This window comes from Antechinus flavipes, chromosome 3, assembly GCF_016432865.1.
Source record: "Antechinus flavipes isolate AdamAnt ecotype Samford, QLD, Australia chromosome 3, AdamAnt_v2, whole genome shotgun sequence".
Classification (NCBI taxonomy): domain Eukaryota; kingdom Metazoa; phylum Chordata; class Mammalia; order Dasyuromorphia; family Dasyuridae; genus Antechinus; species Antechinus flavipes.
In genome coordinates, this window is record NC_067400.1 from 373552484 (window position 1) to 373624572 (window position 72089).

Genomic DNA, 72089 nt, shown 5'->3' on the forward strand with positions numbered 1-72089 from the left:
CACAATTGACAGCCCAGTGGGCTAAAATTTACCACTGAAGAATAGTTTCCCATTTTATTATTTTCTTGTTTGATTATACACATTAAGCTCAAGGCTGCATGTGAGACTGAGAAGCCACAGGTACATAATATAAAACTGCCCTGCACACATTGCAATTAAATAAATTCTGCTAATGCTTTTTTAAAGCTTTCTTTTATTAGACATGCTTAAAATAATTCATACCGGATGAACTGTAAGTGGTTCTTTAGTCATGTTTTATTAGTATTATAATTTTGAGTAATTATTCAGGTATGCTTGCTACCTTAGACCAAAGAGATGTTGACTCTAAAGTCTTCTGAGTTATTTCCAGGCTTAGATGATATTACCAAGGAGCTCCAAAGTCCCTCCCTTATTGCAGGGTATGAGCAGAACATTGAAAATGGGATTTAATGAAACATGAGCAAATATTGGTTGTTTCAATTCTAATAAAACATTTAAAGGAGCTAATAAATGTTACGTAATTGTTGAATACTAATCTAAAATTGCTACTACAGGCTTTATTTTATAGTGGGAACTCAGCAGGTGTTACAAGGGCATATATTTTTCACATCATTCATTAAATGTTGGTCTACCACTTTCACAAGGATAATGATTTCCTTTCACCCATACATGCTCATATGAGTTCTAATCACATGAATCCTAATAATGGCAGAAATATACAGTTAATTGTTTTTAATTTATTAAAACAAATAATTTAATTTATGAGATTGTGTGTCCCTATTTTGCCTAGTCTGGAAGGGCATTGACTATTCACTGGTCCAGTCTTACACTGATGTGCATAGTTATGAGCTCCCTTTTTCTGACCTGCCTAGTTTCCTTCTACTTTGACAGCTCAGAACTCCTGAGCTCAAGTAGTCCACCAACCTCAATATTATTAGCAACAACAGAAATGCATCTTCACAACTCACTCTTCTTAATAACTTAGAAGCAGAATGTCAATTATTTATTAGATCTGCATTTTGACAATAGTCTTCATTATTACTATGCAAAATGAAAGGTTTCCTATTAGGGAACAGAGGGGATACAGGATGACATTCTTGATAATGACAGAGGCTTTTCTTCTCATTGAATACCAGTACTGTTTTGGACTCTGGTATTTCAGAGCAGAGTCAGAGTTGGTGGGGCCCGGGAACACTGGGCAGAGACATTGCCAGCAGCATATGAAAGGGTGCAGGGTCAAAAGTCAGGAGTCTTGGGCTCTAATTCAAACTGGACCAGTAGCTCCTGTAACAACTGACAAACTGCTCATAGTCATAACTCTAGGACTGGCTGTGATCTTAGAGGTTATTTAGTCCAACCACCCGTTTTACAGTGGTCACCGAGGCATTAAGTGACAGAGGCAAGATTCTAACTCAAGTTGTATATTTCTAAGCTCAGCATCAGGCCTTTATAATAATTACTTCCTTTTACTACTCAGAACTTTACATACCTTATCTATCATCTGTGCCTAAAGACCTTCTTCTCCCATCTCACAAGGTCTTATGACAGTGTATCTGGCTGTGTGATACAAGGGATAAAGCACTATATAAATTAATAGTTTGGGGTACTATAGATGCAGATACATATACATATAGATGTGCCATATAGGCAGATAAGTGACCCAATGGATATGGGCCTACAGTCAAAAAGACCTGAGTTCAAACGTGGTCTCAGACACTTACAAATTACATAACCCTGTGAAAGTCATTTAACCACTGTTTGCCTCAGTATACTCAACTGTAAAAAATGGGGATAATTATAGAGATTCTCTTCCCTCTATTGTTGTGAAGGTCAAATGAGATTGTTGTAAAATGCTTAGTACAGTGCCTGGTACATAGCAAGTACTACATGTTCATCATCATCATCATTATTATTGATGTTAGTATTAATGTTACATTTATATATATATATATAAAACATGTGTAGATAGTTATAGAGATAGATGATAGAGAGACAGATAGATAATAGATGATATATAAACAGATGATAGATAATAGACACATGATAGACAGATAATAAATACATGGACAGATGATAGGTGATAGGCAAATAGGCAGATAGATAGATAGAAAGAGAGAGAGAATAAGAGAGAGAGAGAGAGAGAGAGAGAGAGAGAGAGAAAGAATTCAAGCTGTTTCCCTAAAATTTTCCATTCTAAGGGTGATTTCGTATATAGAATGACTCAGAATACAAATGTATAGATTTAGCTAAATCATTTTTGTTCTTGTTTCCTATTTATTGTTTGATATGTTTGATGTGGACTTATTGTCATTATATCTACATTTAGTGAGGCAAGTGAAGAAAGGTTATTTATAATTTGTCACCTATATGATTCAGTTCCCAAATGAATTTCATGGTTGTGTAACTAGGAAAGAATGTCCAAAATTTTGTCACTGGGGATTTTAAAATTTGTTTCTTTTACATTTCGATAGCACCATCATTCATTTTTATAGAATCTTGTTAATTAAAAACAACTGCTGAAAGTAGGAATTTATCATAAAGGAATTTCCTTTCCTTTCTCCTAATATTACATGCAAGGAAAGTCCTTTGGCCACTGACATTATATTGCTATAGAGGGTTCCTCCCCATAGTAACTATTTTCCTAGGATCTCTTCTATGTTCCCATACAAATGTTTTATGTGTATGGATGAGGGAGAGGGGTGGCCAAGTGAGAGTTATTACATTCAGTAGCCTTTTATTTCATTTGCCTATCCTTCCCCATGGTGGATTTGAGAACCATTTGCTTCAACATGATTGAACATTTCCTTTCCTATCGTTATCCTGTCTTTCATCCTGGGATCAGACAAAACTCTCCCAGAGAAGAAAGTTGAAAAAGGTGGTTGGTACAGGAAGGCAGAGAAAAAGATGGATTGTCCTCTCAAGCTTGCCACTGCCATGACCATAGCTAAAATTGATTATCTTTCCAGGAATAAATCTATGGTGCTCTCTCAACTTCTGAAGGAGAAAGCATAATGTAGATGGATTCTGGGAAGACACTCCTCCCCTTTCCTGTTTATATGAATAAATGCAGGTGCTGGAATGCTTAATAACACCTTTGCTTAATTTCAAAGTCAGAAGCTTGATGTTCTGAAGTTGGCCTTAGAGAAAGAAAGTAGGAAGGAAAAAAACACAAGGGTATACAAAGTTTCAGTTGCTCTCCAAAATGGTGGATCAGTTCACTACTCTACCAACAATGCATTAGTGTCCCAGTTTTCCTACATCCCCTTCAACATTTGTCATTATCTTTTCCTGTCATCTTGGGCAATTTGAAATATGTGAGGCCATCCCTCTGAATTGTTTTAATTTGCATTTCTCTAGTCGATAGTAATTCTAAGCATTTTTTTTCATATAACTATAGAGAGCTTTAAATTTGTCATCTGAAAATTGTCTGTTAATATCCTTTGACCAACTCTTAATTGGGAAATGACTTGTACCTTACAAATTGACTCAGTTCTTTATATATTTTAAAATTAAGTCTTTATCAGAAAAAATGGTTGTAAAAATTTTTCCCTAGCTTTGTCCTTCTCTTTTAATTTTGTGTTAGTTTTGTTTATACACAGGATGAGAATTAAATAGGCCAGTGTTAACTAACTTGGTCAATTTTTTTTTAATCTTAAAGATTATTAACAATTATTTTAAAAAACTACTAAAACACTGACACGGATAAATCTCTATGAGCAATGAAAGCTCTCAGATAGATATTTTGCAACTGCTAATGTTTGTCTGCTAGGACACACTGATTTCAAGATAATGGGTTATCTGGAGTTAGTTTATAGTTTAAACTTTTCTTCAGTATGTAGAACAGTGGGGTTAAGAAGGCTGTTGCCTCTTCATTTATTTTCCTGAAAAGCATTATTATAATGCATGCTTTAATTTCAAGTAAGCACTTTTTCCCTACTTTATAAATGTGCCACAGAAGAATTCTAGACCAATCAATTAATTCTACTTTATTTTTTGTGTAATTGTCTACACGAAATTAGAATATTTCATTTTTCCTGATAAAGAAATTTGTACAAAGTTGTAAATATTTTTCTTGTAAAAGTCCACAGTAGAAAGAATAATATATTGTGGATTAGATTAGTCATATTATTGTAATCTCTAGGAAAACCAGCCACCCTAGAATATTTTCATATACAAAAGTACAAGGTAATAACAAAGACAGCCCAGCTAATATCCATCCTAAATACTTATGTTTTAATCAATATTATTATTTAGTTGGAAAGAAAAGTGAAATCATTTGGGACTCATGGAATTAGAAGAAAAATTATGCTTTTATGCTTACTTTTATGCTTACTAAAAGCAAGAATTATTTTTCTACTATTCCTAAGAAGTAAATATCTAGTAAATATCCTAAGAAGTAAATATTTCAAATTATTGAAATACTTATAGTAAACTAATATTTTAAAAATTGTCTCTTCTCTTTTGGACCAGAAGAAATTGTTCAAAAGTTAATTATTATATTAAACTAAATCTGTCCCAGCTCTATATTCTATGTAAATTCCACTTTAGTTATAATTCTGTCCTCTAAATTTACTAAATTAAAAACATCAACAACACTATTAATTCTTTCACAGAATAATGTTCTGAATACAGAAGAATATAAGACACTGCAGTACATGTTTATTTCTAATGATTCACTAGAACCAAATGTAGCATGTAACATATCTCTATAAAAATTCACTAAAACAATGGAAAATCCATGATAGATATGATTACAGATAAAATTTTGACCAATAATCTGCTGAGTATTTAAATCAAGTCAGAGATATCTGGTGAAAATTTCTAGAGTCCCAGAAAAAGAAAGAATTTTCTTTAATCCTCCAAGTATTCCTGTTTACAGATGATGTCACATTAATTTTTTCCAGTTCTAGATGGCTGCAAAATCTTCTCAGTGAATTCCATTATGATATGAAAAAGTTCAATAAAGAAACTAGAAGATGGCATCCTATGGATTGGATTTCTCTTTGCAAATCTTATAGAAAGATGTGGGGGAAAATCATATAGTATAAAAAGTTGTAGAAGGATAGTAATCCCTACCATTGTAGAAAATTTCTAAAATAAAAATGACTTTTCATCAAAGTATTTAACTTGGTTAATATGTATCCCAAAGGTTGTTTAGCACCTGACTAAAAAGGTATAACTCCTTCAACTTCTCTCCAGATTCCATGATTTTCAATCTCCTTACTATTCTGATGATCATCTTCTTGAAGATGTTCCAGTTTTAATATTTTTCTTCTTAAAATAGAAGGCCCATCATTAAACAAACTATTTCAGGAATGATCAGGATAGTGTAGCATACAATGGCAGTCTTACTTCCCTTGTCTCAGACAATATAGTTTTATTAATGCAGCTTAAGTCTTTGTTAGCTTTTTTGACGATCATAATACACTGCAAATTTTTACCTCCCGTTGTTTTTAACACATCTGTTGTGAAACCAGATTTCTCCCTCTGTATTTGAATAATTACTCTTTGAACCCACTTTCAAGATTTGATATTGATTGTAATACAATGTTCATCATTGGGTCATGAAATATCTTTGAAGAGTCTAATTCTGTTATTTAACAAGTTAGTTACTCTGATCACAACTTTTTGCATCAATAAATGGGAACAGTGACTTTATTTTACTCATAGATGCTTATTTAATATTCAAAATTCTATGTTTTATAGATATATTGAACTCAAAAAAAATCTCTTTTTCGGCATTCTGAACACACTATTTCTATTGAGATAGTCACTATCTTTCAAGTCTGCTTGGTTTATCAGTTCTATGTTTTCCTTGACTCCTCAATCCTAGGCATCCCACATAATCAATTGCTAAAGCCAATGGCCTTTCCTTAGTTCTCATTCTCCTTGACATCTTTATTCCCAGTGACATTGTTGATCACCATAACCTCCCAGGGACTCGATTCTCTAGGTTATTGGGATAATGATCTCCTCTGATTTTCTTCCTACTCATTCGACCATTCTTTCTCTAACTACTTCACAGGATTCTTATCAAATCATATCTTCTAACTATGTGAGTCCCTCAAGGTTTTGTCCTGGACCCTCTTCTCTTCTCTTTCAACTCTACTTCACATTTCTTTATTATCTCCTCCATGCTGAATTTTCTCAACTCTATCTTGCCCCATCCCTTCTGCTGTCTCTTGACTGCTCAGACTATCTCCAGCTACCTCTCAGACATCTACAACTAGTTGTCCAGGTAGACTAAATTAAATATATCTAAAACTGAACTCATCATATTTTCCTCTAAACCCTCCCTATTGCCTATATTCTCTCTTGTTATAAAGGACAACATCTCTAGTTTGGTCTAAGAGCTTGGTGAAAAGTTATTTTTATTTTAGAAAGTTTTTTTTTTTTTCCAAAGGTAGGGATTGCTATCCTTTTACAACTTTTTATGCTATGTGACTTTTTTTCTATATCTTTCTGTAATGTTTGCATAAAAAAATATCTAATCCTTAGGGTAAATCTATGGGTCATTTTGGATTTCTCACCATCTTTCCCCCCATATTCACCTCTCTATTATATCTAATATGTTGAGAAGGCCTGCTGATTCTCACTTTTCAACAAATCTCTAATTTGCCCCTTTCTTATACAGCCACCACTCACGTGTAGGTCTTTATCACTTCCTCCCTGGATTATTGAAATGGCCTTATTACAATAGACTCTTGTAATAGCCAGTCTTTATGCTTGAAGTCTTTACTTATTCCAATCCATTGCCCTCTCAGTCATCAAAGTAGTTTTCCTAAAGTTCAGATCTAACCACATTACTCACCTACTCAATAAACTCCAGTGGCTTCCTATCATCTTCAAGAGCAAATGCAAAGTGCTACATTTGACATTTAGAGTCCTTCATAACCTAGCACTGTCCTCGCTTTTTTCTTGTCAATTCACTTAACCTCTCTGGATTTCAGTTTCCTCATCTGTAAAATGTCAGCACCTATTTTGCAGAACTATTGTGAGATCTGTAAAGTCCTTTGCAAACTTTAAACTGCTAATATTAGTTTTGTTCTTATCTTCATCAATATCCTCATTATTATTGTCAATATTAGTAGTAGTGGTGGTGGTGGTGGTGGTGATAGTATTATTATTAGTAGTAGTGGTGATAATAGTATTCTTAATCTTATTATTTATAGTAGTGGTGGTGGTGATGATAATAATATTAGTAGTATTAATAATAATAGTAGTAGTGGTGATATTAATCATATTAGTATTACTATTAGTAGTGGGGGTGACATAATAGTATTATTATTATTTATTGTAGTAATAGTGGTAACAGTAATAGTATTATTATTAGTAGTAGTATTTGTAGTAGTGATAATGGTAATGATTATATTATTATTAATATTAATACTGGCAATGGTGGCTGTTATCACTATCTACTCTTATTGTGACCTTGCTCTTCTCGGACTGAATCAGTGAACATACTCAAGTTCTTTGACTGGACATTTAGGCAAGGTCTATTGTGCTTGCTCAGTTGTGTCTGACTGTGACATCATTTGGTATTAATGTAGCAAAAAATCCTGGAGTTGTTTGCCACTTTCTTCTCCAGCTCATTTTCCAGATGAGGAAACTGAGGCACACAGGATTAAGTGAATTAAGTAATATAGAAGCTAATAAATGTTTGAGGCTGGATTCAAATTCAGGAAGACGAATCATCCCAATTCCCAAACCTATGCTTTATCCACTGTACCATCTAGCTGCTCCATTTACCTACACACCCATGTATCTAAGAATTTGTATGTGTTCATTTCTTCCAGCCCAGTATTCATCAAACTAATTTCTAGACTAGTATTTAAGTAGCCCAAATACATAGACTAGAAATAAAAGTGTACAATCCATTATTACTTAACTTCTATATTCTCATTGGCTAAATGGTAGGCTACCTTGTTGATTTCATAGATCTGTTGAATAAAAATTATGTCATAGATATGAATATATTTTGAAAGCACTTGAAAGTGGTAAGGTATTATTAATTCTTAAAAGTGAATATAAAAATTTTCAAACTGAATAGGTCTGTAAGAAGTAGGAAATGTGGCACAGTCTCTTATTTTATTCAATAAATATATACCTGTGTGATGAAAAGACTAAATATTTATGCCAAATCCTTTACTTTTAGTCCAAGAAAATGTACTCTAATATAAATGAATAGCTCTAAGTCCTAGATATTGAATAACTAAGAAAAATCTGGCACTAGTATTGATAATTGGAATGTTCCTACAATATCAGCTTTGGCAATTTCATTGAAAATGATTTTTAAAGACTTTCAGCACAAATCAGACCAAGAGCTTTCTTTGCATAAGGAAGAGGATGGAATAAATTAAATTATTGTTTAAAGATTACATTTTCCACCTTAATCTTTCACCAGGAAGAAATGGAGGCACAATCTTCAAGCACTGATGTGTTGATAAGAAAAGAAGGTGAAAACCATGACCTCCATCAGACAAGTAAAATAACTGAGGTCTCTAGGACCATGGTAGATGAGTTTTCTATAGGTTTAAACTCTGAAGCTTACACTATTAGACCTGTTATTTTTTTTAATGGACTTTTATGGTTACCTTTTGTTTTTATGTCACCTAGATTCCCACCCCTTGCCCCTACCCCAGATTCCCTACTTTGCACAGAATCCCTCTTTTGTAGCATATCATAATTATGAGAGCAGTATATATGGGGAATTCAGATTAGAAACAGGTGAATTTCTCAAAATTTCTCTGAGCAGATAAAGATATAATGTGATGGAGAAAAGTGTGCATTGTGGATCAGAGGGCTGCTTTTAGTTAGAGATTTGAATCTTTCCTGTTTCTTAAAATCCATAAGACCCGCTTTAATCATTACTCTCTGAGCTTCAATTTGTGATTTCACATTTTAACTAGCATGGATTTGATGGTTTACAGCATGGGCAAGACTGTCATCTAAATGTATGTATGATTATTAGATAAACTAGCATTGGTGATTTTTATCAATCATTTAAAAGCATTGAAATATGATTTTAAATATCAAAGAAAGGAAAACAGTGAAGTTGGAAAGATGCTTTACCTTTTGGAGACAGCCTGTCTCAATCACTCTAGAGTCATTAAATTTAGGTTCAGGGACCACTTAGACAAATCACTAAACTTGAATTATTTGGTGACTTTGGGGTTCCAGACAAGTTTTTGATTTGGCAAAGAGACTTTCTATATCAAGAGTTCTCCAAATGAATGTGTGAGAAATAATCATTTCCCCTTTTCTATTTCCTTATGCAGAAATCAATGGCTGTCGGAAATGTTAGGCAGAGATTTACACAGGCCAAGATCTAACCAGACAGTAAAAGAAATTCTTAGTTTGGGCTAGTAAGTATATGATAGTTCATTGTATTTGCTCAGACAAATTTGGGGAAATATAGATCCTTCCTTTTGTCATACAGGTGATGTGGAATTTGATAATGCTCTTTGAACAAGATTTGGATGATCCAAGTTACGTACCTCAAGACCTTCAATATAGACCAGCTTCTAATTGTAATACTCATTTCCTCCTTAATTGTTAAATAATCAGTTGTTTGTTCCCCTCAATAATACCTGCTCTTCCAAAAACATATAAACTCTAATCCCATCCTTTTGAGGGGTCCTTGGTCTAAGAGATGTTCAGAGTATCATTCTTTTTCATTAAAAAAACTTTTTTTATTAAAAATATTAAAAAAAATTTACTAAAATGCTGGCATTATTAATGAAATTATTAAATTACCCAGAAATTGTGTTTCTCAGAACTTTTCAAAAAACATTACAAATGAATGAAATCTCACAACTGCACCATCACACCAGCCTTCTCTGACCCACTGTATAAATTGCATCGATTACACTCTTAAGTTATTTATCAAGTGTGTGAAGAAATTTAGTGATTTTCATACAGGTTTGAAATTAGGGAAAATTGATTCTAAAATTAAACTTGTTTTCTTCCTGTCAAGGTATCATGGACCACAAGGTAGATTTTTTTCCAGTTTATATATAACAGAAAATTATATAGAAAGAATTCTTGCTTAGGAATATACTGGATGTTCATATAAAGTTAGGCTTAGGAATAATGTTATAAGAAGAACTCATCTGAGATTGTCTTTTAAGTTGATTTTTATACTAATTCCCTCTTGTATAGAATCCAAAATGAATGCTACTTAATACCAAATTCTGTTTTATGGTATGCACTAATATAAGCAAAATTCCTTTTTATGAGAAAAACAATTTCAAATCAACTAATATTTATTAGGTATTTTCATATAGAAAGCATTATGTTAGGTGCTGAAGATATAATGACAAAGTGGAAACATTTTTTAAAAATAGTTCTTTTCCTGAAGCAGCTTACTTTCTAAGAAAGCATTATAACTCAGTAGTTGAGAACAATCACTCAACCAGCAAGTATTTATAAAGAGCTTTCTATTTTGGGTAGCCCTGAGGATACAAATGTACATGCACAGAGCTGCCCAGTTTCCTTGAATAAAGCATCCTTTTCAACTTGAAGGATGCTGAAGATATTGCTTCCAGGAAAGTTGGAATGACATATTAGGTAAGTATCTTATGTATGGAGACTGTGGAGCATGCTTGGCCATTGTGGAATTAGTTCATCTCACCTAAACATTTGATTAGTTTGGCAACAATTAAAAAAAAAAAGCTTATAAACATCAACATTGCTGACAGATTACTTCAGTTACTCTTGGAGGCTTTCAGTGTCTTCTATGCTAATGAAATCCAGTAAGAAGCCATACTATAAAGGGAAAATACATGGGGTCCTTCTTCCCTCATAAGGCATATGGCACTTGAGAAATATACCTTGGTCTTTGGTCTCTGTATTTTTTTTCTTGTTCTAAGTGAAGGGAATAGAGCCCCACAATTCAGTGAGTTCAAAAGACTGCTCTTAGCATACTAAAGGCACTCTCAAAGGCATTTTAAAGTTTGAGTTGAGTCTTGCAGTCAGCTCAGCATTGATGCTCATAAGGAGCAATGAGAACCCTATCAGAGATAATTGAGATGTAGATTTATCCACTAGTTGTGTGCCACATCTGAGCACAAACTTGGTGGGACTAATGATATATAGGAAATGAGCTAAATTTTAAGCCACCTATTTCCAGACCGAATCATAATTAGATACATTAGGTATATGTCATCTCCCTTATTAAAATGTAAGTTCCTTGAAGACTTGGATTATATTGCATGACATTGATTAGCTTTTATAAAAAGATATTTGCCTACTACATAGGAAGAATCAATGCACAAGCTTCTTTATTAGTATCTGTAGAGCATGTTCTCACTTTAGTCTCAAGGAAATACATACTAGCTATGTGACCCTGGGTAAGTCACTTAACTTTTTCTCCTCAGTTTCCTCAACTATAAAATTAACTAGACAAAGAAATGACAAACCGTTAGAAGAAAAACACCACAACAAACTACTCCATTATCTTTGACAATGGAGTCATGGAGAGTCAGGCACGACTAAAAATAATTGTACAACAAAAACTTTACAAGGGATTATCATCTCATGATCTTTTATTGCCTGATTTCTTGAGGTCTTCCTTGTTTCTTGTCACCCAATCTAATTCCACTTTCCTCTTCCATAATGCTCTTTTTGCACCACATTTCTCTCACTACCTTCCCTGATCCCCCACATGGACAAGAGTTGTACTTTTTTTGTTGAGTGATAGCACCTGTAACTGTATAGCCAGGACTCAGCTGCATTCTCTGTATTTCAGTTCTCTCTTTCCAACCTCTAGGATGACCCTAGATTTACCCAAATGAAAAAATTCCTCATTCCAGATATTATCATAGTATTTTGATGGTATAATTATATAAAGGAAATAAAAAATGCTGAATGGAAACAGGGGAACGGGGGAACAAGACATGTCTTGTCTCTGACACATACTGGGTTGCCCTGGATAAGGTATTTCTTAGGCAGCAATAAGACTATAAGTTAAAGAAAAATTATGAATCTGTATTCATTAAAAGGAATGACTACCCTAGGTGAATTTACTATACCAATATTATGTGTGGCCCTAGAAAGGAAAGTGAAGTGTGAATGAGAACTCTTTAAGGAATAAAATGTGGATTTAGTATGGATGAAATAAAATTGTATTTGCATTTGATCCATTTGCATTAACACAGGGACTAGAATGAGACCAAAGCAAATGCAGATCAATACTTTGGTAATCAGAGCAAGAATCAAATAATGGTAAGAAATGGTGAAATTTTTAGCATGGAAAACAGCCAAATAAAATAAAAACACCTACACAGGGAGAGATTTGGGAATAATTGTCTCAGAGAAATAATGAAGATTAACCAACTGCTATACAACCATTTCTAAATAAAGCAAATCAGACTTTCAGAAATGGGCAATGATCATACATTATTTTTTTCTTCATTTATACCAGATTTCTTGGATGAAATTTCTTCTTAAGTTGAATTTGATAAAGATAAAATCCATAAAATGCATGCAGAATATATTCATAACAATATTGAACCTTGCGGAAAAAAGTAGATGAAGTAGATAATATGATATTTTTTTTATTGGACCAATAAATAAAAGGCAATTCTCAAGCCCCAAAGTCTCAAGTATATTTTCACTTTAAATGAACACATTCATGAAGCATTTTATAGCAACATTTTCACAGAGAGTATATTACTCTGTAAGAAAATATAGGTAAATTCAATAGTTTAGTTACATGAGACAGCAGAAACCTACCATGACAGTAGTGCCAGGGGGAAAAGGTAATATTATATTTATGGACTTGATAGGTTTTAGAAAGGGAAATATTCCCAAAACATTTAAGTTACTCTGGGTGTAACCTAAATAGTGAGTGAACAAAAATGTAAGCTACTTGTAAATGGTGACGACTACTATTTTTGTATGTGTAGCTCCAATATTTAGCGATAATGGACATATACTAGATACTTAACAAATATTATTGATGGATGTATTGACTTCAACTAGATTGTAAGTTCTATAACTGCAAGCACCATGTCTGCTTTATTTTCATATGACTAATATAGTCAAACATAACTAGTGCTCCATAAATATAGGATATTCTCAGAATTTTAGTGTGGATTTAAATTAATAGTAGTTTTAAAGCTTAAAAGCACAACACAACTTTTAGGGCTATATATGGCTGGTGAAATAAGGTACTTGATACTGAATTCTGGCGTAGTGGAACATAGTCTCATAGTACCTGAACTCTGCTATTTAGGAGCTGTATGACCTTGATTGTTGTACTCAACCACTGAATTTCAAGTTCTATAACTATAAAGGTCCCTTTCAGTTTTAAATTCACAGGTACTTTGATGCAATGGCATTGAATGGTTTGTGTACTTCAGTGCTGAAGGATGTGTGGGTGCTTTCAACACCAGGAAAGATCTCAATACCTTAGCAGGCAGATTTTATGAGGTGATTATTGTTGTTCTTCTTTTGTTTTCTGAAGAGGACCCGAGAGTCACAAGGGTGACTTATAATGAAGCTCATAACCAAGCTTCCATTGCTAATCTCCAAATGTAGCTAGATTGGATCTCAGCCTATAGTTATGTAATTCCATTTTGGAAACCATCCTTGATACTGTTTGGTAGAGCAGGAAATTGCATTTTCCTCGAGTTCAAATCCAACCTCAGACACTTACTTTTTGCCTCAGTTTTCTCATATGTAAAATGACCTGGAGAAGGAAATGGCAAACCACTCCAGTTCTTTTGCCAAGAAAATTCCAAATAGAGTCAAAAAGTGTCAGAAACAATTGGAGCAACAGAATAACAACAGAATCTGCCAGATCTTGTCTCACTGGTATAATCTTCAAGAAAACTGAGTCACAACCATACCAAGATGACATATCAGAATGACTTTCGCAGGACTTCTCTATGGTCTGTGGATCACATTTCAATATAGATAGTTATATTTTGTCTTCTTACACATTTCTCCCTTCTCTGCACTTTCTATCCCTAAAGCATTTTATTGAATTCCTGTTTTGACAGCGATGATAAATCTTTCTTCTGAGAATAAAACTGATATTTTACAGACAGGTAAGAAGGGAATGAATTGCTCCCTCTTGGAATTGGCTAAACTTTCCCAGAGCACAAGGATACATTTTATATATATGAACTTTGAGTGTACTTAATGGAACCTAAGTGACTTCAGAGAGTTCATACACTTTAAGAAAGAGAAGTATAGATGATGATTAATTCCTTTCCACTTGTGAGATTAGAACAAAGGGGAAACATTTAAATATGAAAAGTCAACAGATATACTGTGAGCTGAGGACTCTAGGAAGCAGTGACAAAGGAGAATTGTCATTTGTTTTGTTTTGTTTTCTTCTTCTTTTTTTTTTTTTGCTGAGGCAATTGGAGTTAAGTGACTTGCCCAGGGGTCATACAGCTAGGAAGTGTTAAGTGTCTGAAGCCAGATTTGAACTCAGTTCCTCCTGACTTCAGGGCTGGTGCTCTATCCACTGCACCATCTAGTTGTCCCCTGTCATCCCTTCTTGAAGAGGACCATGATATCACGAAAGTAATGGCATAACTTTCAAAGGAATTGGATTTTAGGGAGAGAGGGCCATGAAAAATCAGCAGTCTCACTTTCTCCTCCAGAGTATTTGGGTTCAATGGCAAGATACAGATCAGGATGGTTGGATGCAATTGGGAAACTTTGGTCTTTTTAAACTAAGAGCTGTAACAGGTTTCAGTTTAATGAGGAAATGCCCAATCACTGATTAAGGCAATGACCTCTTTTAATTAGTCAAAAAAAAAAAAAAATCAGTCTGGGAGGGGAAGACCTTTGGAATTTCTGGCCAAAACAGAAACAATTGCTATTTACATTCACTCTGAGCCAATCAAGTACCAAAAATGACCAAGTGGGACTTGGTTAATCAAAGAGAGCCAGAGTGATTTGGTTTTAAGATGTGGTCCTTGCCCATAAAATTCAAAATGTCTTCTGAAGTTTCAGCAATCAAAATTTACATTCTTTTGAGCAAGGTATCTACAAGTAAGCACATAATAGCTTATGTGGAAAGAAGGAAGGGAAAGAAAAAAGAGGGAGAGAAAAGGAAAGAAAAAAGAGAAAAAAAAGGAAAGAAAAAGAAAAAGAGCTGTCACCCAATTGACCTATTCCAGTTGGGTTCCTAATTCTATTAACAAAGATTGTTGTTTATCTTTTATTCTCAAAGAGGACTATTTACATTAGGGTGGTGATACTATATCATGCAAATAAATTGGATTTAAGTGAGGGAGAGCTGCCTCACTTTCTCTTATAGAGCTATTTGGGTTCAGTGCCAGATAGAGATCAGGAAGAATAGAGATGGCCCTGGAGAGAATGTGAGATTTTAAACCTTGAGGCCTCAGATCTTCTCCAACAAAAGGAGGGACATTGGACCCAATTTCTCCAGGTTCTTTTGGTTCTAAATCTATAATTCTATGATTTTGTCAAGATGGAACAGAAATAGTAAAGGGACTTTTGAACCCAGGTCTTTTGGTTCTAAGTCCATGGATCTTTCCACTATAATAAGCAGCCTCTTATTCTTCCAAAGATTTACTAAATACCTTCTTCAACAACAACAACAACAACAACAACAAAAACAAAACTAAACTCCTACTGTTAGTGTTCTTCCAGACCCTAAGCACATCCAAAGATTAATAAGACACTGTCTTCATGGCTCATGGAGAATACAGTTTCCCCAAACCCCAACAATATGACAAATGCCATTGTATAGATTATTTTCTTAGATCTTTTTCCTTGCATCATAGCAGTTTTCTCATGCATCTTTATGTTCTTCTTATTTATCTTTTGTTACATTCCATTATATTCATATACCCCAATTTGTTGATCATTGATTAATGTCAGTGATGTTTTCTGTTTTTTTTTTTTTTCCTTTTAATATACAGGCTAGGGGACTTCCGGTTAAGATGGCGGAGAGGAGGCTCACAGTTGCATAAGCTCCGCGCTTTCTCTCACTATCCACTTCATTACAAGCCTCTGAATCAATGCTTGACTGAAAAAAACCCACAAATAGTTACCAAGAGAAGCCATCCTTGAGATCCGCCAAGAAAGGTCTGTCTTTACTGGAGGGCTGGGGCGGTTTTAGATCGGGCGCAGGCGGCGGGCAGCAGCAGTGAGAGCACGGGAGCAGACTGGAGAGGGGGTGGAGAGTGATCGTAGCCGTTTCTGCGGGGAGAGCTTCGCTACAGGTTTGGATAATTTCCTCCGGCAGCAAGTCAACAGCCCAGCAGAGAAGCTAAAAACACCGGGGCTGAAGAATACAACCGCAAACAGCTGGAGTCTCTCAGGACCTGCCCCCCCCCCTTCCCCCCCCCTCAGTGACTCAGCACGCTCTGGGATCTCAGAGCGCAGGCACAGCACAGTCCTGCTAGTGCCTCACTGCTGCCACCTGCAGTCTGTAGAGGAAGCTCGATAACACACCCAGCCCCCCCCCCCAAAGAAAGACTCCAGTTTTTTCTGTTTTTCTTTGGTAGTTTATCTCTGATTAATAGACAGAATGAGCAAGAAGCTGAAGAGGACTTTAACCCTTGACAGCTTCTATACAGATAGAGAGCAGACTCTAAATCCTGAGGAGACTAAAAACAGGCAGTCCCCAGGTGATTCCCCAAAGGAGGAAATCATCTGTTCCTCAGCACAGATGAACCTCATAGAAGTGATTAAAAAGGCTCTCACAAGGGAGCTAGAAGAAAAATGGGAAAGCAGAGTGAGGCTTGGCCAAAGGAGAGGGAGGCTTGGGAAAAGGAGAGGGAGGCTTGGCAAAAGAGCCTGGAGAAAGTTAAAGAGAGAGTGGATAAAGAAGTAAAATCCTTGAAAAATAGGATTAGTGAATTGGAAACAGAAAACAGCTCTCTAAAAAACAAAATTGGCGAAATGGAAAAAAATTCCACAGAACAAAAGAACTCAATTGGACAATTAGAGAAAGATTTTAAAAAAGTGAGTGAAGAGAATACTTCACTGAAAATCAGAATTGAACAAGTGGAATTGAATGACTCGAGGAGACAAGAAGAATCAGTCAAGCAAATCCAAAAAAATCAAACAATGGAGAAAAATGTGAAATACCTTCTGGGGAAGACAACAGACCTGGAAAACAGATCCAGGAGAGACAATCTGAGAATCATTGGACTCCCAGAAAAACATGATGAAAAAAAGAGCCTGGACACTGTCTTCCAGGAAATTATCAAAGAGAACTGCCCAGAAGTCATAGGAACAGAGGAAAAAATAAACATTGAAAGGATTCATCGATCACCCACTGAAAGGGATCCTAAAATCAAAACACCAAGGAATATAGTGGCCAAATGCCAGAACCCTCAGGTGAAAGAAAAAATATTGCAAGCGGCTAGAAAAACCCAATTCAAGTATCAAGGAGCCACAATAAGGATCACCCAGGATCTGGCAGCATCCACATTAAAAGATCGAAGGGCCTGGAATATGATATTCCGAAAGGCTAAGGAACTTGGTATGCAACCAAAAATAACTTACCCAGCGAGAATGAGCATCTTTTTCCAGGGAAGAAGATGGACATTCAACGAAGTAAGCGAATTTCATCTATTTCTGATGAAAAAACCAGAACTTAACAAAAAGTTTGATCTACAAATATAGAACTCAAGAGAAATCTAAAAAGGTAAAGATTAATCTTGGGAACTATATTTTGACTATATAGATGTATAAAGAATACATGTATACCTTGTTCTAGAAATTGATGTGGAAAGGACATTGTACCAGAAAAAGGGTAAAGTGGGGGTAGTACATCTCATGAAGAGGCATAGGAAACCTATTATATCTGAGAGAAAGAATGGAGGGGGATGAATATAGTGGGTATCTTACTGCCTTCAGAATTGGCTTTAAGTGAAAAATCTTAAGACATATTCAATCTATGGTGAAACTTCTCCCATCTCATTGAAAAGTGAGAAGGGAAAAGTGGAAAGGGAAGGAATAAGCTAAGGGGAAGGGAATACGGGAACTGGGAGGGAAAGGGGTAAGATAGGGGGAGGAACTCTAAGGAGGGGGGAGGGATACTAAAAAGGGAGGGCTGTGAGAAGCAAGGGGTGCTCACAAGCTTAATACTTGGAAGGGGGGGAAAGGGGAAAGAAGGGAGGAAAGCATAAACCGGGGTTAACAAGATGGCAAGTAATACAGAATTGGTCATTCTAACCATAAACGTGAACGGGGTAAACTCCCCCATAAAGAGAAAGCGGTTAGCAGAATGGATTAAAAGCCAGAATCCTACAATATGTTGTTTACAGGAAACACACCTGAAGCGGGGAGATACATGCAGGTTAAAGGTAAAAGGTTGGAGCAAAATCTACTATGCTTCAGGTGAAGTCAAAAAAGCAGGGGTAGCCATCCTGATCTCAGATCAAGCTAAAGCAAAAATTGACCTAATTAAAAGAGATAAGGAAGGACACTATATCTTGCTAAAGGGTAGCATGGATAATGAAGCACTATCTATATTAAACATATATGCACCAAGTGGGGTAGCATCTAAATTCTTAAAAGAGAAACTAAGAGAGCTGCAAGAAGAAATAGACAGTAAAACTATAATAGTGGGAGATCTTAACCTTGCACTGTCAGAATTAGATAAATCAAACCAGAAAATAAATAAGAAAGAAGTCAAAGAGGTAAACAGAATACTAGAAAAGCTAGATATGATAGATCTCTGGAGAAAATGTAATGGAGACAGAAAGGAATACACTTTCTTTTCAGCAGTTCATGGAACCTATACAAAAATTGACCATATATTAGGACATAAAAACCTCAAACTCAAATGTAGTAAGGCAGAAATAGTAAATGCATCCTTTTCAGACCACGATGCAATGAAAATTACATTCAACAAAAAAGCAGGGGGAAGTAGACCAAAAAATAATTGGAAACTAAATAATCTCATACTAAAGAATGATTGGGTAAAACAGCAAATCATAGACATAATTAATAACTTCACCCAAGAAAACGATAATAATGAGACATCATACCAAAATTTATGGGATGCAGCCAAAGCGGTAATAAGGGGAAATTTCATATCTCTAGAGGCCTATTTGTATAAAATAGAGAAAGAGAAGGTCAATGAATTGGGTTTGCAATTAAAAATGCTAGAAAAGGAACAAATTAAAAACCCCCAGTCAAACACTAAACTTGAAATTCTAAAAGTAAAAGGTGAGATCAATAAAATTGAAAGTAAAAAAACTATTGAATTGATTAATAAAACTAAGAGTTGGTTCTATGAAAAAACCAACAAAATAGACAAACCCTTAGTAAATCTGATTAAAAAAAGGAAAGAGGAAAATCAAATTGTTAGTCTTAAAAATGAAAAGGGAGAACTCACCACTAACGAAGAGGAAATTAGAGCAATAATTAGGAGTTACTTTGCCCAACTTTATGCCAATAAATTCGACAACTTAAATGAAATAGAAAAATACCTCCAAAAATACAGCTTGCCCAAACTAACAGAGGAAGAAGTAAATATCCTAAACAGTCCCATCTCAGAAAAAGAAATAGAACAAACTATCAATCAACTCCCTAAGAAAAAATCCCCAGGACCAGATGGATTTACATGTGAATTCTACCAAACATTTAAAGAACAATTAACTCCAATGTTATATAAACTATTTGAAAAAATAGGGATTGAAGGAGTCCTACCAAACTCCTTTTATGACACAGATATGGTACTGATACCTAAACCAGGTAGGCTGAAAACAGAGAAAGAAAATTATAGACCAATCTCCCTAATGAATATTGATGCTAAAATCTTAAATAAAATATTAGCAAAAAGATTACAGAAAATTGTCACCAGGATAATACACTATGACCAAGTAGGATTTATACCAGGAATGCAGGGCTGGTTCAATATTAGGAAAACTATTAACATAATTGACTATATCAATAACCAAACAAACAAAAACCACATGATCATCTCAATAGATGCAGAAAAAGCATTTGATAAAATCCAACATCCATTCCTAATAAAAACACTTGAGAGCATAGGAATAAATGGACTTTTCCTTAAAATAGTCAGGAGCATATATTTAAAACCATCAGTAAGCATCATATGCAATGGGGAAAAACTGGAACCTTTCCCAGTAAGATCTGGAGTGAAGCAAGGTTGCCCACTATCACCATTATTATTTAATATTGTATTAGAAACACTAGCCTCGGCAATAAGAGTCGAGAAAGATATAAAAGGAATTAGAGTAGGCAATGAGGAAACCAAACTATCACTCTTTGCAGATGATATGATGGTATACCTAGAGAACCCCAGAGATTCTACCAAAAAGCTATTGGAAATAATTCATAATTTTAGCAAAGTAGCTGGCTACAAAATAAATCCCCATAAATCCTCAGCATTTTTATACATCACCAACAAAACCCAACAGCAAGAGATACAAAGAGAAATTCCATTCAGAATAACTGTTGATACCATAAAATATTTGGGAATCTATCTACCAAAGGAAAGTCAGGAATTATATGAGCAAAATTATAAAAAAGTCTCCACACAAATAAAGTCAGACTTAAATAATTGGAAAAATATTAAGTGCTCTTGGATCGGCCGAGCGAACATAATAAAGATGACAATACTCCCTAAACTAATCTATTTATTTAGTGCTATACCAATCAGACTTCCAAGAAAATATTTTATTGATCTAGAAAAAATAACAACAAAATTCATATGGAACAATAAAAAGTCGAGAATCTCAAGGGAATTAATGAAAAAAAAATCAAATGAAGGTGGCCTAGCTGTACCTGATCTAAAATTATATTATAAAGCAGCAGTCACCAAAACCATTTGGTATTGGCTAAGAAATAGATTAGTGGATCAGTGGAAAAGGCTAGGCTCACAAGACAGAATAGTCAACTATAGCAATCTAGTGTTTGACAAACCCAAAGCCCCTAACTTCTGGGAAAAGAATTCATTATTTGATAAAAACTGCTGGGATAATTGGAAATTAGTATGGCAGAAATTAGGCATGGACCCACACTTAACACCATATACCAAGATAAGATCAAAATGGGTCTATGACCTAGGCATAAAGAACGAGACTATAAATAAATTAGAGGAACATAGAATAGTTTATCTCTCAGACTTGTGGAGGAGAAAGAAATTTGTGACCAAAGATGAACTAGAGACCATTACTGATCACAGAATAGAAAATTTCGATTACATCAAATTAAAAAGCCTTTGTACAAATAAAACTAATGCAAACAAGATTAGAAGGGAAGCGACAAACTGGGAAAACATTTTCACAGTTAAAGGTTCTGATAAAGGCCTCATTTCCAAAATATATAGAGAACTGACTCAAATTTATAAGAAATCAAGCCATTCTCCAATTGATAAATGGTCAAAGGATATGAACAGACAATTTTCAGAGGATGAGATTGAAACTATTACCACTCATATGAAAGAGTGTTCCAAATCATTATTGATCAGAGAAATGCAAATTAAGACAACTCTGAGATACCACTACACACCTGTCAGATTGGCTAAGATGACAGGAAAAAATAATGATGAATGTTGGAGGGGATGCGGGAAAACTGGGACACTAATGCATTGTTGGTGGAGTTGTGAACGAATCCAACCATTCTGGAGAGCAATCTGGAATTATGCCCAAAAAATTATCAAAATGTGCATATCCTTTGATCCAGCAGTGTTTCTATTGGGCTTATATCCCAAAGAAATACTAAAGAAGGGAAAGGGACCTGTATGTGCCAAAATGTTTGTAGCAGCCCTGTTTGTAGTGGCTAGAAACTGGAAAATGAATGGATGCCCATCAATTGGAGAATGGCTGGGTAAATTGTGGTATATGAATGTTATGGAATATTATTGTTCTGTAAGAAATGACCAGCAGGATGAATACAGAGAGGCTTGGAGAGACCTACATGAACTGATGCTAAGTGAAATGAGCAGAACCAGGAGATCATTATACACTTCGACAACGATATTGTATGAGGACATATTTTGATGGAAGTGGATTTCTTTGACAAAGAGACCTGAGTTTCAATTGATAAATGACGGACAAAAGCAGCTACACCCAAAGAAAGAACACTGGGAAACGAATGTGAACTATCTGCATTTTTGTTTCTCTTCCCGGATTATTTATACCTTCTGAATCCAATTCTCCCTATGCAACAAGAGAACTGTTCGGTTCTGCAAACATATATTGTATCTAGGATATACTGCAACATATCCAACATATAAAGGACTGCTTGCCATCTAGGGAAGGGGTGGAGGGAGGGAGGGGAAAAAAAATCGGAACAGAAATGAGTGTAAATATAATGTAATTATTAAATAAAAAAATTAAAAAAAAAACAAACAAAAAAAAATAATATACAGGCTACTATAAATATACTGATCTATAAGATATTAGTTTTTGAGGTATAACTCCCCACTTCTGAGACTTCTTCTCCACCCTGTATTTCTACTCTATATGTTCCCAGAGAGCAGCTAACTACCTTGGAGAATTGGAGGGTTACTGAAGAGCTCTGAAGAGCAATGTTTCTAGTACTAGTTTGATCTATGTTCACAATTAACTATACAAGATAAAAAACTTTTAGAAAAAGCACTTATTAAACAAGCACAGGAAAAATAATTGGTATAACCACCCCTAACAAATTCAAACTACATTCATTCCCAAATAATGGAGGTACATGGCAAAAGTACACAGTCATTGATACTGCTCTGGTCAATAAATGATATTTTTGAGATGGAAAAAAATAGAAATTAATAGAAATATTTAAATATGAAAAGCAAATTGTATATGAGGAATGCAAAAGGTCCAGAAGAAAGAAAAGGAATATATTTATTTTTCGAGTCAGAGACAGGAAAGATGTTCTTCATCTCCACTCTGGGGTCTAAGACTCATACAGTGAGTTTGCATGTGACACAGCTTTTTGCAAATTTGCTGACAATATTTAGGCAAATCTTGTTGGAAATCAAATTTACAGCACATAGGCTTAGGCAAATAGGAGTAAAGAATAGTTATGGTAAAGAACACCTAACTCATAACTCCTCATTACAAGAAAGCTTTTGCTCCCTTTCTAGAGTCCTCATGAAGTCCATGTTATGCAGATCTCTGCTTGGCACTGAGGATGAATAATTTTATAGAATTCACAGATAGCCCCCTGATCTAAGATGGTGTAATCATAACCTTACAACACCAACAGTGTTTCTTTCTTTCTTCATCTGTCTGGAAACTATTGATAGTACCTCCAGTCTTTAATATGATCTTCAATAGGACCTTTGAATATCTTGAAGATCACTTGCCTATTTTCCTCATAGAATACTCATTCACTTAAGAGCAGAAAACAATAAATACCAGAGACATAAATAGCCCTGTGTTTATAGCTGCCATGATCAGATGGGAGAGAAAACTAATGCCTATCTCACAGCTTACTGTCAGAATAGGATAAGGTAGCTCCATCTCTTCATGATTATGATAAAAAAAGAGTTGTTAGAGTGTGATACTCTTTTTGTAAAACCACTGGAATTGGAACTCGGCACATACTATATCTTCAGTTCTTCTGTTTCTAAAGAAATGTATAGAAATCTTATACACACACACACAGATATATATTAACAGCATAATTGTTTTAAGAACAAATTTGAACAACTAAGTCATTTTGACTACTATAAATACCCAAATTAATTACAAAGGATATATGAAGACTTAATCTGCATCCAGGCAAATAATTGATAAATAAAAGTATGTCTAAAAAGATTTTATATCTATGTATTTATCTATATCTAATGGTCAAAAAAAAAAAAGAAATAAAATCTACATGATAATTTGGTTGTATATTTAAAAGGAATGGAAAATTGTACATAACAGATTTGTAGTTTCATGTTCAATCATCTTTTTTATTATACTATGATGGAAATGCTTGTTTTATTTCATGTACATTAAAATTTTTTTTAAAGAAAGAAATGAAATTAGAAGGCTTGACAACATTTATATGTGGCCAGAAACTGACTGTCCCTAAGTTTTTATGTGGCAGCTTGGATCATGTGAGGAATTCCCATATGTGATCTAAGGGCTGACTCCAGTTTAGTTACTTTCCCTTATTACCAATGTATATAAATGCCTTTGACACTGTTGTTCACTTTCTCCTCCTTGGTACTTCTCTTTCTAATGGTTTTCAGGAAACCACTCTCTCCTGTTTCTTCTATCTATCTTACCACTCCTTAAGCAGTCTTTTACTGGATCCTCATCCAGATTATATCTTCAAACTATGGGTGTCCCTTATGGTCTGAGCTAATCCCTCTTTTTTTATATTATTAAAAAATTACTTTCACAAAAATTATTATTTGATTGTTCCAGATCTATGAGATAAACAGTGTATTATTTTTTCTTCTTACAAATAAAAAGAATCAGAGAAAGTTTAAACTACTTTGTACAAGTCATACATCTAAGTGGCAATAACAAGTTTCAAACATAAGTCTCTAGTTTGCTTGTGTTCTTAAAAATTACAAACCATTCACCAATGTGAAATTCTGAAGTTATCTTCCTCTTCATTCTCTATGACTCCTGTCCATGATGTCTGTGAATGCCTTGTTGTGAATATATTCCATGTGCTTTCTTTAGTCATGAACTCAGTGTAACTTTGGAGCCACCTGCATATTATCTCTCATTCTGCCTACAGTATTATCCAACCTAACTTTCAGTCATACCTTATTGCTTCATATTGTTTCTTTATATTACTTCTTGTATGTAATTATATTCATTGCATCCTTTAATCTGTTTACTTTGATTACTTGCTTTCCCAATGACCTTTGTATCATCTGCAAAGTGCTCTAAAACCACACAAAATTAAGTATGCATGTTTTCTGGGATTTTTTGTGGTAATTGTTAGAAAACTTGGAGTTTCTCTGTGTCATGAACCAGTTTGGTAGTTTGGAAAAACCAATGAATCCTTTCTGCATGTAATGTTTGTAAATGTAAAATTCTTAGTATTAACAGAAAATAAAAAGATACCCAGAGGCAAAAGTAGTTTCCCTTTCTTTCCTGGCTTCATTCAGGAATAACATACTATACACCTCTGAGTAACCAAAGAGACTCAAGTCAAAATCCTATTACTGGGATGACTCATGGCATGAAAATGGGGCTTTGTTCTTTCCCTCCTTGTGTTCTTTCTTCCTTCCTCTCTCTTAGATGAAGCATCAGTATCTTAGTATCAGACACACATGTATTATAAGACTGCAAACTTATAGACTGTGAAAGGTTGGGAGAGTGAACTACCAGAGGCCTGGGAGTTCAAATGCATTCCAGATTTTGTGGACAGCCAACCTGGATAAGAGGCAAAGCCCCAAGTCATCTCTTGACCACAGAGGTAGATCAAAGCAATAAAGAACAAACAATAGCAACTCATTTATCAGTTATATGCATGCTAAAGTGAATTTTGTAGAATGCTTCATTTGACCTTGCTGCTGAGGTTAAAGTAAATACTTGGATTTGAAATTTTTAAAAAATTAGTATTCAGGGAAATGATATAGTCACAAGCTTTATTGTTATGTGATACAGCAAGCGTGCAAATCAAATTTTATACACACACACACACACACACACATATACCCCTATACTATAGAACTTTAAATGGGTAGATTTATCTCCAAGTGTAAGAAATTCTTCCAAGCCACAGACTGATAAAGGGAGACATGTTGGAAAGGGAATATACTCAAAGTTAGGGTTCAGGCAGCAAGATCATATACCCTAAGAATGGGCTTGGTTGAGAACAGGAAATTGGTGCCAGATGTAGCGTGGGATGTTGCTAATAAGAACCAAATTTTGAGGGGAAAATGCTTAGGATCTCTTATCTATACCAGGCTTGGGTAAAGCTCAGGTGGGAGGTGATTCTTTATCAGGATCACAAAGTAGTGAGGAGAATGATTCAAAACACAAGTAGTAGGTCAAAAGTTCCTCTAATCCCCAAACTGCAAGCCTTATTGTCCTGATAGAGTTAACAATGGACAAATTGCTCTGCCTATTTGCTTCTGTGGGCATTAGGTCTATTTAGCCTAAGTGATTCTGTGTTGGAATCCTATCATAAATACAATGTGAACTATATAAAATATAAACAACACAAAGTTTACAGTTATCACAGGGATAAACATTTTAAAGCTGATCCAATTTGCTTCAGGGGCTATAGTAGTTAAGGGGAGAATATGCTCCCAGTTGTCTGGAGAATGCTTTTTAAATTTTCTTGTCATCATATTGTCTTAGTAAATAAAATTCCTCTTCATGAGTTCAAATCTGGCCTCAGACACTTACTAGATGTGCACTAGGCAAGTCACTTAAAATTGTTTGTTTCCATTTCTTCATCTATAAAACGAGCTGGAGGAAGAAGTGGCAAACCACTTCAATATTTTTTACATGAAAACTCGAAACGGAATCACAGTCAGATACAACTTAAAATGACTCAACAACAACAAATGTCCCTTTGCAAAAGTTGTTAATGTCAATTTACTAAATGATAGGGGGGATCTAATCGCTGTAGGATATCATTGATATAAGGGAAATAACAACTACGAGTGGTAATAGGTATTTGAAAGACCATGGTAGGGGTTTGAGTCTATAGCTTTAGGGAAATATTCCATAACCCCATTGGGGGAATTCCTAGAATCTTGAGTGAATTTATTAATTAATCTCTGGGGACTAGATTTATCAGTAGGTTTTGGAGACAGGATTGCCTCAGAGCATGAGTTCAGTATGTGAATAGATATTACAAAAGTTAACAAATAGCTTAATATATTTAGGAATTATTGATAGGTCTGGAAGCAAAAAACAATATCAACAGCCCCTCTGCCCAAGAAAACTACACACACACACACACACAACACACGCACGCACGTGCGCGCACGCCTTTTTTTAAACATTCATGGCCTGAGCTACTCTGATTCAATTCTGAAATACCACAAGCATTCATATTTTTTATACTGCAGTCTGGTCTAGTCTGAAGATCGCTGTGCAAATAGAATACTTTCAGCTAGGTACACAATCAGGACTGTTGTTTTGATTGAATCCATCCTCTTACAGCTTTCTAAGTCCATTCAATAACTTTCAATCAAAGCATGATCAAGGGTGATTCCGTGGTATCTAAGGAGATCAGTGAGGATCAGGTAAAACTTTGTTTAAATGGTCTTCAAAATCTCCTCTTTAGATGAACATCAATAAAAGATCCACTGCAGAGGGTGAATTCCTCTCTGGATGGTGGCAGCTACAACTGGTTTGTCCATGTTCTGATTTCTCCCTAAGTCTCTGTGCGTATATTACCACATATACATTTCATACTACATTTAAATATATACTTATATAAATATATATGTATTTGTATGTTTATTTCTATGTATACACATATATAAAACATCTGTATATTTGTATGTGTGTAACTAAAGAGATAGATACAAAAGCAAAATGTCATGATTAAAGCTATAGATAATTTGTGGATAGCTTTTTTATCATCATAATAAATACTCATATTGATAAGATAATAGACTCACTATAGTACTTAATCCAAAATAATGCATATAGCGTTTTAAACTTTGTAAAGTGCTTTAATATATATTGGTTTATTTTTTCATTAGAATATCCTGGAATCTAAGATACTATATTTTCATTTCATAGGTTAGAAAAGAGAAATTAGTTTATTTACTCAGGGACATGCCATTGATGTGAGAGAGAAGATTTTATTCAAAGTCTTTTTCCAATTACTATCCAGACTGTGTGTATATGGAATATACTAAGCACACATAGTACATGTAGACTTGTAAATATATATTCACAAATAAATATTGTGTTATTATACAGATACAAATATGTTTCCAATATACTGTGCCACTTCTCCTTAGGTGAAAAACATTTTTAAAGTCACTTTAATCAATTTTTGATGATTATGTAACAGTCATTGTTTAAAGCAATTTCAGTCCTCCATGATTATTCTACCAGAATGATGTTCACAAAAGAGGCAGCTCCCTAAAGAAACAGATTTTTCCATTCCTGAAATAAATCTTTAGCTACAGCAAACTAAGGCTTAAAGGTTGGGGAGGAGCAGTCCAAGTCCGACACAAAGTTTAAATAATGAAGTGTAATAAAGCATTTTTTAAAATGACACGGAATAGAACTCCCTCAATTTATGTTTAAATTCTTGGTGAGTATTCTTCATAAGGCCGCATACCATCTTTCTTTGATGGCAGCACTTGCCGTTCTTGCCTAGTGGGAACTCTAATTTGCTTTAAATTGCCAAAGTGCTCATTATGGGATGCTTAGTAGCAAGAGTTTGTACATAATATTTGAAAATCAACCTTAATTTTTCTGCCTGAGATGAACACTTGGATTTCAGAGTAAACATAATCAGAGATTTACAGAAACCCAGTGAACCCTGTTTATTATACATGCCTGGAATAGCTACAAAAAAGGTCAGAGGTCCAATGTCTTCATGCAGAGACAGATCATGTTCTAGCTGGTACTGAGGAGGAAAAAAACAGTAGGTGATGCTTTAATGAATGGCTTATCATGTGGAACACACCATGTGATAATAGCAGTGCTAGTAAGACAAGAAGGAAGTTTTTTTTTTTCATTTTTTTTAAAGTGGTTTAGCTAGGTTTCTATTGCTTGAATACGGACATAGTAATAGTAGTGGGGAAAGAGTTTTGTTGCGAACGCATTAGGAAAACCTACTGAATACTGTAAAATGCCTTGGAACTTTTATTTGAAATATTAAATTGGAATAATATATATCAAAAGTTTGCTTTTCATGAAAGTAGTCACCTGGCCTAGGCTCTTGATTTCTTAAATTTATGATTCCTTAATGTTTATGTTTTCCTGGGTGTGGTGACCCTGACTGTGTCAGAAATAAGAGAAAGAAGGCTTACATAAGTAGAAATTCTATTTAAATAAATGGCATCCTATAATGTCTATTTGATGGAATGACAGCTGGGATATATAAATGCATTCTGTGTCTTTCTAAATGATCTTTCAGTTTTTAGTCAAATAGATCAATGAGAAAATTAAGTTAGTCCCTCCCTTTTTTTGTTCCCTACAAATAAAAACCCTTAACATCCACAGTGTACCTCGATCAGCTATGTAAAGGAAGACAAGCCATCTAAAGCTCCATAAAGTAAAAGGAATTATACAATGAAGGAGTACAAAAATAATGAATAAAAATTGAACAATATAGCCCCAGAGATAAAGTGCATCATTTGTATATCTACTGTTACAATCCTATAGAGTTTTATTTGGGGAAGAATATGAGTACAATAATTTAGTCAAAAAATACTTATTTAGTACTTACTGTCCAATATTGTGCTGAGTACCAGAGATATAAAAACAACAAAAAAGAGTCTCTGCCCTAAAAGGGCTTAAATGGTATTGGAGGAAATAAACATATAAGCATATATAAAATATAAATCAATTAAATTCTAATTAATATATGACAGCTGAATTCCATATTATCATGTGCAACACCTCTAACTTTGTGGAAAAACATTGACTCTAAAGAATGAGGCAGAAGCTTGAACCAATTCCTTAATTTTCATTCAATTAATCCAATAATCAATTAGTAAGCATTTATCAAGCACAAACACCTAAGCTATGTACATATATGTGTATAAGAAAAATAGATGTATATGGAAAATATGTTTATGGATAAGGATTTTTTTATTTTTAATTTTCAATTTCTCCTACTGGATCTTTATAGCTAATAATTTTCTAAATTGATTCATTTGTAAATACTAATATTTAATGTTCAAGGAAGAAAAAAGGATATATTATTATTATGTTTTGGACTCCCAACCAGGTGCTAAGTCCCCAGAGCTTCCAGGGATTTCCTTCTGCCTTGGCACCCTAAGCCAAGCAAAGCACCATCTGTCCCAGAAGTAGAGTACAAGCGTTAATTGAATTACTTAAGTGCCTTTTCTACATTTGTGGAAGTCCTTTTAAGTCATCCTTCCTTATATGTTTCTAAGTATAAAACCATGTATTAATCCTCTTACAAACACACTTTAGAGAACTAGTAAACAAATAGAAGTAAGTTATAATTGAGGAGACAAATCCTTACTAAATCCTAATTACTTAAAAGAGGTCAAACAAGTCATTGGGAATTTACCCTTAATGGACAAAGACTAAATGGAAGGAAAAAGCAAAATTAGATATCCAGATTTTTTGTGGAAGACAAAGTAATTTATAGATGCAGTACTCTACAGAAATTTTCTTCTCTTCGACAAATATTCTTTAGCAAAATGAGGTGTAATCAACTTTTTAAATATGAAATAAGAGCTTCTAGAAATGCAGATATATTAAGTATTTTAATTTTAAAAAAATAAGAAAAGTTATAGATAATCAGAGAGGACAAATAATTGATCCTTGAAGAAAGAACAGGCCATAAACTCTTCTTGTCTCTCATACAACTCTCCAAGTATTTCAATAATTTGTTATAGCTATGTACCTGGTACGTGAAACTAATATAAATAAATAAATAAATAAAGTAAAAAAACAAAAAACAACAACAAAAAAAAAAAAAAAAAAAACAACTCTTCCACTTTTATCTTAGTCCATCTTCCATCAGCACCTCAAACTCAAGGTTTGATTTAGTTCCAATACAACTCAGGATGGTAGGAGCAAACTAGATTATTAATGGAGGATCTAGAATGCAATAGAGAATGTACAAAGTATTATGCTGAGAAGCTTGGAATCCATATATTGACTGTCACTATTGAGAAGGAGCTCGCTTTTTCTTCTTTGCTTCTTTCCTTCCTCCCTCCCTTCCTCCTTCTTTCTTTCTTTCTTTCTTTTTCTGTCTTTCTTTTTTCCCTTCTTTCCTTCCTCCCTCCATTCCTCCTTTCTTTCTCTTTCTTTCTTTTCTTCTTTCTTTTTCTTCTTTCCTCCCTCCCTCCTTCCTTCCTTCTTTCTTTCCTTCCTTCCTTTTTTCTTTCTTTCCTTCCTTCCTTCCTTTTTTCTTTCCTTCCTTCCTTCCTTCCTTCCTTCCTTCCTTCCTTCCTTCTTTCCTTCCTTCCTTCCTTCCTTTCTTTTTTCTTTCTTTCTTTCTTTTTTCTTTCTTTCTTTCTTTTTTCTTTTCTTTCTTTCTTTCTTTCTTTCTTTCTTTCTTTCTTTCTTTCTTTTTCTTTCTTTCTTTCTTTCTTTCTTTCTTTCTTTCTTTCTTCTCTCTCTCTCTCTCTCTTTCTCTCTCTCTCTCTCTCTTTCTCGTGTCCTGCTTTCTAGAGCCCCCAAGTTGGGGTGACAAAATTTACTGTTAATTTCTAGAGTCCCTACACCAGGGTGATTAAAATATACCTTCCTAGTAGAGAAGTGATGAGGCGGGACTCCTGAGGATGGTGGGAAAATGGAGTCTGTTTATTTCAAGGATTTTCCTCTTTTTATACCCTCATACCTTTATATAACAAAAACACTGGGCATGAGTCCAGTATATAATGTGCATGTGGTACCACATAAACAATTTGCTGTTGTTAATAGTTTGCCACCTGGTATCACTCTGCTTCAATCACAACACAAGTTGTCACTGCCCCCTGAATTCCCAAGAAGGCCAAGAGCGCTTAGGGGAGATGGGGAGCCCAACCAGACATTGTCAGCAGGTTTCCTCTGGACTTCCTTCTTTCCTTCCTTCCTGACTTCCTTCTTTTATTCTCTCTCTTCCTGTATTTCTTTCTTTCTCTTTCTTTTATTTGAATTCAATAATATTTTATTTTTCAATACATATTAAAATAGTTTTCAATATTAATTTTTGTAAAATTTTGAGTTCCAAATTTGTTTTTCCCTCTCTTCCTTGCCTTTGCCCTCCTCGAGGAAGCAAACAATATGATATACATGTACAATTATTTCGAACATAGTTCCATATTAATCTTTTTGTGAAAGAAAAAAATCAGAAAAAAAGAGAAAAACCAGAAGAAAGAAAAAGCAAAGTAACCACAAATGGTGAAAATAATGATTTGATCTGCATTCAATTTCTATAGTTTTTGGGATGGATGCAAATGGTATTTTCCTTCTGATTAGAAGTATTTTCAATTAATGTGTTACTGAGAAGAGTCAAGTCCATCACAGTTGATCATCACATAATCTTGCTGTTATTGTGTACAATGTTGTCCTGGTTCTGTTCACTTCACAGCATCAGTTCATGTAAGTCTTTCCAGACTTTTCTGAAATCAATCTGCTCATTATTTCTTATAAACAATAGTATTCCACTAAATCAATATATTATAATTTATTCAGCTATTCCACAATTGATAGGTATCCACTAATTTTCCAATTCTTTGCTACCACAAAAAAGAGGTGAGGAGCTTAGTTTCTAACTGGAGTTAGAAATTATGATTAAAAAGATGTAAAGGGAAGTTAGTGTTCAGTTTGAATGGAAAGGCCAAGTAATATTTAACTTATTTCATTAACTGGCATTAATTAGCACCATTACAAAATTTCATCAGACGAGTAGCCTTTTGGGTTTGATATAGATTAACCCAATCTCCTAAACCTGACCCCAAATTATCGGCTGTCCTAGAAACTGTCTACTCTCAAAGTGTTCCATGATTAGGTCCAATGCTAATCCAATCTCTGAAGGTAATATAGTGGGTAAAAGACAATCTCTTTGCCCAGCTGGTAGTGTCTATCTGATTTCTGGCAACTAGGTGGTGCAGTAGTTAGAGTGCCAGACCTGGAGTCAGGAAGACTGACTTTCATGAGTTCAAATCTAGCTTCAGACACTTACTGTGAAATTCTGGGGAAGTTATTGAGCTCTGCCTCAGTTTTCTCATCTGAAAAATGAACTGGAGAAGGAAATAATAAACCACTAAAGTATTTTGCCAAGAAAACTCCAAATGGGGTCTCAGAGAGTAAGAGTCAACTAAAACATGACTGAACAAAAATCCAGCACTGCAGTGTTTCATTTGAATTTTGTTGTTATTATATGTTCTGCTGTCATTCCTAGCAGCATCTAGTGAATTGCAACACAAAAGTGAATAATTAGAGTTAGCAACAAGGTGCATTGGGAATGGGGTGCTGGACCTGGAATCAGTAAGACCTCAGTTTAAATCAGGTCCCAACCCCTTACTAGTAATATGACTCCTAAGTAAGTCACTTAACGTGTCTGCCTTTTATAAACATAGACATAATAACACTTCTGTCTATAAAAGTTGTGAGAACAAAATGAGATAATATTTGCAAAGTGCTTTGCAAGACTCAAAGCATTACATAAAAACTAGCTACCCATTTTCTCAGATGAGTATGGAAGGATTTTATGAGACCTCTGAGCAAGTGGCATTGGTACCTTTGCCTATGTTATAGCATTACAAATATATGTAAAATAGTGATAATTGTCATTGTAACTACATATGGGTACCTTTGAGATTATCCATTTTCTTCCATATTTGTGCTCTGATATGAAGATTGCTATATTTGCAGATCTTAGCAAGAAAACTTCATAGTTTTGCAAAGATATCTGAAAAACTTAATATGTTTTACTTTAAACAAACAAGACAAACTGTTTTTTTTTTTTCTATGTGGATTGGTTCCTTAATTGTAGGCCTTACAGTCAATAAAGAAGCACTTTGATTCAACTACCTTAATCATTAATAACAAGATCTTAAATTTCTCTTTTCCATTTAATATTTTTACTTTCCCCAGTTACATGTAAAACAATTTCTCCCCTTGTTTTTAAAACTTTTAGTTTAAGATTCACTTCCTTCCTCCCTACTCCCACCATCCATTAAGAAGGCACATGTGAAGTTATGTAAAACATTTTTGTAACAATCATATTGTGACTGTGTTCTCTCCCCTTTCCCTCCTTCCCCCCCCCCAAAAAAGAAAACTCTCAAGAAAAAAAAAAAGTAAAAAAAGAGTATGTTTCAGTCTGTATTCAAACACAATCAGTTCTTTCTCTGGGTATGGATAACATTTTTCATCATAAAGTCTTCCAGAGTAATCATGAGTCATTGTATTGCTGAGAATAACAGTCATTTACAGCTAATCATCCCACAACATTGCTAATTACTTTGTACACAGTACATCTCATTTTGCTTTACTTAATGGACCTTTTCAGGTTCTTCTGAGAGCATCCTCCTCATCATTTCCCAATAATATTCCATCATAATCACATACAACAAATTGTTTAGCCATGCCCCTAATGGGCATCCCCTTGATTTCCATTTTTTTTTTTCTCTGAGAAGAGAGCTGCTATATATTTTTGCACATAGAGATCCTTTTCCTATTTAAAAAACAATCCTTTGAGAGATTCCTTCCTAGTAGTGGTATTGTTAGGTCTAAAAGTATGCACAATTTTATAATTCTTTGGGCATAATTCATCAGATCATAAATTTCTAAAAAAAAATTAACCAACATATTTTGATTTAAGTATTTACAAAATTTTCATGATATATTGAAAATGTTATTGGATTTGAAGTATAAAAACCTGAGTCTAAATTTTGTCAGTTACTACCTTGTATAAACTTGAGCAAAACATTTCCCTCTCTAAGTTTTCGTTTCCTCATATGTAAAATAAATATATAGTGTTCAGACCAGATGACTTCTAAAGTCCCTTTTGCCCCTAGTTCTATGATCTTCTAGGTCAAGTAATCATTCATTACTTATTAAATCTCTAATATGTGGTCAGCCAGGTGCCAATAGGTAGGGATATAACAAAAGTTAAAGACTGCCCCTATGCTCAAGGAGGTTACAGCTTGATGCGTGATACAAGAAGCAAACAGCTATGTACAAACAAGATAAATAAGAAATAACACAGGGAATGGACTAGAATTAAGAAGGACCAGGAAAGATTTCTCGTAAATGATTCATTTTTACTTGGGATTTAAAGTCTATTCTAGAATCATTCTAATGATAGAAACATTCTGAACTCTGTTACAATTCTCCTACATGATGGTCTAAATAATGAAGATATTATACATATGAAGTAAAATGTGGAGCACAGAGTAAAGTGCATATGTGTGGAAGGATTTTCTGAGAAAATTGAAGAGATGAACTAATCTAATTTCGTCAGTTTGCAAATGAACACAAAGTTCAGGTGTGAAGTGACTTTTGTTAGCAATTATGTAGAAAGCTCCTTGGACATCAGGTACACACATTGACTCATGTGGGAAGTCATTGGAGGCTTTTGAAGAATAATATCATTAATAGGGGAAGGATAGATTTAATTTCTGATAATCATCATCATATAGAGTATTTATAAAGAGTTTTGAGATTTGTAACACTCTTACCTGTATTATCTCATTTGCTGCTCAAAACAATTCTAGCAAATAAGTGTTCCTTCTCCTTTCTTCTTCTTCTTCTTCTTCTTCTTCTTCTTCTTCTTCTTCTTCTTCTTCTTCTTCTTCTTCTTCTTCTTCTTCTTCTTCTTCTTCTTCTTCTTCTTCTTTTTCCTCCTCCTTATTCTCCTCCTTCTTTCTTCTTCTTTCTTCTTCTTCTTCTCCTCCTCCTCCTCCTTTCCATTTCAGAAAGAAAGAAACTGAGGATCCCAGAGATTTACTTAACCAAGATCACACAGAACCTGAATGACTAAGGAGGAAGATAGAAGGAAGGAATAAGCACCTGTATAAATGCTAAGTGCTAGCAACTTAAGTAATTAAGGTAGGATTCAAATTTAGCTTTTGCTAACTTTGGATTCAAAACTCTCTCCCTTATGCTACTTAGCTGCTTTCTGAAAATATGCTTGTATTTTTTGGTGATTGTTAAATTCACAAAACATACAATATTTTAATGCAAATTTTGCTAAGAGATGCCATGACATTAATATTTATATCCTTATTTTCTCAAAAATGAAATATCTTCTTAAATTCAAGATTTAAAATCTTTAATTTTAACTTTAACTGAAGGACTATTGAAAAGACATTTCAGTGCACAATAGTGTGCTGTGAAGCACTAGCCTTGCCTTCAATGCTGTATAGCTCTTTCTACTGCCTGAATATTTCCAGTTTTTCCTTATCTCAAGTCTTCTTCGGAATGTATACAAAGTAGAGATTCTGCTTGTTCAGATTGAAGTGCCCTCCAAACCTGAACAAGCAGGATGATGAGCTAGTAAATTCACTGAGTAAGATAAAACTGGAGGAAGTACAGAAGAGAAAAAAGAACTTTCTATATGTCACACAGACATCACTTGAAAGATTGGAAAATTTACCACTTTAAGAAAAACTCTTGATATTTGAAAGAATGAACAGTGATGATTCTGAGATTTTTAATTTTTCTTTTGAATTATTTAAAATATTCTTTTGGGAAAATATGATGTCCGTACAAATAAAAACAAATAGCTATTAAAGTAACATGGTGTTGGGTAGTAATATCAAACTTAAATAGAAACAGAAGCTGTACACCCATACCTAAGGATCCCTTTGGGCCACATTTTTATTTATAAAACAACACATTAACATTATCTATGTTTCATTGTAAGTTTATTTATTTTTTTAGATTATCTTCAATTATATTTCAGTCTACATTAGACTGTATTTGGGAGTGTCCTGGCACACACAACCTTCAGACTATGTGGTTCATCCATGCTTTTTGCCCAAAAGGTGCAGTCCCCCAGATTCTTTAACTCACATTGATTGAGACAATGGTAATAAATGAAATTAAGCCACTATGTTTAAATCCATATTCTAAATATGTGCTCTAGTTACCTGAACATGCCTGATACAAAATCTAACACCTTTTTCTGTATAGAACACTGCATTTCAGTATCTGGGAGGAAGTCGATTTTCTCAATTGTTGAAAACAGTAATTGAGTTTGGGAAGTTTATTTGTTTATTTATTTTTCTAGTTAGAGGTAGCTCAGAAACAATGAGATTCCCAATTTATCTCTGATAATTCTATAAGATTGTAATTATGCTAATTCATCTCTTCCAACTCCAAATTCATTTCAATTTTTGTGTTTGTGTGTATGCATGTTAATTTGTGTACATTTAAAGCAGAAGTTCTTAATCTGTTGTTCATGGATACCCAATGTGAACATATTTATTGGAATCCATGAATTTGAATAAGGGGAAAAAACATAAATTTCAAAAGAAATTTACTAACCTCTAAATGAGATATAGAATTTTTTCAATATTTTGAAAATTATTTTTAAAAGGAGTCCACAAGCTTTATTAGATATTAGATATTAGATAGACAAATGGATCTATGGCATCACTTCAAAATTATGAAAACCTATTTTAAAATATGTGTCCTTACCCTTAGCAAGACCAAACAAAATAAAAATAATTATTATTTTTTGCCAAGGAAAAGTTAAATTCAGATTCTTAACAACTGTAAGGATGTAAGAAATACATCAAGTTTTTGGAAGCTATAGATTACAATGCAATAATCCTGTAATATCCATTTATTAGGTTTAATATGTGGACGATGTCAGCTTAATCAAAACTAAAGTCAAAGACTGGCAAATGTATCTCTATTCTAAAATAAAAAAGTCTATAAAATAAGCATCAAGCTTCCTCCATTACCTAAGTAATTTTTCACAATAGACAAAACACTTCTTATTAAATTACTGGTGTGAATGACTGACTCATGTTTTCACACTGCCAGAGATGTAATATTTGTAGGGGACAAGTTAGATTTATGGGTATGTTGCAAGGCTTTCTTTCTCTGCAGCTATACCATTAGCTAGGAATTTGTTGTTTCTGTTCCCTCTATAATACAAGCAAGTTATCAATGTTTTTTTCCACTAATCTTATATATAGGAAACTGCGAACATTTTAACTTTGACAGATCTCATAAGATCTATTTGCTGCTCATTCCCACCTTCCCCTCCCCCTCAAGTTTAAATATCTAAGGTTAAAAAAAGAGGATTAGAGAACAAAACAAAACAAAAAAACAAAAATCCTCTTTCCCAATACAGATGCTTCTAATGACCAAGGTAGATCTTGGATTTATCAAGTTACCCAAGCAAAATGAATTTATTCATCCATGAAAACAAACTTTGAAAAACAGAATATGCTTCAGTTTTAGTGGAAACTGAGAACCTAACAAGGTTATTAATAGCAACAACCACAATAAGTCATATTTAGCTCATCCTTTAATATTTATAAAATTTCCTCACAATACTTCTGTGAGTTATATGAAAAAGTTCAACATTAACCATATATACACAATTAAGAAAAGAATCTTTTTAACATTAAGTACCTAATATTAGTGGATAATATTGACAACATTTAAATTTGATAGTATTGACCCACCAAAAAATATTGGACTGCGGTCAACAGGTAAAACTTCTGGTGAGAGTAAATGAATATTAATATTAGCTATAGCTGACACTACATGCAAAATATGTTCAATGGAAACCAGGATGAAAATATTCTTAGTAATATTCATTGATTGGACCATTTTGAAGGGTCAGAGGCTTCTATGGAGAATGTATTAAGACATTAATTCTTAGGCATATGAAAAGTATATCAAGATGTTTTAAAAAACATATTAGCAATAATACTAATTTTAGCTGAAATGGTTTGAGACATAAATTACTTGAAATGCTGGGGAATAAAAACTTTTCTAATGTATATATATATATATATATATATATATATATATGCTATGTATGTATATGTTACTTCAAATACATATATGTGAATGTAAAGAAATAGAAACATAGAAAAAGAGAAACATAGAGATGAAGAGAGTGAGAGAAAACGAATCTCTATGGGATGGTGTATGAGGGGAATTCTAAAAATGTAATTCATTTGACAGTGACTTTAAACTTAGAAAACAGTCCTATATATTCATAAGAGGGGCCATTCATGAGGGGAAAAACCCATAAAATTGACATGAAACAGAATTCAGCCAGCTCAAAAAAAATTTTTTATAGAAAACATATAGTTCTACATAGTATTTTTCCATAATGATATTGCTTTAATAAATTCCTTTCTCAATAGTACTAAGTCATATCAGTGCCATTTTGTAAGATTTCTACTTGGGTTTGATCCCTAAATTCCTATAAATGTCACTGTGAATACCATCTTCTTCTAATTTCCTTATTACTTTGCTTATCTGTTCAGTGGGGGTAATTATCTGACACCTGCTCACAGCAGATTGTTCTGACAGATTTTATTGACTGAGATCAATTTGTTACTCACCATCTGTCCAACTAAAGGTGGTTTGCAGGTCAACAAGCTGATGAGGTTCAGAACACCTTACGTTGTCCATGAAGTGTTTTCCTATATTCCAAATTTCTCTCTCCTCTTAAGTATATGAAAGTGTCAACCTGAATAAAAAGATGAACTCCTCACAATTGATGTATAAGAACTCACATCCCTTACTAAAGATGTGTCTTTATCTGAGAGGTTTTGTGAATAGAAATATATTATTAGAAAGAACTAAGAATGAATTTAAAATAGTTACTCTTTTAGGTACCCTTTCTCTAGCAACAAGTTTGTGACTTCTAGGGGATAATTCATATTTTTACTATTTTCTTGTATTAGTAATAAATATGACTCATCACATAATTTTGTTTGTTTTGAAAAGCAAAACTATAATAAAGGAAGCAGTTTTGCCTATATAATTATGAAGTGGAAAATTATACTATTACAATTTTAAAAATATGTAGTCAATAATGCCATATTTTCAAAAGTAGGAATTGAATTATTTGCTTATAGTGTGATTTAAATTGAAGGGACTACAGGCATTCTCTATTTCAAACTCATCATTTTGTAGTATAGTGAACTGACTATGAGGGTTTTTGAGTTATTATCAGTAAGTTAGTAGATATTTATTAAGCATCTACTATCTTCCAATTCAGTTCTAAGTAATAGAGAAACAAAAAGAGGCAAAAAATCATTCCCCACCTCAAGGAGCACCCAATCTAATGGAGGAGACAAGAAGTCATATATGTCAAATTAAATATATTTGAAATAAAGGTTGAGTAAACTAAAAGAGGGAAAGAATTAGAAATAACAAGGTTTGGGATAGATTTTATATAAGATGGGGTTTTATTTGGAACTTGAAGTCAGGTGAATATGAGTAAGGGAAAAATTGTAGGCACAAGAGATATTTAGAGAAAATACTTGGATTCAAGAGATGGTGCATTTTGTTTGTGGAACATAAGTGAGACCAGAGTTATTGAATTAAAGAGAACATGGTAGGAAGGAAATAAGGAAACTGGAAAAGTAGGAGTAGGTTAGGAAGGGCTTTAAATGTCAAGTAGAAAATTTTATATTTGATCTTCAAAGCAATAGGGAGCCAGTGAAGTTTATTGAGTAGGGAAGTAATATGGTTGGACCTTGTATTTTAGGAAAATCATTTTGGTGTCTGAAAGGGAGATAGAATTAAGTGGGGAGAGATTTGAGGTAGGCTAGCCCACCTGAAGACTAATGAAGTATTCCCAGTATAAGATGACAAATGTTTACACCTGAGTGGAGGCGGTGTCAGAACAAAGAAGGAGGGATATTGGAAAGATGTTCTAAAAGTGGCAGCATATTGAATATGAGTTTGGCTTAAGACAGTGAGAAATCAAGAATAACACTTAGGTTTTGAACCCAAAGGACTGGGATGATGATGTTGCCACCTACAGTAATAGTAAAGATAAGAGATAGAAAAGATTTAGATGAAAAGATAATGGTTTCAGTTTTGGACATGTTTACTAGACATAGAAATGTCTGAAAAAGCAGTTGGAGATGCAAGATTGGAAGTCAGCAGATAATTTAAGGCAGAATAAATTGACCTGAAAATTATCAATATATATGAGGCAATTTAATCCATGGAAGCTAATAAGATCTCCAAGTGAAGTAATATAGAGGGAGAAGAGAGGAGGGTTCCTGGACAGAAACATACATGATATGGATGAGGAAGCAGCAAAAAAGACTTAGAAGTCAGCTAGGTGGTAGGAGTACAGGAAGAAAGTGGTGTCCTGAAATTCTAAAGAAGAAAGTATCATGAAAAAAGGAATGATCACTAATGATAGAGAAATTAAGAAGATGTAGATTGAGAAAAAGCCAAATATATTTGGCAATTAAGCAGTTATTGCTAAGTTTGGAGAGCATAATTTTGGTGGAAGGATTAGGCTAGCTAGAGGGTAAGAGGTTAAGAAGAGAGTAAGAGGGAAAGAAAGTGGAAGTCCCTAATTGTCTAATACAAAAGTGTGAGATTTGGGATTCAAATATATATCTTATGACTCCAAATCCAGTACTCTTTCCATTATGCCACCTTGTCTCCTAAAAATATTTTCAGTATTCCATTTATTCTGAACATTTAGGTGAGAATTTTAAATAGAACAAGAATAGCTTAGCCTATTAATCCTACAACTCATCTGTATGATTATATTAATTGTCAAACTCCTTGATGTCTCATTTTATTTTACTTCTATTTTATATCCTTTACAAAAGGTATGTTACAACCAGGTAAGTCACTTAGTCAATAGATCTTGAACAATCTGTATTCAATGTATGATTAGACCAATCTAGATTACAATGAACCATTCATTTGTTGGGCAACCTGCAACAGCAGCAATAGCCTGCTACCTTTGGATATTCTGCCAAGTGACCTGGCCCCATAAGGAATATTCTCTCTAGACTGTTTCATGAAAATAGCCCATCCCTTGTTACTAGAGCTAAATAAAAAAGTCTGTGGGGACTTACAAAAAAGTAGTCAAACAAGTTCTCAAAGGGCTTACAATAATGGGGAGAAGGAAATAAAGATATAGATAAAAACTCAAGTGTGAGAAATAAATATACACAAGCTATAGAGAAAAGTAATCTCTCTAGAGTCCCTTTCTATTATGGCTTCAAAGCTATATTGAAGAACTATAACTTTCTAAAGAAATTTGTAAGTATTTGGAATCTGGAGAGGAGAGAAAGAGGAAGAGCTTGAGATAAATGGGGCCTTTTTTTTTTTTTTTTTTGATAAAATTTAAATGGGGAAAAAATCATCCTTAGCCTATTTTGTCACATGTATTAGGCAAATCACTAAACCTCTCTCTGACTCTATTTCCCCAGATGCACAAAGACATATGCTTTTAATATGATCCTATCTACACACTACAAAATAGAAAATTCAGCAAATTGAGATTTGGCTATAAAACAACAATACACTCTTGAGGCTTTTTCTTTCTTTTTTGTCTGTTTAATTTTACTTAATTAACTGTTTCAGGATTCCTAAATATATTCTACCTGTTAGCCATGAGTGAGTTATCATACTTAAACTAACTAAGTTGTTTTCCTTTCAATCAGAATATATTTTGGTCTCTTCCTCTTCAACTCTTATTATCGCAAGCTTCTTTTAAAACATATTTCTTGCCAATTCTTACATGAGACCTTTCCTGACCTCTGTTGTCTATTCTAACTTTGTGTATACATGTTATAGTAGAATGAAGTTCCTTGAGGACAGAGACTCTACTGTTGTTGCTATTGTTTATTTGTTTTTGTCCTTAACAAAGTAAGATCTTAATGACTATTTTCAAATTGGGATAATATAGTTAGTTATATTATGGAAATTTTGAAATACACCTATACATTGTGTAATATCATTTGACCAATGTTATTTTATGAGAATGGCAAGAATACTTCATAAACAAACACAACCTTAATTTTCAAATTCTACCGTAATGTCATTATTGCTTAGTTTTATAAAATTGATTATCTAAGATATGCTGAGAATAGGATGGTATCTTCTTAGCTCCATATAGGCAACTATTTCCTACCTCCGGCCACCATTCATTATTTAGTTTTTCAAAGAACATTTAGTTTCTCTTTGCTTGAAAGCTTACTTTTCTTTTTACCATTTCTCCTAGAAATATTACAAATTTGTGTTATCTGCAATGCATGTTCCATAGAGAACCCTGATCATTAACATTTCTCTTCCTTTTTCTTGTTCCTTTTTTATTTTGCTCCACTCCCAATACACAAACATTTTTTGATTCATAGTGTTCTATAAATAGCCATTTTTAATGTTTCCTTTTAAATTTTTTTGGAGAATTTTATGGTGAAGACAGAAATGCTTTGGCTTACAGAAAAGGACTCCAGATTTACGAACATCCAAGTATTTTGAGCACAGATTAAGGAAACCCGAAGCATTTATTTCTTTTCCAGTAAAATTCTCAAAAAAAAAAAAAAAAAAAGAAAAAGAAAAAAGAAAAGAAAAGAGAACATTAAATAGCAGCTATTTATATCATATCCAAAGAATCAAGAAAAGTTTGTATGTTGGGGGTGGGACAAATTACTAAAAACACAAGAGCCATTTTAAAATGTTCAAATACTGTCACTCAATATCTTTCCATGCTAAATGAAAAATAATGACTATTAGAAAAAGATGACTTTTATATTCAATTATCCCACCAGAATTTATTAAGTGCCTACTTCATGTAACACACAGGGTATAAAAACAAAATAAAAATCTGGACATATCCTTAAATAGTTTCTATTCTACTGGAGCTGGCAAGTAGCATTTTGTCTGACAGATTTTAGAACGCTCAATAAATATCTGCTCATTTATTCATTTATGTCAAATTGTCCAGAAATCCCTCAGAATCCACCCAGGCCCTAATGTGTCACTTTAAACCTAGTCATTCTACAGATCTCTGATTCAATGACTTTTTTGCTTACAGTAAAGTAAGGACATAAAATACAACCCCATTACTCATTATTAATATTTCTTCTATTGCTTGAAGGCTTTCAAGTGAACAAGTAAAATACTCAAGGGTATCTGGATTAGATAATAATAATGGTTTATTTTCATGCTCTAACCCTATGAGATGATTCTCCATTTCTTTCCTCTCCCATATTCTATTCCTAAATGGCTACCTCCTTTAGAGATACTATCAGCAGGATCATAGATTTTAATTTGAAAGGAATATTAGAAAGCATAAAGTCCAACTCCTTCATTTTACATATGAGGAAACTGAGGCACAAAGCAGTTAAGTGACTCATCTTGAGTCAATCTTCTGGATTCCAAACTCAGTGGCCCAGCTTACTTTTCTCTTCTGTCTCCTCCCCAGAAACCATTTTCATGTTCTCCTGTCCCATAACTTATTCACAAGGATATATTTCTTTATTGTTCCTAAATAGGTACTAGTATATCTTCTTCCTTCACTTCAGCCCATTTGCAGATAGTATTAATTCTGCAGACCCAAATACAAACTTGGTTTGAAGGCATATACTTTGTCTTTGTAATACAAATATGTGAAATGTTCAGAGATAATGATTGTAGTGGATAGAATTAGCACTTTTTCAACTGGCAGGATTCATTGCAAATGTGTATTTAGGGAGATTTTAGACTTAGGTTCCATATAGGTGGGAAAGACCTTAGCTTAAGAAGGCCAGAATTTCCTACCACGTTAGGAACTGTCAGTTATCCTGATCTATATCCTGCCACTGGACTCAGATAACTCTCTAAGAAAGAGTGAGGCTGGTGACTTTGCATGACTCTACCTCACTTAAATCCAATTCACTTGCAAGTTAAGACAACACTCCCATTGTCTTTGGTCCTTTTTGAGAACAAAGCACAAGTAACAACAATGTGAATCAGTTCTGGTCTGTATTAATTGGCAATCAAAATGTTCATACATGCTCATAAAATCAAAATGCACATACATACTCATAAAGTCTTTGCATATTGTATATTAAAGAACAATCAATGAAAACTCTTCAAAGCTCTTAAAAATGATTAGGACCCTCACCAGGATGGTGGCAGTGTCATTGGAGAGAAGAGGAAATGCAAAGGAGGTTACAAAAGTAAAACTTTCAGAATTCTGCTGATCAAAAACCACTGTTTTCCTCATTGACTATGGAATTAAAACCTCCCTATCCTGGCCTCCAAGTGCTTTGTAAAATTGGCTCCATCCATACCAATGCCCTAGTGAAAAAGCACTCCCTTGCCTTTATGTCCTATCTATCATGAAACTTTTTTTAATGTCTCCATATTGAGCACTAAATGAACTCCATTCTGGGAGGTCTCATGGAGTCAATAACTTTCTCAGAGAATTTTCCACATCTAGTTCATATCATCACCATTTCTGAGCATGTTTTCCTTTCTTATTAGATTGTAACCTCCTTAAAGTCAAAGATTATATCTTCTTCTCTGTATTTATTGTAGAAATGAATTTAATTCATTCTTGAGACAAGGAAACAATCAGAAAACAAAATAGCTAATTTTGTTTTCCTTCTAAATCCAAAGTTTGACTCTTGCCTATATTAGAACTTACCTCTATACAATCAAGAAGACCATGTGTAGCTACCAAATTAATTGTTTTATGATCAATTATTGTGTATTTTATTGCTGAAATAGAAGTAGATTGTTTCCTTAATGAGAGGATCAATATGAAGTTGTCTAATTAACTATTTATTAAAATAACCTGATCTGACCTGATCATTTTATGACCCCGTTATATCTGCTACAGAGACAAGGTCCTAATATCTAGAGAAAATGTCAAGATTTTCTCTCCTTCCTATTTTGTGATGTACTCCTTTGCTCTAGGTACAAACTGATAAGAAGTTTAGATGAGATTGCCATGTTGACATATATCACTGTGGGGAATGGAGTAGAATGTGGGTAATAGCTTACACCAACATGTCTGGTAGACAAAAAAAGGGCCCGTTTTCCATAATTCCCTCAAACTCCCAACAGCAACTTAATTTTCTTTCCGTTTTCAGTTTGAGATGCACGGCAGGGATCTTTTTCCCAAGCAAAAGGCAATCCGAGGTGAGAAGCAGAGCCTGCTGCCTGCACAGGTATAGGCCTGCATAATGGAGCCAGGGCCCTCAGAAAGAGGCATTTCATTTTAACAACTTTGACAGTGCGGAAGGAAACATAATGAAGATGGCATAATTGAAGAGGGAGAAGGAAACATTAAACATGCACTGAGAAAGACTTTGGGGGTGATTTTAATCTGAACTTCCTTGTTGTCTCCCCAACATTCAAAGCTACCCCAAAGGAAACAGAATCTCAGTCAGGGAGTAGGTGAAGGTGTCAGTAGGTAACCCATGAGATTTGGGAAAGTACAATATTTTTGATTTTTATACAAGGAATGTATAAGTATTATTATACAAGTATACATGTCTCTCTTTTTCACATGTCCTTCAACTCTCCTCAGCAAGCAGCCATCAGGAGAATTTCAGGTATGCATGAGAAGTGTTCCCTAAACCCTTGTATGTTTATTTCTCACACTTTTTTCCTGAACACTTTGTTTCTGTTATCTTAAGGTTAATTTAAGATTATTTTAAGATTTATACCTTAAGATTCCAGAGAGACCATCTATTGAAAAGAAAATACAAAGAAAGTGGAAGAAAGAGAAAAGAATAAAGTGGGAAAGTTCAAAGAGTAAGAAATATAGGTAGCAACAACAACAAAAACAATCTTTCATTAATAGTGATATATTTCAAACAGATTAAATTAAGTGATGTCATGGGGACCTAAGAGTGGCAATAATATTCATGATTCCACATATCACTGCTTCTTTATTTTCTTTTCTTTTGTCATAATCTCATAACAAGTTGTTTCTGAGTTCTTTCATAAAAGTTTTTCCCACAGAAATAGTTCTTTGATATGTTTCTACAAAATAGGAAAACTAAATTAGTTGGAAAAGTTGTGATAAAGCAACTTATTTCCAGTGATGTATCATTGGCACCCCATCAACCAAAGATCCAGCATTGCAAATGAAGAGTCGACTTGGCAACACAAGCTAATACACAGTGGATGTTTTTCATGTTTAAGAACTCCTGAGGCATATTTAGCAAGGATAAACAAAACATGTGAAAAAAAGAATCACCTTTGTGCTCTTACCTACAGGAAACTCATGAAGAATAGCTACGAGGATAAGAAAGTCACTCTTTATTCTAGTGGATGTTTATGTCTTTGACTCCACTGATCAATATTACTCCTGCATTGGTTACTATGGGGATGAGGCCTTACTTAACTTGATACACCCCAACTTCACCCCTAATTCCCTTCCCTCTACTACTCATTTTTTCTTCCAAAGGTGAGCAAAACACTTTTAAAAGAATGTTTTATCTTTGTATGCCTTGGGGGAGTCTGTAGCCATCTCTTTAAAGGTGCTTGGACACTTTGAAATATATAATAATGTGATCTAGCCATTGGCAAGTAAAAGCGTAAAATTGTCTGTTTACTCTTAGAAATCAATGTTCAATTCAAGGGGAAAACTTTAAGCAGAATGCATGTCTTTGGAAGTTTTATACACAAATGCACATTGTTTTATTAAAAACATTGAAAAAGTCATCATTTTAAAATAGTGGAGCAAATCATTGCTAGTCATATCACACTATCCATTTATAACTTTTCCAATACTTTTTCCATGTCAGATTAAGCCTATGTCTTCCTGGATGTTGATGATTCTTCTTAGGTGCACAAAATCTGAAGTATGAGAGTGAGATATTTTCAATTAACAATTCGTGAAATTAATGCTAAATATTGAAAATGTAAATATCAAAAAGTCATATCATCAGTATAGGTTGATTGCTATGTGTTTTAATCAATGAATCAGTTATTTTAGAGGAAAGGCAGGGCAACTCATACAGAATATTACATGCATTTAATAATAGTTTCCCAACTAGTTTAGATTTATATAAGATTTATTTTTTAATATTTTTCTTCTTAATGTCTCAAGAAATTAATAACCTAAACTTTTGCATAATGCTTAGTTGTGATTTCTTTTAATATCATTTTTGACTTTCTAGAATACTTCCTTCTATAACATGAGATATTTTATAGAACAGCACAATGATATGAAAAAATTGCTTAGTATCAGAAAATTTGTCTTATATTCTTGGCTCTGTCCCTAATATGAGCTATCCATTGTAAAATCAAAGCCTAAAATCAACTGCTTATTCCTGGAAATCATTTTTTAATTCAAGGAGAAAGCTGCATGCTTTATACACAAATATACCTGTGACCCAAGGAAAGTAATTCCACTTCTTTAAGCCTCTAACTGCTTAGATGTAAGATTCTTTGAGCACCTTCTCCTGTCTCTCATCCCCTAACTTTTAGTGAATTGAAGCTTCCCTTACATACTTGAAAAGTGAAAAATTCAATCAAATCACTGCTTTATCTTCACAATAAACTTCAGTTTCAATAATTTATATCATGGTAATCATGGGTGGCTTGGTGGAATTACTCAATTAAAAAAATTTTTCACAGCCCCAGTTTACCTGGTTATTGTAATTTTTGTTTTTTTGTTTTGGAGGATTAGTCTATTTTAGAAAATGTGAAAATGAACTTTATTTGAGTATCAAGTTGTAGAGGGCCAGAACTCTGGAGAAGTATACTTGAAACAACTCAATGGAATTGATGAGATGATGGTTCTCTATTTCACATACATGCTTAGCACTTAGTATGATGTAATGGTTCTCTACTTCACACATACTCAGTATGCTGTAATGATGTAATGTACTAAGGTATATAAGAGCTGAGAAGGACTGAAAATGAGACATTCCAGCTCATAGTGGCTGTCCTGCTTTCACTTCTCCATTAAGATCCTGAGGACCTCCAGAAAGCTAGCCAGGACATTACACCAAGTAAATCAAGTCCTCTATGGGGAAAAAAAAATCTGATTTTGTATTTGAGTCAAAAAATTTTAGGGTAAATGATAAAAAAGTGAATAAGTATAATTTAACAGTATACCACAAAACATAAAATCTCTCTGAATTCTTTAAAGGGTTATGAGTAATTTTCCCTGAATAAACAAATGATTCTGGAAAGGTTCTTAAATAATTTCAAGGGAAAGCCAAGAGAGTTTATGAAAACCCATATGACAAGCAAGATCACTTTTGAAAAAAGTTTGTCAATCTAATGAGCACTTAATTAAAGTCAACAGAGTCTCTAAGTCTCCAAGTAATTTTCTAAAAGAGCTTTTGGGAAGGGGGAGGCTTTTTCCATGCTTTCCCTCTTTTTACTTATGTTCTTAGTTTCTCTGATAAATATGACAAGCATTTAAAATATCATCTTTAGGGTTTAATTCTTATTAATTTTTCTATCTCATGCACAAGTCCCTGTTTACATCCTCACTAAAAATAAATCTTTTTTTTTCAATTTATATGATAACGTGATTTTGTTTGAGAAAAAAATAGAGATGGAATTTTATTGAGTTTATTGGATGCTAAAAGTGGAGCATTCAAGATGTACAAAATCTATATATCTTTACTCTAACTTTTTCCAACTCCCCCTTCCCAACCTTCCATTTTTTTTCTTCTCTTGAGCTCTCCTTATTGCTTTTCCTTACTACTAATTAGTTTATTTTTGAAACAGATTCCCTGCTTTCACATTTTTATCGTTGAATAAATATTCATGAAAAAGAACACATTGAAGGAGTTTCAAACAAAAACAAAATAAACAAAATCAATATGAATCAAAATTTCTTGACAAAAATTTCATTTTTCTATCTTAAAGTTTGTTACTTTAAATATATGTTAATCTCTCCACCCACTGTTCTTAAATGAGAAATTATTTTTTAAATAACCTTTGAATATAATTTATTGTATCTCATCATTTTGTATATATAAACATTTATATGTTTTTAATCCAAATTTGGAATTTCATTGTTGTTGAAAATTCCTTTATTTCTTATAACTTTAGAGAATTCTCTTGGACTTGAGAAATTAAGAAGCTTGCTAAGGGTAACACAACTAATATTTATCAAAATCTTCCTGACTTCAAAGTTGAAGAAATGATATAGTGTTGTCCTACAAATTTTCTTCCTCTTATCACTTCATCAAAAAGTAGTTCCCCATCTACTAGATGGTCTAAGAGGGGCCTTGCAAAGAAATCTCCTAGAGAAAGTATCAAATGACTGAATTGATAAACCTGTTGGCAATTTCCAAGGCAAAAAACAAGAAGAAGAGAAGTTCATCAGTGATCAATAAATGCTGGCTGAATATTGACAGGGTATCAATCAGCAGACCTAGAATAGGTAGAAGATAGTTGCTAAAGGAGATATTACTGTGAATTCATTGCAGTTTATAAGACTCAAGATAACAGAAAAAATAATAAATTAAATACCATCTCCTTACCTGAAACTTATAACTTTTATCATGCATTCAAAAGGATAAAGAAAAAGAAAATCTCCAGAGAGGATAAAGATCCTTGGCTTGGAGAAAACAATAACTACCTGTCAGGTGACTTGACTGCATTATATACACTGGGAGAGAACTCAAATTCAATTACAGATTATTTTCTCAGTTCTCTATGAAAAGAGTATTCCTCAGAAAAAAGGATAAATGTTGAATATAAGAACCAGGCCAAAAGGCAGTCATACAACATATTCTTCCTGGTTTTGTTTCCCTCTGAGGTCTTGAATAAGTCATTAAATGCTTTTTGGTTTCTGTTATTTAGTTAATACCTGGGGATTTTAAGAGTCACCTCCTTCCTTTGTATATTAGGAAGCCTCTATGAACAATATAAGTACTTTAAAGAAGAAAGTTGTCTTATTGTCCTTGTGGAAGTGGCTATTTCTGTGTAACTGGAAAAACATACATCATGATTCAATTGTCTAGCTATGTAAGCTCTCCTTATGAGTGAATGTTAAGAAAGGTATCTAAGGTTGACTATACAACCTAGTTTTAAAATCAATGAAAAACAGAAAATTTACCATCTCACACACAAAATTTAGTAGCTTTGTATAGACATGACTTTAAATTCCATGTATTACTTTGTGTATAGGTTAATGTCAGTACAGGAAGGAAGAAAGGTAGACTAAAAAATCATAGATACCTCTCTGTTAGTAAGTTGAGCCTCTAAGTATGTAATTTTTCCATGCTCAGAGAGGAAATTACCTCAGAAGGATAAACTTAGAGGTTTCTTTAGAATACATTTTATTGCAGGAGAGATATCTATTCATACCACTTACAATTGCTTTGTTTTTAAAGCAAAATCTGTAATTACTTTTAATTTGAAAATAAATTTTCCTTCTTGAAAGGAAATACTTAACCTTAGTTATGTTGGAAAGCCAAGTAACATAAAAACTGGCCACATACATATTTAAAATAGTAGGCATAAAAATACTAATTAAGATAAAACATTATACCACAGTACCTACAATAAACACAAATTAATAAACTAATCAGGAATGTGAGCACCTTCAGAAAATTATGATATGCATCATATAATATATAAATATATAAACATAAATTCACACACAAAAAATAACTGAGGAATGCTGGAGTGGATTTTATTTAATTACATAGTTAATTTTTTGGTAGCTCTGGGAACTTTTTGTTGTTGAAAAAAGTAGGCATGCTATATAGAATAAAATGCTCATTTAGAGATAGAATTTATTTTTAAAAGATTTCACAATGTATATATTTTGAATTGACAATATTTATAGTCATACTTAAAACCTACCAAGTACCAGGCAAAATGGAGAGTAAAATAAAAATGTATCTTTTCAAGTTTAATTTTAAAAGAAAGAAGGTGACACATTTCTTGTGCTCATTTTGAGACTTGAGAGATATAAAACATCATGGTCACTTAGCCTGAAAGAACATTAGACTCTGCCACATGAGAACAATACAGTTGATTGAGAAGTGAAAAATCTAACCTTCTTCTATTTCTTGGGGGTAAAGGCTAAAAAGTAGAAATAAGGAACCTTACATCTTTCCTGAATTTTTTTATTGCAGAGAATTTTTAAGTTTTCATAATTTATGATTATAGGGTCATAAAATAGTACAGTATCCTTAATGCCTTTTATATTTCAAAATAGAGAATCCTATGGAGGTAAATTGTCTTGCCCACAGTCCCATAGTTGGTCAGTGGAAGAACAAGGACAGGAATACAGGTTTCTGCTCTTAGTCAAGAATTTCCATCACAGATCATAGAGTGAATGAGAAACACCACTATTAATATCACTACCACTCTTACTAACACAGCTACTATATACTAGTATTTCATAGCTTTAGAACAAATAGGTTTGCTATTTCTCTGTGAAAGGTACTAGCCCATCAAGATGCTCAACTGATACCTCATTATATTATTTCCAGAGCTTATAGTGTTTAGAAAGATATAGTGTTTTGTGGCAAAATACATGTCTGATTCACCCAGGTGAAAATCTGTACAAAAATTCCCATGTTCTCTGGGTCATTTGGACACTTGGGAAAACAGACATATATGTGATTGCTCTAATGTTTGCAATCAATCCAGAGGATATTGGTGGAGGGATAGGAATCATTTCAAAGTGACTTCTTTGTCTTCTTTTATTATTAAATGAGTTGTAAACCTTTCAAATTCTAACCATTGACAACATTATCTCTCTTTTTTTGACTTAATTCATTCTTCATGTTATTGTTCTGTGACCTGTTTTTTGGGTAACTAAAATAAATAGCACACTTTCCCTCATACTCCTCATATACATCAAGACTGTCTTTTAGTCTGTTGTTTTCAGATATTAGTGCTGCTTATTATTATTATTACAAGTCTTTGTCCATTTCTGATTGCCACATATTTTGGATTGTCCCTTTTCTCAAGTATTTCTGTGTTCCATTTTGGTTGATTCTCTGTTTTTTCTTCTTCTTCCCATTCCTCCTCCTTCTTCTCCTCCTTGTTTCACTTTTTTTTCTTCTTCCTCTTCTCTTCTCCCCTTTTCACTTCTTCCTCCTCCATCTTCCTTTCCCTTTCCCTCTTTCTCTCCACCCCATCTTCTTCTCTTCTTTCTCTTCCTTCTTTCCTTCTCTTTCCTTCATATTCTCTGTCCGTCTCTCTCTGTGTCATTCTCTGTCTTAGTCTCTGTGTCTCTATTTCTGTCTCTGTCTCTTTCCTTTTCTCCCCTTCTCTTTTCCTCCCTCTCCCCCCCCTTCCCCTTATTTTAAATAATTTTAAAGAAACTTGTCCAGATTCTTGGAAAGGACATTTATTTAGTAGCCATGAAAAAAACTTTTCTCTTTTATGCTGTCACCACTGTCCCTCTCTTGAAAGATACCTAGAATGAAGGCTAGATTCAGCTTAATTAAATGAAATCAAATAGCTGTCAAGATGTGAGAGAATTTTGGTTATGGATTCTTTAGAGCTATGTAAACTCTTTTCATAGAAATTTAAAACCATGTGAAACCTCCATTTTGGATTTTCCTGCTGTGTATATTGAAATTGGTGAAGCCTTAAAATTGAAATTTTGAGGACTATAGATTTTTACAAAAATAAGTATTCATCGGACACTTATACTTCTACCATATGAAAAAGAATGGCAATATAGAGAGAGAAAATGGCACATAAAGGACACAAGTCTTCAAGGATCTCTCCTTCAAACAAAATCTTAAATTACTAAAAAAAATTCTAAAAAGGATTTTGACCTTATCTTCTATTGGAATATAAGTTCCTTAAGAATATGATTTATTACTTTCTTTATATTTAATTTCCTAATGACAAGCCTAGAGTTTAGGCACTATGGTGCACAATAGATGCATAAATATATTAATTCATTAATTAATTAACACATAATTAATGCTTGTTAATTGATAGATAATTATGAAGTTTCCTTGAAATAAGAAAATCAGAGAAAATGATAGAATAATATAACTGCCATGAAGACAATGAAAAATTGCAGAGATGGGATTGTATTGTGGTACTTCCTCTTTTTTTTCTTTCTGATAGTGTAAAAGACTAAAATATGTTTTTTGTTTGTTTGTTTTTTAATACCACAGATGCTTTGGCAGTATGAGGACCCCCTCTGAGAATACTATTTTAAATATGTAAAACAAAATACATGGGAATTCAAGGGACACTACTTATATTGAAATAGTTATCGAAAATTTTTAAAGTTCATAGCATTCAAGTTAAAAAAAAAAAACAAAAAACTCCTGTTTTACGTGAAATAATTTTTAAAATGCTGTTTAAGAATTTAAATTAAAAAATAATAATAATAAAGGTTGTGTTGTCAGAGATGAACATTTTTACCTGAACATGATAGGTCTGGTATTGCTTCCTTATGGGGGCCGATGATTTAAGACCTAAGGAAAAACCCTTTTGATTTTTTAAGTATATTACTTCATATTTACTCCACAAAAGTGGAGTAAAATATATTGAGGTGGTTGTGTGTGAATTCTATTCTCTCTTCAGAAGTCAGTCCTATGCCCAAGGATTGATTTTACTCTCCTCCTCACTGTTTGATCTCAGATCTATTGTTCACAATCTGGGGTCTGTGTAGAATTGCTAATTTCAACTATTTTCTCCCATTCCCATCTCCAAGACCATAGTTAGTTGTGTTAGTGGTGATACTACTGTTTTGTCTTTTAATATAGTTTCCAGTGTTGTTTTTCACTTCTCCAGGTTCCTCTTCCATTTTTTTTTTCAACTAAGGCATTTATTCTGTGCCATTTATTTGGCATCTAATCCTTCTTCTTCTCCTCCAGCAAAGGACCCAGCTAGCTTTCTTCTGAAAACTATCTAGTTGATGAACTGATTAACTCCAAAGGAATAACGACTGATAGCAGAGCTAAAATTCATTCCCTTTCACAAACATTTGTTTTTTTAAATATATTTCTCTTTCAAGACCCAAAACTAGTGCCACTAGTTCATGCAGACAAGCCCACTTTCCCCTGAATATGTAAATGTTCTCTAAAGATTCATAGCATTTTATTTAGTCTGTTGTATGCCTTTCTCATGCTTATAGAAGCTATCAATAGGGAATATCAACCCAATATGGGGCAAAGAGGAAGGTCTTTCTTCTTCCACTCATCTCTACCTCAGGCCACCAAAACCCATCCAAGTGCTAAAGGACTTCTTAAACTTTATCTTTTTGCCTAAGAAAATTTTAGTGACCCCAAGCATATAAAATAAGTATAAAATCAAACATTTACTGATAATAAATCCTAATTTCACAACTTCCACATTCAGTTATAAGTCACAAAACATAGTTTAAGAAGCTGGGTTCTAGAACTTCACAAACTAAATACCATAGAGTATACAGAACTTCACTGCCTTACCATTGCTCCTATTCAATAACATTTAAGGGGTAATTCCCTCTCATCCAGAGTATCCTGGTATAACCAAGGGTTATCATGTGGACCATGTGGAAATAACAAAAATCAGAGTGAAAGGAGCAGTGCTACAGATGGAAAGAGAAATAAGCTAGAAATCTAATTGCTGCCTTCTAGAAAGAAAGGCTTTGAGAAAATCTAAGTGCTCCTCACTCCAGCTTTCCAACATGAGTCTGGTCTATATAACTCACTCTGTTCTCTGCTGTTTCTACATGGTCCATTTTTGGTAGACAACAACATAGCTTTTCTTTCTTTTTTCCCCTAAGGCAATTGGGGTTCAGCGACTTGTCCTGAGTTACACAACTAAGTGTTAAGTGTCTGAGATCACATTGGACCTCAGGTCCTCCTGATTCCAGGACCAGTGTTCTATCTACTGTACCATCTAGATGCCCAATGTACTATATTACCTTTCCCATTGAAAATTTATTTTTTGTCCAATACCAACTTCTCTTTGGCAGAAAGAGAATTGCAAAGCCGACAGCCCTGGGTACTCAGAGGGAGATTTTCCAGTTTCTTTTTTTGTGTATTGTCTTCCTCAATTAGATTGAAAACTTTTTTTTCTAAATTAGGAACTGTTTTAGCACGTAATCTGGTATATAGTAAGTACTTAATTACTATTTATTGAATTGAAATTGAAGTGAATTGATGGAGCATAATCTGGGGGGGAGGAAGCCTTGTTTGCCCCTTTCCCTCCAAAAGTTTACCCTACAAGATGTCTAATCTGGACAATTTGTATTGGACTAATTTGTAGATGCATTCCTAAATGGCATTGAAGGCAGTAATGGTACTGAGTAAGTGATGGTGGTCAAAATGTCAAAGAGATGGGTTCAGTGTCCATCGGGGTAATCAGCACAAAGGACCTAACTTGTCTCATTTGTTAAATTTTGCCTAAATCTGTGGGTAATTGGAAGGAAAACAGATATACTAATTTATAGGTATATTAAGCAATCTTATTTTTGACATAATCAAAAGGGGCCTTAAAAGGTGTTTTTCCCCTAGCATCACTGCCTCAAAATTCAACTAATCTAGGATTAAATCTACCTCTGATAATTAATGCTTGTGTGAAATTGAAGATTCATTTAGCGTCCTTGGGCCTCAGTTTCCTCAAGGCAGTTTGGACAGGGTAGCTTCTGCAGGCCTATCTCCAGATTTATACTCTAGTGAATTTAACATACAGATTCCCTTCCTGTTGCACACCATGGGGCAAACTGGCTGGGATTTATTCCTTTGGGACAAATATTGCCCTTACTAGTTCTTTTTTCAAATATAATTAAATTTTCCATGGGAAAGGTAATAGAGTGAGCAAATAGCAGGTTAAACTAAATCTTGTGATCATATCTCTTTCCTGTAGGTTGAAGTTAGCTTGAGGGAAATGGGTACTTTTAGAGGGAGGGGAGGGGAGAAGTACAGGAGAGAATGATTGAATAGAGAAGGCCTTTGTAAGGATTTGGAGGCTGAAAATAATTTTGCTCATTTTCCTAGAGCTAATTCTGACAGAGAAGCACTTTTATAAAAGCACCATAGATGACCTTTATATGTTATTATCCTAGGGCTTTTAAAAAGTAGTTTTCTGGCCCTAAGCACTATTCTAGATTTTATTTAAAAATGAAAAAAAAAGTATTGAAAACACTTTCATTTCTTAAATAAAACAATTACAAGTAAAGGAAGTAGAAATTTCCCAGTGAATGTTTGGTTTTTACTTACACATATGCTCTTTATGGAAAACTTGGAAAAACATAGCCATGACTCACTAGCATTAGAATAGGCAGAGAGTGGTGAATAGAGTAAAGGTAAATCCTGGGCAAATTAAACTACTAGGGAGGGGGAAGGCTTTGTTAAAGAAAAGATTTCCTAAATGTTCTTTTCTTATATTGCTCTGTGAAAGATGGGCTGCTTTACTGGGAGTAAAAAGATGTAGGGCTAGAACTTACACTTTATCTCATTCTCTAAAAGAAGGTGAATAAATGCCTTTCTATGCTGCTCAATTTTCTAATCTTTTCAGAATGAGAATCATAAGATATGTCCTATCTAACTCCTTTGGTTATAATAAAAGTGAAATAGAAATGTGAAACTGCTTTCAAAAATTCAATAAACATTTAAAATTATTTTCTATGTGGCAGTCACTATGTTAAACACTGGGAGACAAAAAAGAAAGACAACATATAAGAGAGACACCGTACAAAAGAAAGTTAAAAAGTAAAGGTTAGGGGATCATCCAGTGGGGTATATTTTGAGAACTGAAGAAAGTAGAGCTACCAAAAGAGAATGGAGAGCTACCTGGAAAGTTCAGACCATAATTCTCAATAAAGGAAAGACTTGTATTTCCTCACTCAGATACAATTTCCTTTTCCCTCTTCCTCTCCCTTTCTCCCTTTCCTTCTCTTCTTCTTCTCTTTCTCTCTCCCTCTCTCTGTCTTCTCTTTCTCTCTCCCTCCTTCCCCTCTTCCTTTCCTTCTTCCCTCTATACTCTCCCCTTCCCCTCTCTGTCCATCTATCAACACAAACACAAGCACATGTGCGAGTACCTACACATGTATATGCATTTAGGGCTGTAAATACATAATGAAATCTCATTCTAACTTTGTGGCAAAATTATAACTAAATGTTAAATTAAAATCCTAATATATTCTTTTCTGTTCTTGATGAAAGATAAGTTGTGAATTAAATTCATGAAAAAGTGTGCATCATTGCTCAAAAAGTAGGAAATCAAAAACCATATAATGATTGGCTATCTATTTGAAGAAGGCTTTGCTAGAGTCAACATTAAAAATTTGAATTCACTTGAAAATTTTTTTTTCCTATTTCTGTAATTTGTTATGAACCTAGGATTTAAGATATAGTAGAACATGGCTCCTCAAAATGCATGTTACAGTTAAAAACTGTGTCTTCACACATGTAAACTCTATGAAAAAAAGAACCATTTAATTAGCTCACTACTTGATATTCATATTCATTTCAAACAAAATAAAAAATGTATGTCATTTTTAGAAAAATCAGCCTGGAGAAAGTTCTAGAACATAAGTCTACTAAAGTCTGTTTGACCCCTTGGAGAGTTTGCTTTCTTGGACCTTCCCCAAAACTGTGCATTGAAAATGACTGCCTGGTCTTGTCTTGAAGTTGTCATTTGGTTCACCAGCTATTTCCAAAGAATGAGTGGCTTACAGCAAAAGCCCTATGTACTCCAGGCGGCTTCCCCTGATGCTAGAACTGAATTAGAGGAATAGATTGGATACATATAAATGTTTTGTCACCTTCCCAATACTAAAGAGCTCAAATTGCTGAACATTTCATTCTTTCTCTTGACTGAGAAACATGTGCTTCTTATTATAAAAGGTTTAGGGATGGCATACTGTGTAATAACTCAGATGAGTGAAAACAAATTTAAATATAAGCAATGCACTGGCTTATATTTTGCATGTTGTAAATACTCTTAGAAACAGTATGGGGCCTTATTAAGTTTGAACCTCAGGTCTTTCAACTTCCCTGAGAAAAGAGAACAAATGGTAAATGCATGAGAAAATAAGTAACTAACCTCTGTGATTTCCCACTTCAGCTCAAGCCCAGATATTTTTGTCAGTTGTTAATTATAGTCATATTTCTCTAACGCCTTTTCTTTTTTTCTTTCTTCCTTTCTTTCCTTTTTTTTTTTTAAAGGAGGAAATAAAAGGAAGCAAAGCATTTCAAGGAGAAAGGCTGAACCAGCCAGGATAAGTTGAGTTTTTTGAGTTTTGTTTTTTTCCCCTGAATATAAAGAGGCCTAATGGGATGAAGGCAATTTGTAGGACAGACTGAGAGAAAGATAAGCTATAGGATTACTATGACTCCATGGAGGTGGGATCAGGGAAAGGTAAAGCTGGTAACAACCCTGAATCTGGAGTCAGTGGGAATAATGATAGGGGACTCTGACTAGAGAGGTAAGGAATGTTGTCAAGGGAAAACTCAAGTTGATGGCAATGTGTTACAATATATTGAAACTGGATATGGGCTCATTCACACCATCATTTTGCTGGGACACCAGGGCAAGAAACAAAAGTCCCAGTCCCTAAGTACTTTCTACTTCTTAGACAACTAATAATTTCAATAGTATCTGTCATATAATGCAGTTTCCTTGAAGGTAATGACGAATTTTGCCTTCTTTGTTTTTCCAACCCTTAGCACAATGTTTGACACATGGTAAAGGACTTGGGTTGATTGACTTGTTTGCACAACACTCTGTGGAAATTATCTCATCCGAACATAACAGGCTTGTGAGACAGGTACCACCAACATTGTGATTCACATTCTGTTAAATAGAAAAATTCTTCTTCATATACAGACTTAACATATTAATATATATCCTAAAACACTATTCTACAAAGAGTCAGTTAAAATCACATAGTCTGCCTATTAGGTACTTGGCAGATCCAAGGCAATGGAAATAAAAATAAGAAAATGAAGAAATTTCTATCCCAGAAGAACTTATTGTGATTGTTATTCAAATTCAAATATTGTTTACTTTTCACATTATCCTTATGAGAAAATAGGAAAAAAAAGTCATTGCCATGCTAATAAAATGAGATATGCTAATAAAATGAAAAGTAATATGGCATAATACTTAGAAGGCTGGCCTTGAAATCAGGAAGATTCTAAGTTTAAATCCTGCTGCTAATATATACTAGAGATGAATTTGGACAAATCATTAATTTAATTTCTCAGTTTCTCAGACTGCTCCCTAAGACTAAAATCAGTTTACCAACAATCATTTATTAAGTGTTTAGTATGTGTCTAGCACTGTGCTAAACAGTGGGGATACAAAGAAAGGCCAAAATACAGTCACTGCCTTCAAGAAGCTCATCATAGAATGGGGAAAATGACAACAATCAACTCTGTACATGCAAGATATATTCAGTAAAAATGGAAAGTAATATTAGAGAAAAAACACTATCAGTTAAGGAGAATGGGAAAAGACTTCTTACAAAAGGCAGAATTTGCGCTGAGAATTAAAGGAAGTTATGAAGTGGAGATGAAAAGAACATTCCTGCCTTGAGGGACAGTCTATAACAAGGCAGAGAATCAGGATGTAGAGTGTCCTATACATAGAGGAGGAAGTAGGAAAATGCTATTACTGGATTATAGAGTAAGTATAAGGCATTAACATAAGAAAACTGGAAAGATAAAATGGCCTTGAATGACTTTACCAAACTGAAGACTTTAAATCTGATCCTAGTGATAATCGGGATTCCCCCAAGATTATTAGATAGAAGAGGAAGTTAGCCAATATTGCAGGGGAGATTGCTTGAGAACAAACCTTTTAAAACTATGGGTCAAGATCCCACATGGGAGTCACCTAAATGAATATGGGTATCCTGAAATTATGATTTATTATCAGAAAATCTTTGATTTGTCTACCTATTTTATATTCCACCATATCTAGGATCATTTAAAAATACCTTGGACAAAAAGGGGTCACAAGAATAAAAAATTTAAGAAGTCCTGCAATAGATTATTGATTCTCATTGGTAGAAGTTTCATGTTTTTTTCATGTTTGCATTTTTTCATGCAGTATTTCATGTTTTAATCAAATCACAGAATCATAGATCCTGACATATGCACATGCATATGTACATGTGTATGTATGCATTTATATAAACATATGCATAAACAAACATATACATTGAAACTGAATCAAATAGTGTTACCCAATTGAATTCATCCAGGTAATTAGTGATATGCATTATGTGTATATGTATACACACATGTGTATTATGTATATATGTCTCTATATGTATATACAATATATCTAAATACACACATGTGTGTATATATATACACACACATAGACAGATAGATAGATAGATAGATAGACATACATTGTATACTTCACTAATATTAGCTAGGACCAGATCTCTTGATTCTTTATTTAATATTATTTCTAAAATTCTGAATTTTAAGAGTCAGAAGTGACCTTATAAGTTATTTCATCAAATCTTTCTTCAATGAGACAGAATCACTGGAAGTTACAAGAGTAAATTAGCACTATATCCATTTGTGTCTTATGTGAGGCCACGGAGATATTCTTTCATTTGACTTATAAAACCAATCTAGAATATCTAGTGGGTAGCTTTGCTGAGCATAGAATCCTGAGTCTTTTGGGGACTATAACATTCTTAAAATGATTGCTTTCATTACAAACACACACACACACACACACACACACACCTATATACAAATACATAATTAATATCCAATATGTATACATGTATGTGTGTATATATACATATATGCATATGTGTGTACATATATATGTATACAGTTGTACTGTATACATTTAAACTTTTTAAACTTGATCTTATCCTCAATAGCTGAGAGGCATGTATCCAGAAACATACATTCTAGTTGTCCTAGCCTTTTGGTCAAACTCTTGTTGAAGTTTGTCCCTACTCTAATCTGTTCTTCCTTCAGCTGACAACTGGATCATTCTAAAGCACAATTCTGATCATATTCACCCTTCAATTCAATAAACATCAGTAGCTCTTTTTGTTCTTTTTTACCTCCAGAATTTAGTATGAAATTTTCTGTTTCATTTTTAATGTCTTTTTTGCTTTTTCCTCTTGGATCCTTCTTACCTTTTTCAGCCACCCCATTATGTCTTATCCCCTTACCACCTATTCTGTGTTTGGATGGCACTATCCTTTTTGCTGTTTCCCACACAGGACACTTTAGCCATGTGATGCAGCAGACAGAAGGCTGAGCTCATAGTCAGGGAGGCGTGACTTCTAGTCAAGTTTTAAAAGTTTACTAGCTGTGTGACTTTGAAAGAGTCACAACCTCTGTTTATCTCAATTTCTTTATCCATAAAGTTGAGATATTAATAGTATTTACCTCTTAAGATTGTTATGACGACAAGAATGATATTAAAGAACTTAGCATGACATAAAGTAAGCAATATATAATTGTATTTTTTGTTGCTGTTGTTTTATTATCTCCCAATCCTAGAAATTTTCATTGGTTTTTACACACACCTGGATTCCTCTTCTTCCTCCTCTACACTTTCTAGGTTTCTTCAAATCTCAGCTAATATTTCATCTTCTACAAGAAATCTTTCTTCTCCCAAGACTAATTAATGCCTTTTGCCAGAAGTTGCTTCCAAGTTATTAGGTATGTGTCTTATTTACACTTAGTAGTTTGTAGGGTTTTGCCCATTTAGATCTTTGCTCCTCTAGGACAGGGACTTTTTTTTTCCCTTTGAATCCTCAATACTTTTCACAGGGCTTGGCATAGAGTAGGTGCTTAATAAATGCTTGGCAACTTTATTTTGAGTTCTCCCTTTCCAGTCCTCTAAGGCATCAAATAGTCACAGACTCCTGTGTCATCATTTTGACTTGATTTCTGTGATGTCATAAGATTACATTCCTCTGTTAAGGGAACACAAACTGCATTTCACTAAGTATGAACAACAGATAATGGTGAAAGCTTGCAATAATCAGGTCTTGGCTTTGCAGCTCATGTCATTCACCTGTGGTTTTGGAAATATCTTTTGTATCCAGGCTCAGATTGAAATCCGAGCTCTCATTGCCCTAGGATTTCCTTAATCCTTCCACCATAGTTAAAGACTTTCCCTAGTCTTACTTTGTTTGTTGAGGCTGGCACAGGAGTGATGCAAAGTAGGATTAACTGCTTCCATCAGCAGCTCCAAGAGAAAGCTTTGTGGCAGTAAGAATTGCTTTTGGTTGTCCTTCATAAGGACCTTTCTCCCAGCTGTTTCCATATAAATGTATGTCTCTAGCTCCAAACTATCAGGAAACAGGTGTTTTTCTATTAATAGCTAGAATGTATCAAAGGAAGGAGAAGGTGCTGCAGTACATGAAAATCAGGTGGTCTGTGGTTGAATACTTTGTACACAATAACTAATCACTCAAAGCTTATATCTATTTATAATGAGGACTATAATTATAAGCCAGGTGGCTGTGGTTAAGAGATTGTGGGTTTCTAACAGGTTACTTGACTCAACATTATAGTTTTATAGGAAACATGACCACCTGGGTGTCAGGGACAGTAGGAAACGTGTGTATGTATAAAATGCCCCATTCTCCTTTAAGGAATCTATAATAATTCTTATAATTCCCTGGACTTCAAAAGAGATTTGCTAAATATGTCCTTTCTTTAGTTAAATGTAATAACTAGGAAAATTTGTACTGGATCCACATGTGATTTGAGTCAGTAATTTTTTTTTTTCCTGTATCTTTCCTTTGCTATCATAAGTTCAATATTGTTATGGGTATGGATTGAAAATCATCAAATATATTCTTGTAAAGTTCTATCTCAAGAAATTTTTTCCAGTGCCAGCTATCAATTTGTAACTACATAATTCTTACTTCTCTTACTGTAAATTTCTACTATAACAAATGCCTTAAGCATGAGCAACAAGCATGAGCTAAAGTTTCTAACACAAGAAGATAAATTGGACCTTATAGAAATCACCAAGACTCATGGGAATGAGACCTATAATTAGATCATGGCCTAGAAGGGCAAGTAAAAGGAAAAGAAGAAATTTCAACTGTATATTATAGAAAGTTATGCATGTGAGAAACTCTAGAAACTAAGTGGTTGGTAGGTTTGATTGGTTTGGTTTCGTTGAAAGTAAAGTTGGGGAAGAAGGTGGAAAGTATTTGGGTAAAGAACAATGAAAACAGTAATATAAGATATATTACCATTAGTGCCTGATATAGACCACCCAGACAGAAAGAAGAGATAGATGAGGAAATTTTAAAGTGGATGGAAAGTCTGGCACAGAGACATGATATATTATTGACAGAGTTGTCTGTTCACTGGCTGAGCCTCTATGCAAATGCAGAGCAGATAATAATCTCTTAATTTTTCTTAAGTTAATATCATTCTATGTATTCATTAATCCTCCTCTACTTTCAATATATATATAAATGGAAATAATTTTTTTTAAATTTTTATTTAACAGATATCTCTTTTTTACGGAAAAAAGGTAGGCTAAGTGGCATGCCATAGACCAAATTCCTTTGGAAATCTAATTCTAAAAAGGACCAGAAACTCTCAAAAATGATATTCTGAAGTCCCAAAGGGAAAATAAAAAGATTCCAGAGTAATAAATACATATGTGGATTAAAGAGAATGATGAGGTCAGTGATGTAGAATAGGGACAAAAATGATAAAATCCATGATAATTGGATTCATAAAGCATTTTATCAAGGAGTAGGGGGTGTCTAGGTTTGTAGAGGGCTGAAACTATTGGGTTGATGCACTGAGGTCAGGACTGCTGAGCACTGGAGGCTAACTACTGATTGGACAATACTCTATGGGCATATGCTTGGAAAATGGTCCTTTCCACTATCTGTACTGGCTCAACGATTGGTGTATAGAGGATTGTAGGAGGGACTAGGGGGTGGAGTAAGGCGAGCCAGGGACACAGCTTATCCTGATGCCAGATGATTCTGAGATATCCTGGGTGCTAGTGTGGTTGTTATATAGGTTAAATAGAGCTAAATAAAGCAAGTTACTTAACTCCTGTTTAGCTCTGTTTGCCCATCTGTGAAATAGAATCAATAACATACATATCCTCCAGGGTTCTGTTGAGATTAAAATGAGATAATATTTGTAAAGTGTGTGGTACATAGTAAGTTGTATATAAATATTGTTTACTATTGAGGTTATTATCCTAAATCTTATTGAATAATAGCTGTGCCTTCCTTGTGAGAATTTTTAATTTTTAAGATATAACCAATATTATAGATTTACTTGGCCCAAGCCAATTTTGTACCAGCTATTATTCTCTTTTTTAAAAAATTATTTGAAGCTTTTTATTTTCAAAACATATGCAAGGATAATTTTCAACATTGATCCTTGCAAAACCTCATTCCGAATTTCTTCCCCTTTTCCCCACTACTTCCCTTAGATAGCAAGTAATCCAATATATGTTAAACATGGTATAAAATATGTGTAGATCCAATACAGGCATACATATTTATACAATTATCTTGCTGCATAAGAAAAACCAGATCAAAAAGGGAAAAAGATGAGAAACTAAAATTCAAGCAAACAACAACAAAAGAAGTGAAAATGCTATGTTGTGATACACAGTTCCCACATTCTTCTCTCTGAGTATAGATGACTCATTATCTCCAGATCATTGAAACTAACCTGAATTGTCTCATTTTTGAGAAGAGCAATGTCCATCAGAATTGATCATCATGTAACCTTGCTGTTGCTGTGTACAATGATCTAGTTCTGCTCACTTCACTTAGCATCAGTTCATGTAAGTCTCTCCAGGCTTTTCTGAAATCATCCTTCTGATTGTTTCTTAATAATATTCCGTAGCATTCATATACCATAATTTATTCAGCCATTCTTCAACTGATGGGCATCCATTCAGTTTCCAGTTTCTTGCCACTACAAAGAGGGCTGCCACAAACATTTTTACATATATGGGTCCCTTTCTCTCCTTCAAGATCTCTTTGGGATGTAAGCCCAGTAGAAACACTGATGGATCAAAGGGTATGTACAGTTTGATAACCCTTTGAGCATAGTTCCAAATTGCTTTCCAGAACAGTGGGATCAGTTAACAATTCCACCGATAATGTATCAGCGTCCCAGCTTTCCCACATCCCCTCCAACATTTATTATCTTTTCCTGTCATATTAGCCAATGTCATTGGCTTCTTGGATACTTAATAAGAATTTGTGATAGAAGAGGAGAGAGATGTATATCCCTGTCTACTACAACATGGTTCTGGTATGAAATGAACATGTCAGGAATTTACTCAATCATTCTTGTATTATGACATATGATAATTTCGATTGAACAGGCATATTTTGCTTAAAATAAAATCACAGACTCTGGTCCAGAGAGTGTAGAGTTTTCAGAATTCAGTGACTTCTGGCCAATTCTACTCCAAAGTCTTATCCATTTAAATGAAACATAAAACAAAAATCTGTCATTTGATGTATTATCCTATTCAGTGCTTTAAAAAAATTAATACACATATATTCAAATATATGCATATATGAAGGAATCTTTGGTATAAAATCAAATGGCTTTATACAAGGAAAATACTCAATTAATATTTCTTTTATCCTATTTTGATTTGAAATTGCATCAATATATGTTACTTCACAGTCAGAGTACATGTACAAGATTAGGATACCTCACCTTTGGTTTTTGTAACTTCATTGGCCAGTAGCCAATCATTCTATGAACTTTAAATTTATTTTCTTATGATTATTAAAATCAGTACTTTATGGAAGTACTTAGATTTACGAAAACCACTTTTGTCAGTAGTCAGGCAGTCTAATAAATCTCTGACAGATTACTATGGAGCATTCTGGAACCTCATTCATTTCATGCAGATTTTTTTCTAGTAACCTGCTTGCCTGTGCAATTTGGCATTCTCATATAGTTTGGTGTTTTATTCATAGTGATACCAATCATAATGTTGATTAATAAAATAAGATGTAGATTAAAAATGGACAACAACTAACTTAAATACTATTAGTATCATATTAAGCCTGAGGCTTTTTTACCATTCTCTATGGTTGAACATTATAATAGCTTAGTGACCTGATAATTGCATTTTGGATACATTAATTAAATCATTCACTCATTCCTCCCAATAATAATTCATTTGTTTATTCATTCATTAATGTATTTAGTTATTCATTATTGTTTCATTTATTATTCATTTTATCATGCATTCATTCATATTCATACATAGAAATGTTCATTGAGTCATCATTTGTTTTTTCATTTCTTCTTTCAATTCTGTGGTAGTGGGTAGAGTGCTGGACAACTTAGAGATCTGGATTCAAGTTCTATGTTTATTTTATTTTTATTTTTAATTTTTAATTCTTAAAGCTTTTTATTTTCAAAACATATGCATAGGTAATTTTCAATATTCACCCTTGCAAACCTTACATTCCATTTTTTTCTCTCTCCCTTCCCTCCACCCCTCCCCTTGATGACAAGTAATCCAATATATGTTAAAACATGTGCAATTCTTCTATACATATTTCCACAATTATGATGCTGCCTAAGAAAAATCAGATCAAAAAGGAAAAAATGAGAAAAAATAAAATACAAGCAAACAACAATAAAAAAGAATGAAAATACTATGTTGTGATCAACACTCAGTCCCCACAGTTCTCTCTCTGGGAGCAGAGGGTTCTCTTTATCACAAGATCTTTGGAAGTCCTTTGTTTATTAGCTGTGAAAATTTAGGAATGTGCTTGTTTCTCTGTTTCCACAAGTGAAAATAATATTTGTCCAACATATGTTATAAAATTGTGATGAAGAGACTTTAAAATATTAAAATAATCAATAAACAATTGTTATATATAATACTATATAATACCTAGCATTACATTATATTAACTAAAGAGAATCAGGGGCAATGAAGCATAGAAATAATTAAAGGGAAGAGGAGAGAGAGAGAGAGAGAGAGAGAGAGAGAGAGAGAGAGAGAGAGAGAGAGAGAGAGAGAGAGAGAGAGAGAGAGAAAGAGAGAGAATCGCATCAGTTGTTGAAGACTCTATAGAAAGAAGTCTAGTTATGGAGTTCAAAGTAAGACCTAAACATTTGTTTCCTGAATTAGGATTCACCTGAATGAATGATGCGGGTTGCAATTTTTTAAGCTTCAATCATCACTTTCTAGATGATTCAGCAGGAATCAGATTGAAAAAGCATTGAATTGAGAATTAGGGAATTTAAGATCTGCCCCTGGCAAATTGCTTAATCCCAATATTCCTTATCTATAAAAAGAATTAGTTTGTCATTCTGTGATTTCTTTCTAATTGATTTTAAAAAATAATTATTCAATGTTTTGGTTCTGATTTATTTCCTCTTGAATTTGATCACTTAAGTTCCTCAAATTTACTGCTAAAAATCGGTCACTTATATTAACATAGCTTTATAATTTTCAAAATGTTTTGCCATCCATCATCTCATTTGAGTTTCACTTTCAATAGACCTGTAAAATAGGTAGGAGGATATAATCTTTGTCTAACATATAGGGAGACAAAGATATATTAAATGTATTATGTACAAGTTCAAGTTCTCTCCACAATTCAGATGAAAAGGACAAGACTTTAATAAGGGTCTTCTGATTTCTTGTCACAAGAAACAATGGAACTAGTTTCTCCTTGTTGTAAAACTGTGTATCAGCCAATTTTCAGTCATTTATTAATCATTTACTTTATGCCAGTGACTGTGCTAAATAATGGTGATACAAAGAAAAGGGGGGGGGAAGGCTTTAGCTAAAAGATATCACAATCTAAATCAGGAGACAATATGAAAAAGCTATATACAAAAAAGAAATATCCATCCTAATTTTGAGGTAATCCCAGAGAGAAGACACTAATATTAAAGGTGCCCAGGAAAGTTTTCTTATAGAAGGTAGGATTTTATCTGAGACTTGTAAGATGTCAAGGAAGCCCAGAAATTGAAGTGAGGAGGAAGAGAATTGTAGGCAAGTGAGACAGTTAGTGAAAATGCACTGTCAGGAAATGGTGTCTTGTAAAAACAAAAGCAAGAACAAGAATGTTTGGATCATAGAATATGTGGAGGGGAGTAAAGTAAAACTAAATAAATAAATAAAATGATTGGAAAAGTATGAAGAGTCCAGGTGATGGAGAGCTTTAAAAGAATATGTGCATCCTATCACTTGAAGCATGAACTGAACAAATTTATTTTCATACTTCTTACCTTTAAAGGAGACAGAATCCTGCCCACTAAAATAGTTTTCTAGCAATACTATACATTTCTCTTATAGTTATTTTGCATGGTGTCTTCCCCAGTAAAATGTGATGCTCCTTGAGAAGCAAGCTTTTGCCTTTCTTTGTATCTGCAATGCTAAGCATGATTGAAATGTAATAAACACTTAATTAATGCTTGTTGTCTGACTGCATAACAGAGGTAATGGGTAGAAAAGAACCATGACTTTGTCTTTAAAAAATCATATTTTCCCAATTATTTGTTAAAATATTTTTATATTGTAAAAAATGTTTTGAGTTCCACATTCTATCTCTCTGTCCCTCCTTCTCAACTGGACAGTAAGCAATCTGGTATAGGCTATATATATAAAGACACTACATTTTTTATAAAGCTAGCCCCTTTTTTAGTCTTTTAAATTTCTGCTCAACTTTAAGCAAGACTCTAGGCTGGATAGCTTGCTATAAAAAAAGCACATATATAAATGCCAGCTGTCATGAACCTTGCATTTTTAAAGCTGCAATTGAATAGCCACGATGATATAAAGAACCTTAAAATATGTTTGTTCTGTTTGAGTCATATTTGCTTTATACTTTTTCATTCACCAATTTCTCATTTTATTTTCTTTGTTTGGGTGTCCTGTTAAAGACATAAATATAGTCCATAACAATACAACGTACAAGAAACACAATGACTTTATGGAAATCTTTAAAAGACTGAGCTGGGTCCAACATTTTATTGAACTTCAAGCACAAATTCTAGTTTGCTTAGGCTTCTGATTCAGTATATTCAATGACATGTAATATCTTTCAATCATTTATGCTTAGCTGCATTTTAGCAATTATCTCTGTACCTTCTTGGGCTTATAACCACCCTCTTGCAAAGTCCTGTGTAAAGGTGACATAACATGGTAAAAGATCTGGATGGAACTACAATAAATTGGTGCCATATTTTTCCCCTTAAAATGAGGTTTTCTAGGTCTTATTACTCTTAAGGCATCTTTTTTCTTTCTTCTTAGCCTTCTCAGAAGGCCAGGTTATGAACAGAGAAGAGCAGGCTTGCTTTCAAAGATGAATTTATGAATGAATCAGGCAATGTAATTCAAGTGGTCTCTCAGAAAAGGGAAAAAATAAATCAAACCAAACTATTCTTAATATTAAAGCAGAAACGTCTTTAATGCACTGTATTGAAGGAATCAAACTTGTACAACTTATGAAACATTGGGGAATTCAACCAAAAAATATGGACTTAAGTTTGTTGTAGATGTCTGGGGACTTGATCCTTGTGGACACCTTAATAATTTTGTGGTCAGAGAGAGTACTATCTGGAGAGAAGTATACCTATGTTGCTATTGTTGAAAATTCTAAAGCTTTAGTAATATAACTTCTCAGACCTGTAATTGTATGGACATTTTGCATTAAGGGCAGAAGTGATGGACTTTTGATCATCATAGGTCTGTATACATAGAAGATTTTTCTGTCTTTCTTTTTATTTTTAATTTTCTTTCTTCAACCCCCTTCCAGACTAAGAACATTTCAGATGTGCTCCCTCACATGTGTTGTGCATGCACCCAAGTATTAATTTATTTGGCTGTTGCTGATAGTAATGGTTCTTGAAAGAATTCAAGACATCATAGAATTACAGAATTTTAAAAGATAAACCCTCTTTTAATAGATGAGTTTCTGTGTTTCAGGGATTCATATTTGCTTAAGAGTCAATGGCTAATTAGTAGCTGTGTTATGACTAGAACCAAGTTCTACAACCATGGAAGATTTGGTTAGTTTTTCTAATAAGGATCATTTAGTACCTAATGAAAGAATTGTATTACTAGTGTAGGTAAGCTTAGTAGTTAATTCCCACAAAATTATATGTAGCAATTTCAGCTTCCATGTACCCATTTTAGAGGCAGTTTATGTTTATGTGAATAGAAAGCTGGGACTAGAATCTGAGAAACTTGAATTCAAATATTGCCTTGAATTATCACTAGCTGGGTGTTCTTATGAAAATCACTTGATAAAATTACTCATGCATATGCTCTGTAAATAAAAAAGCTTTAATAAAAAAAAAAAAGAAAAAAAGAAAATCATTTGACACCTGTCTCAGTTTCTTCATCTGTTAAATAGGGATTGTGATAGCACCCAACTCCCTGGTTTATTATGAAGATTAAATGATGTAATATTTATAACACATTTAACACAATGCCTACCACACTTCCTTCCTTCCTTCCTTCCTTCCTTCCTTCCTTCCTTCCTTCCTTCGCCCCATAATAGTCCTAGACATAGTAATCCAGCCTGAAAGCAACAAGTACCTGCTTCAAGATAGCCATTTCTCACTTATCCGGTGTTGACTTTATTAGACTATAAAGTTAGTCAGTCAATCAACAAGCTTTTATTAAGCACTTACTATTGCCAGATACCATGTTACATACTCAGGATACAGAAACAGACTAAAATAAAATAAAAAGGCAAAAAAAAAAACCCAACAACACTTCAACGAGTTTACTTTTTAAATGGAGCAATCACATGTTATTAAAGAAGTACAACAATTTACAGAGTATATAGAAGGTGATCCTAAGAGGCAGAATCCAAGAGGGCAGGTTGATGGTACTGACATAGTACAAAGAAGCCTACGACTTTAATTAAAGAAATCAAACAGAAGACAGACACATGTGAAATCTGTGTTCCCTCAGTGTCAGTTCGAGAATTTTTTTTGGCTGAGAATACTCATCTTCCAGTCTAGCATAGAATAATTGAAGTGGAATGAATAATCCTGGGGTGATAGGACAGGGGTGAGATGACACAGAAAGCTGGGTGGAGGTGGATTATTTGCCGGTTAAAAAAAAAGAGAGAGATCCTTATGTACTTTGTGACTAGAACCCCTCATTCATTGGTAGTATTGTCTTGGGAGGAATATGGTTATCTGCTCAAGCCCAAAGAATCAGTGTTGGAAGCTCTTCCCCATCACATAGGAAGCTCAGAGAACAGTTTTCAGGCTAAGATCTAGTTTAACCTCATATAACTGCATCATAACAGACTATTCCACATAGGTATCTGTGCCATCTAATCAAATATAATTGTACTCTAATTAGCAAACATAATAAGAAGGGAGGCTGTTCTGAATGATGAAGGGCAGTTATAAAGGAGCCCAATGGTAAACCTTTTCAGAGGGTCCTTTCAGGCCGTAATCTAATGCTTAATGACATTATGGATATGCCTCACAATTACAATAAAATGCTAATTTGAAAAAATAACTCATTTATTTTTTTCCCCTCCTAAACTTTGCACAAATGCAACATTCAGGCTACGGCTCTTTTTCATTTTGGAGCCAGCAAGAACAGCAGGTAAATACAAGTGTTTGCCATTCATTCCGTGCCTCAGGCCTGCCTCCCTGTGTCAGCAAGGTGTTGGGTCTGCAAACAAAAGGCCTGGGAAATTTACACGCCTCAATTCACTGATCTGGGGGAGGAAGGAATCATTTGTTGATAGTCTTTAGCTCTAATCAC